At 36.2% G+C, this 72089-nt stretch overlaps 1 protein-coding gene across 4 annotated transcripts; it reads left to right on the top strand.

The window, feature by feature from the left end:
• The first annotated feature begins 12877 nt into the window (after positions 1-12877).
• On the top strand, positions 12878-19022 carry LOC131155429 (type I inositol polyphosphate 5-phosphatase 4-like). Of its 4 annotated transcripts, none has more exons than XM_058108557.1 (16): positions 12878-13101; positions 14158-14272; positions 14376-14463; positions 14838-14906; positions 15041-15128; positions 15209-15313; positions 15402-16020; positions 16114-16307; positions 16486-16594; positions 16719-16867; positions 16967-17222; positions 17323-17406; positions 17517-17594; positions 17934-17990; positions 18066-18408; positions 18703-19022. In XM_058108557.1, exons 2-11 carry the CDS (start codon positions 14243-14245, stop codon positions 17190-17192), a joined length of 1677 nt encoding a protein of 558 aa, XP_057964540.1. In that variant the 5' UTR covers positions 12878-13101; positions 14158-14242; the 3' UTR covers positions 17193-17222; positions 17323-17406; positions 17517-17594; positions 17934-17990; positions 18066-18408; positions 18703-19022. The 4 variants fall into 4 exon arrangements, with proteins under 4 accessions (XP_057964540.1, XP_057964542.1, XP_057964543.1 ...); XM_058108559.1 differs by having other exon boundaries at positions 17341-17406; XM_058108558.1 differs by having other exon boundaries at positions 13049-13101; positions 14148-14272.
• Positions 19023-72089: the final 53067 nt, after the last annotated feature.

A 72089-nucleotide genomic window follows, 5' to 3' on the forward strand; every position in this document is an offset into this window, starting at 1 on the left:
CGACCCAAAAATTTCACCATTTTTTTTCATATAAAAATTACTCTGATACCCTTGTAATCCTTGTTATAACATCTCAGACCCCAGATGGGCACTAAGGTATTCCTGTATACAAATTGACACATCTATGTAGCGAAAAATATATAGTCATACACCCATATTTACAATACCAAAATTTAGTGTTTCCAAACCATACATACATATTTACACATCACCCCAATATCATCTACTCAAAAATACAATCCCCTAAATACACTTGCCTTGTAAACAGGGCAATATAAAAGATCTCTCTATCAGCGAGTCTGATCCGCTCGCCTAGCTGGATCATCTGAAAAATGTTACATCACTGGGATGAGACAATGTTCAGTAAGATGAAATATGCTATTACTAGTGTATGGTGACTGAGTTCCGTAAATACTATACTAACAATATCTGAAACTGTAAAAGATGGTAAATTAATTTACAGTATAATTTGTATCTATCATAGTTTAAAGTATAACTGTAATATCTGAGCTCTCTACTTTTTATTTATTTATTTTATACTTATAGTATCATACTATATCTGCTAATGATCTGTAAATCTATTTACATATACATAGTTGAGGTGTTTATTCTGGAAAACTGTACATCATAATTTAACCCCTTATGACAGGGTTGTGCAGCCCTTAGGCAGGACTTAATCCTAGTTGGCCTACTAGGTAAGTCAACTGTACTCTACCAATCCCCAGTCCGGCCAAACTGCATCCTTTCCTAGGCTCAGAACTAGTAATTACCTTATCAAACTGGCCACCTCAACCCAGTCTTCTAGGGAGTCTACAATCCCTCCAGGCACGGTTGATAGAAACCATCCACACACTATCTAAGATGTGTGGTTGCACTCTGAGCTATTCTAGCAACGGTACCATAGTTTGCTAACTGAATATAACTTGATTCTTCAGGGTCTGATACTGTATATACTATTTTTGTAGATATCCTACTATTTTCATCATGATTCCAAAATAACCATAACACCATAAATATGATATGAAAATACTATAATATCTGACTAAAATAACTATAATATCTGATTGTAATATCTGACTGAATAATCTGTAATGTCCGAGTATTATGATTTTTGAAATCATGGCATTCTGTAAATGCTGTAAAATATTTGTCTATATAATATTTGTAAAATATCTGTCTATATATACCCTGTAGTTCATAATTTTTTAACATCTACTAAAACATGTTTCTATGCAAAAACATCGTAAATGATAATATTCTGAGGAACCATATAAACTTTGTATAAAACAAATATTTACTCCGGCCACACAATTAATAAAACTCATGTTCTAGAATCTGTAAAAATGTATAATTTATACTACGTACTTTAATAAACAAATACTATAATTTACTGATAATATTTTTGAATTTACTAGCATAGCATATTTCCCTTACCTAACTAGCTCGCCTCCAACTTTATCCTCACACTCACGGCATACTATCCCCAAAATCCTGAAATAATACATATATACATATTTCCAATAAATCAACTATATTTCTCCGAATCTACATACTCATAATTTTCTAAACTATAATTTACTTAGGCTCCTAGAAATATTCACTGGGGTCCCCAACACATGTCTATAGGGTCCCAAAAACACCCTAATCCTAAAAATATAATACCCTAATTTATTTAAAAAAACTCCAGTATATTCCCATATTACTCAAAATCTAAACTCAAATAAGCCTAATAAAACTGTAAATACCCAAATAATCTACTTAACCTGATTTTGGGATGGTGCCCAAGTTGCCCTAATCAACAATCTATTTTAGCAGACTTGTAGAGAAACTCCCCAAGATAAACGTGGCGGCTTCTAATCATCGAATCGAGGAGTAATGGAGTGAGAAATTTAGAGATAAGGAGTGAGAAAGAAAAGAGAGAATGAAATTCTCTCGCTAAAACCCAATTTTCTACTATTTATGGACCTTTTGCCATGTGGCCTCGTCAACGAGCCATGTCACCTCATTGACGAGTTCAAGAAGGAAGTTTATCGATGAGCACCTAACCCTAATCGATGAGTTTCAAGGCCCGAAAAAAGCCCCTCGGTAAACTCTCATTGATGAGACACACATCCACATCGACGAGTCCAAGAACACTGTTTGTCGACGAACGCGTGCATCCCCCTTTAAAATAATTTTTCCCTCTCTTTTCTTTATCATTTAATTCCCATAATTATTCGGGCTACTACATTCTCCCCTCTTTATAAAATTTCATTCTCAAAATTCGCTACTTGTATTGAAAACCATCCATTAAGGAAAATGGACTACTTATTTTATTACTTACCTTCAATTATGGTAGAGGAATACCATGGTTACATTCAGGGTTCTAGGAGATTAAAAATATACTCATAAAAGAAAATTTTCCCAAAACCAAAACACTACCTACCCTATAATATAAAATACAACTATACATTCTTCATTCTCTACTAATTAAAATAAAACTGTTGTTATTTGAACAATACTGACTATTACTATATCCCACTATATAAGTGTGGGTATTTCTGTCTGATTTCCTCTTCAAGCTCCCACGAAGCTTCCTCTATGGCATGATTCCTCCATAGGACTTTTACTAACTGAATTTTCTTGGTGCACAATTCCTATTCTTTCTTATTTAAGATCTGCATTGGTGCTTCCTCATATGCCAGTGAATCTCTAAGCTCTATCTCTACACAACTGATCACATGGGATGGGTCTAGGACGTATTTCCTCAACATGAAAAGATGAAATACGTCATGTATTCTAGATAGAGCTGGTGGTAGAGCTAACTTGTAGGCAACTGACCCCATTCTCTCAAGTATCTCAAATGGGCCAATGTATCTAAGGGTTAGCTTACCCTTCTTTCCAATTATCATAACTCCTCTCAGTGGAGCTACTTTCAAAATACCTGATCTCCCACGTCAAACTCTAACTCTTGGAGGTGAGTATCTGCATAGCTTTTTTTCCAACTCTGAGCCACACTAATTCTATCTTTAATTAGTTGGACTTTATTGTATGCCTGTTGCACCAATTTTGGTCCTAGAACTCGCCTCTCCCCCACTTCATTCTAGTACAGTGGAGAACGGCACCTCCTACCATATAACGTATCGTATGGTGCCATGCCGATGCTAGCCTGATAGCTATTATTATATGCAAACTTAACCAGCTGCAGATACTGGGTCCAACTACCCCCAAAATCTAGCACACAAGCTCGCAGCATATCCTCAAGTATCTGGATTGTCCTCTTGATCTACCCATCAATATGAGGATGAAAAGTTATGCTAAATACTAACTCTGACCCCATGGCCTCCTAAAAACTCTTCCAAAATTGTAACATAAATCGGGGGTCACAGTTTAAGACTATGGATATCGGCACTCCATAAGAGCGAACTATCTCCCGAATATACAATTCTGCTAGCCTATCCATAGTGTAACTAATTTTAATAGGGATAAAATGAGCGGTCTTTGACAATCAATCTACAACCACACAAATAGCGTTTTGTCCCTGTCGCGCTGGCGAGAGCCCTATCAAAAACTCAATGGAGACGTGATCCCATTTCCATTCATGAATGTAGAGTGACTGCAACTGCCCTGTGGGTCTCTAGTGCTCAGACTTTATCTACTAGCACGTCAAGCACTGCTTTACAAATTCAACAATCTCCTTCTTCATGCCACTTCACTAGAAGGATTCCCGCAGATCCCGATACATTTTAGTGCTACTTGGACGCATGGTATATAGAGATCTATGTGCTTCCTCTAAGATAATCCTCCTAATCACATCATCTGCAGGAACACATAATTTGGTATGGAACCGCAGGGCTCCATCATCTAATATGATGAACTCCTCCTCCTACCTATCTTGCACTTTCTCTATCAACTTTGCTAACTCTAGATCAGTTCTATGGGCAGTTTTAATCCTTTCTTGCAATGAAGGTTGTAACACCAGGTTGGCAATAAATGCCTAGTGATCACCCTTTATCAGTTCCACACCTAACGTCTCCAAATCCATTTGAATAAGGTGCTGAACCTCCACTTCTGACACCACTGCTCCTGTCGTTTTCCTGCTCAATGCATCAACCACCACATTTGCTTTCCTTGGATGGTAGCTGATAGTACAATTATAGTCCTTGTTGAGCTCCAACTATCTTTTCTGTCCCATATTCAAATCTTTCTGGGTGAAGAAATGCTTTAAGCTTTTATGATCAATGAAAATCTAGCATTTTCCACCATAAAGATAATGCCTCCAAATTTTCAGAGCATACACCACTACTACTAATTCTATATCATGCACAGGGTAGTTCTTTTCATATTTCTTAAGCTATCTAGATGTGTAGGCAATGACTCTTTCATGTTGCATTAACACACATCCGAGTCCCTTTAAAGATGCATCACTGTATATCACAAATCCATCATCTCTTTATGGAATAGTCAGTACCGGTGTTGAGACCAACCGCCGCTTTAACTCCTGGAAGATCTACTCACAATCATTGGTCCAATCAAACTTCACATTTTTTTCTCGTGAGTCGTGTTAATGGACCTGATAATCTGGAGAAACCATCTACAAAGTGTCGGTAATAGTCTGCCAAACCCAGAAAAATCCTAACCTCCTGGACATTTCCTAGCTTTACCCAACTCACCATTGCTTCTATTTTACTCGGGTCAACTGATATACCATCCTTGAAGATCACATGCCCAAGGAAAGTAACCTGCCTTAACTAGAATTCACATTTCTTGAATTTTGCGTACAACTTTCTTTCTCTTAATATTTGCAACACCAGCCTCAGATGATGCTTGTGCTCCTCAAAACTCCTCGAGTAGACTAGTATATCATCAATTAAAACCACAACAAACTGGTCCAAGTATTGATGGAATACCCCATTCATTAAATCCATAAATACTCCTGGTGTATTAGTCAACCCAAACGACATCATCAAAAATTCGTAATGCCCATATATGGTTCAGAATGCTGTTTTTGAATTATCCTATGCTCTAACTTTTACCTGATGATAACCTGACCTCAGGTTAATTTTAGAGTAGACCTACGTCCCCTAGAGCTTATCAAATAAGTCGTCAATCCTAGGAAGATGATATTTATTCTTGACTGTCAATTTGTTTATCTCCTTATAATATATGCCCATCCTCATGGTCCTATCTTTCTTTTTCAAGAACAGGACTGAGCCCCTCCATGGCGACACATTGGGCCTGATAAATCCTTTATCCAGTAATTCCTACAACTGATCTTTCAATTCCTTCAATTCATATGGAGCCATATAGTATGGTGCTTTAGATACTAGTGTCGACCTTGGTAGTAGATCCACGGTAAATTCAATCTCTCGGTCTGGTGGTAAGTTAAGCAATTCTTCTGAAAAAATATCAGGAAATTCTCTAACTATGGAAATATTAGTTTGTTTTATTTCTTTTTTTGGAAATTCCTTTATGTAACCAACATACCACTGGAAACTGTCCTGTAGCAGTCTCCTCACCTGAATAGCTGACACTAGTTGTGGCGAGACACGCACCAGTGAACCCACAAATCTGTATTCTTGCTCACCCGGGGGTCTGAAAATCACTTCTTTTTTTATGGCAATATGTGCTGGCGTGATTAGTTGCCAATCAATCCATACCCAGTATTACATCAAACCCCTGCATATCTAGTACCACGAGATTAGCTAGTAGTACTTTCTCCTGAATGCTTACTGGAAAGTTCTGAAGTACCTTCCTAAACCTCACCATAGATCCTATTGGCATGACTACAGATAATCCAACATCTAATAACTGTGCTTCTACCCCAGTTACTTTAATATACCCCGTTGATGCGAAGGAATGGGCAACATCTGTGTCAAATAAAACAACACCTTTATATGGTAAAATAGTAAGTATACCTATAACAACATCTTCAGCAGCCTCGGCGTCTCCCGGTGTCAAAGCATAAACCCTCACCAGTGTTGTGTTCTTCTGCTAGCCTCCATGGGCACCTAGTAACCACCCTAAAATGGTCTAGGAGCTGGTGCATAGTTTGATGGTCCCCGACAAGATCGAGCCATATGACTAGGTCTCCCACATCTGTAACAAACATTCTCACCTAACCGGCACTCACCCGGATCTCTTCGACCACACCTGGGGCAGGTGGGATAAGTCTGCCCACCCTGATACCCACTGTGTTTTGTCGTCTGCCTTTGACCCTCACTAGCTCTGTCTCCTCTCCATGGACCTCGACTAGGCCTGGTCTGAAAACTCGGAGGCGTGGGCCTCTTCCTATGGCTTACTACTCCCACATCTGCCTGGTCACTCTCCTCTGCTTCCATAACCCCATCTACTAACTCCGAGAAGTATTGCATCTTAAGAACTGCCACCTGTTTATAAATGTCTCGCCTCAAATTTCTCTCGAACATCCTAGCCTTCTTAGTTTCATCTAGGACAATATAAGGGCAAAAGCATGACAACTCGATGAATTTCTCCGCATACTACTGGACTATCATTGATCCCTGGGACAAGCTAAAAAATTTCTGTACTTTAGCCTCTCTAATTGAGGCAATATAGTATCTGTCAAAGAATATGTCCCTAAATCGAGCCCAGGTCATCGACACTGGACTGGATCTCCGCTTCTCCAGTAATCTAGTGGTCGTCCACCATCTCTCGACCTCCCCTATCAGCTTATACATGGCATAAAGAACCCTTTGCTCATTGGTTTAGTGGAGAACCGTCAAAATCTTCTCTATCTCTTGCATCCAGTTCTTCACAACTACAGGGTCAGTTGCTCCTAAAAATGTTGGTGGGTTCATCTTTGTAAATTTTTCTATCGTGCATCCCTTAACTGTAGATGGACCTCACTATTCCCTGGAACTCTAGGAAATCTCAGCCATGACCTGCTGAGCCACACTACGTAGCACAACATTTGAATCTCTGCCTCCTGCACGAGAAGGCCCTGCTCCGTCGTCGCCACTAGCGTGAGCGCTACTACTTCCTGAGTCCATCCTATAATATGAGGAAATTATTCTGAGTATTCGAACCTTACAATGCTATACTAACTAAAATACCCCTCACCTCTTATTACTAATTTAAGGTCTAACCCTACCATATGGAAATAGAATTCAACGATAGTTTACTATGGTTTTCCTGCAATAGTCACCCTAGGAAAATCACAGAAACTACCTCGAAATTCTTCCATAAGACCACAGAACAAAACCCTAAATTTCTTATCCTACTTCCCCAACATTAATTCACTCATAATTCCCTAACATTAATTCACTCATACTTTGTTCTAACTTCTCCAAACTCTATTCCTATATTCTGGTATTGTTTTTCGCTGCACTCCAGAGTCTATAAAAAATAGCAACCTAGGCTCTGATACCAAACTGTAACGACCCAAAAATTTCACCATTTTTTTTTTCATATATAAACTACTATGATACCCCTGTAATCCCTCCTATAACATCTGAGGCCCTAGATGGGCATTGAGGTATTCCTGTATACAAATTGACACACTTATGAAGCGAAAAACATATAGTCATACACTCATATTTACAATACCAGAATTTAGTGAATCCCCTAAATACACTTATCCTATAAACAGGGTAGTACAAAAGATCTCTCTATCTATAAGCCTGATCTGCTCGCCTAGCCTAGATCACATGAAAAATGTTAAATCACTGGGATGAGACAATGCTCAGTAAGAGGAAATATGCTATTACTAGTGTGTGGTGATTGAGTTCCATAAATACTATACTAACAATATCTGAAATTGTAAACTGGTAAATTAATTTATAGTATAATTTGCATCTATCATAGTTTAAAGTATAACTGTAATATATGAGTTTTCTACTTTTTTTTTTATACTTCTAGTATCATACTATATCTGCTGATGTTCTGTAAATCTTTTTACATATACATAATTGAGGTGTTTATCCTGGAAAATTGTACATCATGATTTAACCCCTCATGATAGGGTTGTGCGACCCGTAGGCGGGACTTAATCTTGGTTGGTTTACCAGGTAAGTCAACTGTACTCTACCAATCCTCAGTCCAGCCAAACTGCAACCTCTCTTAGGCTTAGAACTGGTAAATACCTTGTCAAATTGGCCACCTCAACCCAGTCTTTTGGGGAGTCTACAATCCCTCCAAGCACGGTTGACGGAAACCATCCACACACTATCTAAGATGTGTGGTTGCACTTTGAGCTATTTTAGCAATGATACTGCACTCTCCTAACTAAATATAACTTGATTCATCAAGGTCTGATATTGTATATACTATTTCTGTAGATATCCTACTGTTTTCATCATGATTCCAAAATAACCATAACACTATAAATTTGATCTAAAAATACATAATATATGATTAAAATAACTGTAATATCTGACTGAATAATCTCTAATGTCTGAGTGTTATGGTTTTTGAAATCATGACATTCTATAAATACTGTAAAATATTTGTCTGTATAATATTTGTAAAATATTTGTCTGGTAAATACCTATCTGTATATACACTGTAGTTCATAATTTTGTAACATCTACTAAAACATGTTTCTATGAAAAAACACCGTAAATCATGATATTCTGAGGAACTATATAAACTCTGTACTAAACAAATATCTACTCAGGCCACACAATTAATAAAACTCATGTTCTGGAATCTTTAAAATTGTATAATTTATACCCTATACTTTAATAAACAAATATTATAATTTAATGATAATATTTCTGAATTTACTATCATAACATATTTCCCTTACCTAGCTGGCTAGGAGGCTCATCTCTAACTTTATCCTCATGCTTACGACGTACTATCCCAAAAATCCTGAAATAATACATATATACATATTTTCAATAAATCAACTATATTTCTCCGAACCTACATACTTGTAATTTTCTGAACTATAATTTACCTGGGTTCTTAGAAATATTCACTGGGGTCTCCAACCTATGTCTGTAGGGTTCTAAAAACATCTTAGTCTTGAAAATATAATACCCTAATTTATTTAACAAAACTCCAATATATTCTCATATTACTCAAAACCTAAACTAAAATAAGCCTAATAAAACTGTAAATACCCAAATAATATACTTACCTTGATTTTGGGATGGTGCCCAAGTTGCCCCAATCAACAATCTATTCCAGTAGACTTGTAGAGAAACTCCCCAAGATTAATGTGGTGGCTTTTAATCGTCGAAGTAGGGAGTAACGGAGCAGGAAATTTAGAGAGAAGGAGAGAGAACTGAGTTAGAGAGAGAAAGAAAAGAGAGAAGATGAATTTCTCTTGCTGAAACCTGACTTTTTGCTATTTATAGACCTTTTGCTACGTGGCCTCGCTAATGAGCCACGTCACCTCGTCGACGAAGCCCTGCGGTGTCCCCCTTTAAAATTTTTTTTTCCTCTCTTTTCTTTATCATTTAACTCTCATAATTATCTGGGTTACTGCATGATGTCCAAAACACAATGGCCCAAAAATAAACCTTCCCCTAATTCAATGAACACTAAGTAGAATAATTAATTATTCAAAAATAGAAATGTATAGCAACCCAACACACCAAACTAGCCACACAATCATAAAGAGAGCACTAAGATTTGTGCAGAAAAACCCTTCAATGTATGAAGGGAAAGACCAAGAGAATGAAGTCCACTTCCAATCTTCCACTATTTCAAAATAGTAGGTTCCAATAGGTCTTTCCTTGGTTAAAACTAGAGGCATACATCAACAAAAATCATCAAGAATTAAAAATTCTTGGCATAGAAAATAATTTGAGTCATCACCATCAAGGTGGAATCAAACTAGCTTGAATGAGAAATGGGGAGATCTCACCCAAAATAGGGGCTGCTGTACAAGCCAAAAAAGCAAAGCTATAAAGTTCCAAATGACAATTAGACCAAGCAAAATGAAAAAGGATGAGTCATGAACAACTTGTCAAAATTTTATCTCAATCGAACGATAAATATCCATTTGATCATCAAGATCAAGCTAACTGCATATGCATCTTTAATCCTGAATATCTAACAAACTATTTTCTTGTCCCCCTCACTCTTTTCTCGGCTGTCCCAAGGACACACGAAGCTTCCTTTCTTACAACAATAGCTTTCCAAAATAAGTGCTTTGGCTTCTCCAAAGATGACCCACCATCTTCCAAAGAAATCCACAACCAACTAATTAATGAATCACTCCTTTCCAAGACAACAAGTAAGATACTGCTAACCACAAAGGTCTTCACTTCCACTTGAACATGGATATATTCCAACATTGAACAAGACTTCCAAGATGATCATTTTATACATGTAGGCCATCCTCCACATAGGAGGGAAACCTAACAAATAGCACACTAATCTATTTCACAATGGAGAAAAAAGAAAAAAAAAAAGTTTCCTAAGAAAGTAACAAATTTTCTTGGTAGTTTTTAGGAGCATGAATTTCAACCTTAGATTTAGATTTGTGTGGATTCGGATGAAATTCAATACAATTTTACACTATGTCATGTCCAAAGTCCATACAAATCCAAATTCGAAGTTTGAAATTCAAACTCCTGAACATACAATTTTATTATTATTATTATTATTATTATTATTATTATTATTATTATTATTATTTATATTTTTTGGAAGTACTTATGACAAACGGTTTCATCATATAAGATCTGGAACTCAACAATCTTTAAATGTTATCTCAATATTAAACCCACTACAAGGCTCAAAATTGAATAAAAGAAAAACATGTATTTTAGTTGTGTAGATCCAAATGCTAATGTGATATTTTATAATTAATGATGAGTTTCAAACTCTATGTAGACAACCATTCCTTGTACATCTTTATAGGAAAAATGAATTCTTAGGAAATTCATGATATCCACCAAGAAGGATTTTCACAATGAACGGTACAACAATTTTTAACTCAAATTTCAAGAACCTTTTAATAAAGATTTGTCTAGATAATCATACACCTAAAAATTAAAATTATGATAAGATGCCGTTTATGAAATTCAAAATTTTAAAAAATAAAATAAAATAAGAATCTTTATGTGATCTTATTAAGTTTTTAAAAGCTTTTAAATGTTTATCAAAAGATTTTAAAACAATGAACGTAACAAAATTAGGTATTAAAAATGATTAACTCACATTTCGGTACGTTCTCATACATTCCTTGAACCAAAAGATTTGTTGAAAGTGGAAAAAGTTGTGTTTAGAAGATAAGTTCCAAATATGAGTAGGACAATATGGTCATAAGAATATTCATTCATTTCTTTATTATTATTATTATTATTATTATTATTACTTACACAACACCAAAGAAAAACTCTGCCTGCCTTGTAAATTTTTTACCACAGAGAGAGAGAGAGAGAGAAATAATTTTGTATATAATAGCATCCAATCAAAGAAAATTCTAAAATAAAAAATAAAAAAGGAGGTGCATGACACGTGGCATATAGTAAGAGGATAAGTTACAAATGATTTAAGAAAAGTTTGGGGGAATCATAAATTCATAATGGGCTTTGTATTGAATCCAAGCTTATGGTATCCCTTAATCCTCTAATAATAATAATAATAATAATAATATATTTAAATCAGTACTTCCAATTATATTTAGTTAGTAAAATAAAATAAAGTAAATTTATTTTGTTTAGGTTATTAGGTTTTGATCATATTCCATTTTAATTTACCAAATGTTAACTAATATTTTGTTCAGTTTGTAAAATATAATGAGGTGAGATGGAATGAAATAAAACATTAAATGTAAAAGATTAAGGAAGAAATTGAAAATTTTTTTATTCAATTTCTTTCGACTCAATTGTGTTTGTTACACATTCCGAATATATATGTAAGAGTTCATTTCAAATAAATTTTTGGGGTACGAGAGATAGACTACCTATTATTGTTAAGGCATACTTACATTTCTATTTCCTTAATAATGATTCTTTAAGATTTCATGTTAGTAGAAACTCCACATGGTAAGTTGTTAAAAGAGTTAATGTAGAAAGGTGCACATTCAACCAACCTAATCAAGCTTGCTAAATCCATTTTAATGCTTGATTAGATAGATTTAATGGGTTAATGGATCTCTCTCCCCCCCCCCCCCCTCTTTCTCTCTCTCTCTCTCTCTCTCTCTGCGAAGCTAGCCCAGGATGATGTGGAAAGTCTTAGAACCCCTATAATTGGTACTAAATGAATGGGGTAGTGGGTTGCGTGGGGTGTGTTTGGTATTTCCATTTGGTAGAAGGGGATTTTAGGTTTTCTTGGATTGATTTGCCGTCAATCCTCTTATTTTAATCCTTCAACCAATTATTAATTAATATACTCCTTGATTGGTCTAAGAACCTTATAGGAAACATGAAAAAATAAAATAAAATAAAATTGCGAGACTAATCTAAGAAAGCCAGACACGGTCTCCCACATGTGGCATGTGTATTGAGATTAGTCAATTAATATTTCAAACTCGAACAACTTGAACCCAGAAATTGCCTTGTTCAAGTTATGGCAGAGAGAGTTTCACAAAATCCTAGGGCATTGAGTGAGGGCATGGAGGGTGCTGGTGATTTGAGCAAGGGCTGAGTACCCTGATAGGCCTGACAAGATCCTACATTGGGTTAATTAACTACTAATCTAATTAGGAATTTTGGGTTAATTAACTACTAATCTCTAGTGGGTTCTCACCCATGCTCAAAATTCGCATTAATCCATACACAGAAGCAACTTTGCACCCAAAATGAAATTGTCCCAATGGAAGCCCTCAAAATTTGGGACAGCTGCCCTACCCCCATTGGGCAGAGTCCCTAGATTTGGTCAAAAGGGTCCCCAGACTGCTTTGCGGACCAACACATTTGTTACCCTAAAATGTAACAAGTGAAGGTTTTGAGGAGATGCATTTCTAGGTCTTCTCCATACAAAAATTCCCTCCTCAATTTGACCCTCGAAAATTAGGGATGTCCCAAGCCCCAATTCCACATTGAAAAATACAATCTTCCTCCCCTCCCCTACCCACACAGAAATTCCTTTTTGATGATTTAAATACAGGCATGCCATACCCACATCCCCACTGGGTCTACAGAAAGGGGGATTCTTAATTCTTATGGTCATTGGCAGCAGAGATGAGATGTAGAACCCCATGTAAGTGTTTTTGATGCTGTTTCTATGTACATATCTTCATAATCAAATGATAAAATGGAAACAAAAGAAATTCAAAGAAGAAGAAGAAGATGATGAGAAGAAGAAGAAGAGAAAGGGAAATAAAACCTCCAAAACATTCCCTTTATCTTTTTTCTTCTTTTAACTGCTTTTTCTGTATTAGAAGACCAAATGGGGAATGGGTGCTGCTAGGGTAGTAGTAGATCAACCCAACTTCGCTGACCGCGGGCAAGAGTTCTGCACATGCACACTCTGTGTGTGTGTGTGTGTGAGAGAGAGAGAGAGAGAGAGAGAGAGGGAGGGAGGAGAGGGGAGGGGGGGGGGGGGGGGGTGGGTGGGTGACCGATATATCCATTGCCAGGGCCATGCTGGGTCGGCCTTGGATTTGGGGTAAAAAGCCTAGAGGGCGAGCTCTCCTGCACTTTATTCTCTTCAAATTCGATACTTTGCTGTACTAAGAAAGAGGTTTTGAGGGGCGAAGCTCTCTCTCTCTCTCTCTCTCTCTCTCTCTCTCTCCCCCTCCCGCATTGTCCTGTTCTAGTTTCAGAATCTCATCTTCTTACTTCCAAGCATCTCTGCTCTCTCTCCCTCTCTCTCTCTCTCTCGGTTGCAGTTTTGAATTCCTCATCTGTTTCTCTTATTCTTTTTTGTGTTCTCTGGAAGACAAAAACGAGGGGAAGGGAAGGGAAGGGAAGGGAAGAAGGCCCAAGTGGGTTGTTTGGATTTTACCATTTTTGGAAATCCGGAAGCCAAAATGTCGAGAAACTGGGATTTTCTGCTATTCCTCAATTGTTTTCTCTTCATTACTTGAGAAAATAGAGGGGCTGCCCACTTATGGTGTTCTTCTATTTTGCAAACTTCCGTGCTTCTTTTTCGTTGTTTCAAGAAAGCTGCCTGAGCTACTTCTCTTGATTCTTAGTTTTGAGAAAATTTGGGAATTGGGGAGAAAATCCCTGTCATGGGATCTTTTATTTGAGTTTTCCCCTTCATAGTTAGCTTATTTTTCTTCGTTGACATTCCATTCTAAGCAATACCCAGAAATCTCAAGCGATAGTTGAAGTAAGAAGAACAGAAAGTTACCATCGTTATGTGAATCAGAATAGCTGTATGAAGTTGTGAAACAATGAGAGATGGAAGCTCCAAGAAAAGCAAGGTTTGAGAAATGCAGAACTACTCTCTCTCTCTTTCTCATACACACATGCATTACTGTTTTTGAGATTGCTGAATGTATTTTACTTCCTATTCTGCTGGTGAAGCTTTCATGGCCTAAGACGCTGGTCAAGAAATGGTTCAATATCAAAAGCAAAACTGTGGACTTTCACGCAGACGATATTGTTTATGGAGGTGATCCATGTTCTATTCTCAGTCTCTTCATTATCCGAACACCAATTAGGGCTCTGGGATAGGAAATCTTGGTTTTATATCAAGGGACAAAAGGGGTTTTCTCTGCAACTTCTTGACTGATTCGATGCAGCTTCTTCCTGTTCAATACTGTTTGTCTTCTGCAAAATGTTTTGATTTTAGTGGGCTTTGGCTGCTTCCTATCCATAGCTAAAGATTTCTTTGTTTTCTTCTTCTTTTTGAAATTCAGAGAAATTATTTTGTTTTCGATTTTTTAGTTTTAATTTTAATTTTTTTTGTGATTTGAATTTAAGTGATCATTGTATTAACAGTGGAAAAGCCACAGCTTTATTAACTTTATGGTTTCTCTTTTCCAGGTGGTGATGAAGAATGGACGAACAACTACTCCGAGAGGGAGGCATGCACTATCAAGAAAAACAGAACAGGTTCAGAGTCAGACACCCATTATTGCTTTGGACCACACCTCTCCTAAGCCCAACCAAATTAAGATAAAACAAATTCAAAGCATTAATGTTTCCTTAAATTTCTTTAATCATTCTCTACTCTTTTGGATGCACAGAAAGATCGAGTAAGAGACACTCTGATCGAGTCAGGCGAGGTAAGATTGACCTCGATGCTTCCCAAGTTACAGATGTGCATAACTACAGGTTTGTAGGAATTCCTTTGAATCAATTTGTTCAATCCAAAAATCTGATTTTTACCAGCTTCTTCTTTCGATGTGGTTCAGAATCTTTGTAGCTACTTGGAATGTGGCTGGAAAATCCCCACCAACTTATTTGAGTTTGGAAGATTGGCTCCATACCTCACCTCCAGCTGACATTTATGTTCTTGGGTCTGGATTAGTAATCCTTTTTAATTGTTTGAAAACCCAGTTATTTTTTAATCTTAATACTGAACTATTTATTCCCTTTGGCTTTCAGCTTTCAAGAAATTGTTCCTTTAAATGCTGGCAATGTTTTGGGGACGGAGGATAATGGCCCTGCTAGAAAATGGCTAGCTCTTATTAGGAGGACCCTAAACAGCCTTCCTGGGACTAGTGGCAGCTGCCAAACACCTTCACCAATCCCTGATCCTATTGTAGAATTAGATGCTGATTTTGAGGAGTCAATGAGGCAGAAGGCCTCATCTTTCTTCCATCGCCGATCCTTCCAATCCTTAAGTCGCAGCATGAGAATGGATAATGACATGTCAATGCCACAGCCTCGGCTTGATCGACGGTTCAGTGTTTGTGATCGAGTTATCTTTGGGCACAGGCCAAGTGATGTTGAACCCAGTTTCAGATGGGGCTCCTCTGATGATGAGAATGGACCTGGAGATTCACCAGGTACCATGCATTACTCACCAATTGACTACAGCGGGTCCATTTCGATGGAGGACAGAGATAGACAGGCAGGGAACTCAAGATACTGTTTGGTTGCTAGCAAACAGATGGTTGGGATATTTCTCACTGTGTGGATAAGACGTGATTTAAGAGATGACGTTCGAAACATGAAAGTATCCTGTGTGGGAAGGGGATTGATGGGCTATCTTGGAAATAAGGTACAATTTTTAAATCCCAGAAGCTATGTTGAGTTTGAGAGCAAGTGCAAAAATTAAGCAAGGGCAGCAGTCTTAGTTACTTTTGTTTTACAGGGTTCAATCTCAATCAGTATGTCCGTGCACCAAACAAGCTTTTGCTTCATTTGTAGCCATTTAACCTCTGGGCAGAAGGATGGTGATGAGCTGCGGAGAAACTCTGATGTCATGGAGATCCTTAGGAAAACAAGGTTTCCCAGGGTTCATGGCATGGGGGATGAGAATTCCCCTCAAACGATCCTCGAGCATGAGTAAGGCTTTTGTAATTCATTTTTTTATCATGCGATTTTTGTTTAAAATTTGGTTTGTAATCATAGCTTTCCAAGTCAATACTAAAATCTTCTCTTAAAATTTTGAAGCGGAAATGAGAAGAAAGATGTGTATGGATTACACTACTCACATCTATAGGTTATGTTTGTCTTGGTGTAGTCGAATAATTTGGCTTGGAGATTTGAATTACCGTATTGCCCTGTCTTACCGTTCTGCTAAGGCTCTTGTTGAGATGCGCAATTGGAGAGCATTGTTAGAGAATGACCAGGCAAGTTACTCATTTTCTTGGATGTCATTCTAATTTATATGCATAAATGCAGTTTACGTTTTATTGGATGCAGTAAAACTTTGCATGTTTTTTCAACCTGGAACTTTGTGGTTTGTTTTAGCAGCTTCGGATAGAGCAGAGGCATGGTCGTGTTTTTGAGGGATGGAATGAGGGAAAAATATATTTCCCTCCCACTTATAAGTACTCAAATAATTCAGACAGATATGCAGGCGATGATACACACCCAAAAGAGAAGCGAAGGACACCTGCCTGGTAATCATTCTTTATAGGATTTAGTTGTGGAACAATGTGAATGGATTTAAATATTTCAGCCACAATGGAACAACTAATCCCATCTAGTTTTGTCTGAAGGTGTGATAGAATATTATGGTATGGAAGAGGCCTTAATCAATTATCGTATGTTCGTGGGGAGACGAGGTTCTCAGATCATAGGCCAGTTTATAGTTTATTTTTGGCCGAGGTTGAGTCCATCAACCGTAGCCGAATCAAGAAAAGTATGAGCTGTTCCAGTTCTAGGATTGAGATAGAAGAGTTGTTGCCACACTCACATCGATACACAGAACTTAATTTCTTTTGAGAGATGGATTCCTTCAAGAGCTGTGTTCAAGTATGTATTCTCTCTCACACTTGCTTCCTGCTAGTTGCTTCCACATTTCTAAAGATTTTTTGAGGAAAGCAAAATTCTTAAATTCTGTTCCCTGAGAAAGCATGGCTTTCTCTACCAGGATAGAGAGCAGTTCCTCTACAATTTGAAACAAGAATAGTTAGATTGGAAAGCTGCATGTTTCAAGGTATCTGCCAACACGAAGAAACCATATGATCCAACTTTCTTCGTCCTGCTGTCTTGCAGCTTCATGTATTTTCCTTAAAAAATTGAAGCAGTTTTCATGGACTTAATTAGGATTTCGGGCGAATGCACAATGTCTTGCAAGAACAGCAATGGTGCCATGAATTCCATTCTATCTCCTCAATCAGTCAGGTGATCCATCACACGTTTTCCTCTCTTGTGATCTATCTATTTTAATGCTAAAATAAAACTTCATTGAATTGGGCAATGAGGGTTTTTTAGGATTAAATAAAATATAATTCACTTAGGTAGCTTTCAAGCTTGGTGAATCCTGCAGACCTTGACAGGTTTCAAAATTTTCAGTCTGGTTAATGTGAGGTATTAGAGTTCAAAAACTGAAATACAAATGCACCTCTCCGAGACTATTTTTCTTTTTTCTTTTTGCATTTTGCAATTTCTTATTAATTTTTTTAGTTAGAGGATCTCTTGCCTGTTCTTATTTATATTTGTGATTTGACTTTTTGTTTGCAGATGGCACTTCTGCAAAGAAGTTCTGCCTCAATGGTGATGGACGGCAGTCCAAGAAAGGTTGATTCTTTGCTTCCTTGTAATTCTTGTAGATCCGTTTGTCTCACTCTCCTTTCCTTTTGCTTATCAAAACAGGATTGCCAATACTTCACAAATTCTGCACTTGTACCTCTGACTATTCTTTCCACTGCCTGGTCGGTCCTAATTAATTCTACTGAAAACTCAAGATTTAAAACAAGTGCATTCAGTCCCACAACTCAGCGGTGGAGTGTCACCTTGATGTGGTGGAAATCATCAGTTCGAGCCTGATTATCCCTAAATCCGAAAGAGAGTACTTGGGTTTTCTCAATAACTAAAAGGTATATCATGCCTGAATCTAACTGGGGTTTGCAGTGGTGGAGGAACTGGATCAGAAAAAGGATTGATTCCTTTTTCAAATCTTATGGCAGCTGTACGAGCCCTTCCCGCGATTAATCAGGTAATAACAGCTAATTTATTCCCTAAAATGTTCTAAATGTTGATGGATTTGTATTGAAACCCATACCAATTGTTTAGATAATGATGCTTTTTAATCATTTGATCTGAAAATAAAGAGAAAAAAAAAAGCTCCAACCAGACACATCAATATGCTGGTAATCTCGTACAACTTGAGAGTTTGTATGGCTTTGCTTTTTACTTTTTGTAATCCACTTCATTCCTCTTGATATCTATCATTATTAAGTTTTTAATACGTTTCAAGTACTTGATCAATTAATTCCTTCTCTCTTTGCAGGCATACTCATCAAATCCGAAGTCTCCAAGTGGAATCTGGACTAATAATCTTCTGCTACTTTGTATGAAGATCAGAGTACATTTTATATAGAAAGCAGATCACAGTCCATCAAAACTAATCATCTCTGGGTACCCATTTTTTTTTGGGGAAAGAAAAAAAAAGAATATGGAGATATGATGCATACTCATTACCATTTAAATAGGAAGGAGAGAGAGAGAGAGAGAGAGAGAGAGAGAGAGAGAGAGAGAGAGATGTTGAATTGTGATCGATGTGAAGCTTTTTTACTGAAAAAAATAAGAAGTAATATTGTTGGTTTTCCACCTGTTGTATTGTTTTCCTTTTTCTATGTAAGGTGAAAGTTTTAAAGAAAGCTTACAGGTATGTCAGGTATTTACCGGTAAGGCATCATTTTGGGGCATTTATGTCCTTTTATATGCATTAGGGAGTGCCTGAACTCGCATAGAATGGCAGTGTTACACCTTGCTACAGTGTTAATGAAAAATGCTAAGGAATTGGAGGCCACTATTGCTTTGATTACTTTGAAGAAACAAAACGGAACAAATAAAGTGCATTTTTGGAGTAATAGATATGCCAAACTTTGTAGGATTGATGATTTTAAATATTTTCTTTTGTTTATTACTGTAACGTCAAAAATAAAGGCAGGAAAATTGGCACAAAAATTTGAATTTGTATTGAATAAAAGAATTAGTATAATCTTTGTTTATTTTTACAATGAAGTAAAATGTCCTTTGATTCTACGTCCTTAAAAGGGGATCACTGATTCAAGATCTTGTGGAAAACAATAGTGGGTCTGCTGAAAGATCAATATGAGGATATGAAAATATTGGATTTGTTGATTTCGGATTGCTTTGCCAAGATTTATTGATTTGACTATGTGAATGATGGATCTTTTGGATGATCAATTTAACGAACCATGAAAGACTAATATTTAATTTTTTTTTATGAGATATGCTAATTTAAAGGCTCGAGGTGGTTCACGATCAAGTTGACGTTAGATCATTTGAAGGATCAATTTGACAATCCGTGGAAGTTGAGTTTGTTTGATCTTAGATCAATTTAACAAGATATGTTGATTTGATGAAGTTGACAATTCCATGAAAAGAAAAATTGATCGCTTGAAATCGATGAGAATTTGAGTATTCTTTGATTGTTGAGGTTGCTGAAAAATAAAAGTTTGGTCATTGACTCTATGTTTTCCTTTTCCTTTCTTCAAGTAAAGTCCTTTTTTTTTAAAGCTTTTATAGGCCAAGACTAGGGTTAGGTTAAATCTTGAAAGCTCCCATATCTTGTCATGTGCCATTGTCAAGCCCACCATTCATGAGGTTCAATTTAGCGGTTTTTTTTTTTAAATTTATTTTATTAATTTCGAATCCATTAGTATAATTAGCAAAATGTTTATTTATCTTCAATTTGACTATTTAAATTATTTTTTAAAAATTTGCATTGCAAAATTTTGTATGTTTACAAATGACTCCACATCAAGGCTTGTTTGTGTGCAAGCTTACTATGCAGTAAACGCAAGGCTGAAGAATTTTTTTAATGTCCACATTGATAATCAAAAGAGACTTGATGAACCCTTAACAATTTTTTTTTTTCATGCAATTTTTTTGCATGTGAATTATTACATGGGCCCATGACAATTACAAGACAACTTTGTTTCCTTTTATATCTCCCTGACAAAAGTCATGCCTTTGCCTAGGGTTTAATGAGGAAAAAAATAAATAAAAAAAATCTTCTCCTAGGTTCTCAATCAACCATGCAAAGGGTCTTCTTGTCCCATATCAAACAATTGTGAAGATACAATTGGACAAAGGGTGATGTGAGTAAAAAGAATCAGTTGACCAACTCAAGCCATCTTTTAACTAGAAAAAAGAGGTACTCTTCTTTCTTTTCTTTTTCTCTTTTTTTTTTTTTTTTTTTTGACTCAATCTTATAAGATATTTCATAATTCCTTTAAATGTTTGGAAATTTAATACCTATATATATATATATATAACTAAGGCTCTAACCATGACGGTGAGAGATTGTCCAATTCATCCCTTATGATCGTTATGGCTGATAGATTGTACTCCTCTTGATTTGTCTTTTCCACGACTTTGACTTAGATCAAATGACTCAAGTTTGTTATAGATTGATAGGAGACTAGAATACCCAAAAATCAAGATTCTGATAGTGATGTTGTGGGTCATCTAAGCCATCCCTCATGAATACCATAATTGGTAGATCGTGATCAACATTGTCTACCATTAGATTGCACTAATTGGTTGTGCTATTCTTGATTAGTCTCTTTCGAAGCTTCCACTTGAGGTTCGAACAATTGAAATTCATTGTAGATGAGGATTTGAGGCAAATCATCTTTGTCTTCAATGCCATTATTGAAGAGCTCGTGTTATGACTCATTTTGATTATAGCTCCTTCATTCATTCATGTATATCATCGGTTGTTATACATAATTTTTTTTTATGAATTCCAAAGAGAGGTAGAGGGAGAGGTTTTGAGAACTTTTTGGGTGTCATAGAGATTGTGGGGGGACCGGTGGTTCTGATGTAGAGACAATATTTTGACCCTCTCTCTCTCTCTCTCTCTCTCTCTCTCTCTCTCTCTGAATCATGTAAATATTATATACATACATACATATATATATATATATATATATATTATTTGTAAGTATATGTGTGTAAGTAATTTTCCTCTGTTTTTTTTTTTAGAAATATATATAGTGGACGAAGTATAGGTAGCATGTGGCACTTTAAAAGGTAAAAAAAATGAAATAAAAAGATAAATATTGAATATAAAACGAGAAGATGAAAAAAATGTGAAAAGGTTGAATGAATTGTTAATGAGAATGAGAATTAACGCATTGGAAATTCAGAATATATGATTAAATTTATGGGGTTGTTGGCACACATCAAGATCAATGCAAATTCATTAGAAATCAATGAAATTGAAATTAATTAGAAATGGGGTAATAATGTAGTAGATAGTAGAACTAACAGGATTGACACATATCAAGGTTAATGCAGGTTTACTCTTTTTTTTTTTTTTGAATTGCTTTAATATCAAAGGAAGGCATGTATATATATATATATATATATTTTTTTTTCATTATGTTTAATATGTGTTACTTTTTTTTTTTCACCTTAATTACATTATGTGCATATGCAAACACGTAATTTCACTAATTAAACTCATGGAGCCCAAGTAACCTACCTAGTGGTGCGACTCACAAGTGGTTCCGTTTGGACTCACTATGAAATGTTCTCACCTCAAGGTTTAATTCAGAAGATTTCTTTTAGTCCCCTTTTAAGCATCTTATCTAGTGATGCCACTTGCAAATAACTCCTCTTGGACTTACCGTGTAATGCTCCAATCTCAAAGTGTTTTTTTTCTTATTATTTTTTTATTTTTATTTTTTATTTTTTATTCATAGGACTTTTGGGCTACAATCTTACCTAGTGATGTAACTCACAAATGGCTCTATTTAGACTTATCGTGTGATTTTCCCATGTCGAGGTTTGATTCACAATTTTTTTTAAGTCCCCCTTTTAGTAGTCTTATGTAGTGATGTGACTTGCAAACGAATCCTTTTCGACTTACTATGCAATGTTCCCATCTTGAGATTTGATTCACAAGATTTTTAGTCCCTTTTCAACAATCTTGTCCAATAATGTGACTCGTAATGGCTCCCTTTTGGACTTACTGTGTGATGTTCCTATCCCGTGACACAATTCACAGGACCTTTTCTCCATAAACCTATCCAATGATGTGACTTGCATGAATCCTTTTGGACTTATTGTGTGTGTTTCCATCCTAAAGCTTGATTTGTAGTACCCTTTGAGTATAATCCTATCTAGTGATGTGACTCGCAACTACTCCTTTAAGACTTACCATGTGATGTTCCCATCCCAAGGCTTCATTTATAGGATCCTTTAAGCATGATACTATCGAGTTATATGACTTGAAGGGACTCCTTTTGGACTTATTAAGCAATATTCTCATCTCAAGACTCATCTCATGAATAACGTTTTAGTTGTTTACATATTTTCTTTTATTTTGGCACTAGTTTTTTTCTTCACTTATTTTGAATGAAGTTTGCCCGTTTTCAAAGACAACAACTATTTCAAGGAGACCTACTTGGTAATATTAGATGATGATGATGATTATATAAATGAAGGAATGAGGTTCCTTGAATGTTAGTCCATCATAGGGAACTTCTCCGATGATTGGAACCTTCCTAATCATTCTTATGGTCCCAAACAATGGAGAAAATATGATAGTGAGGGAAAACCTATTTTGTTATTGTTGATGCGAATGTGTAGCGGAAAAACCTTGTTGACCCTATGGGTCATTCTTAGTTTTGATAATAACAAATACTTTAGTATTTAATGTCTATTAAGTTTATGTGCAGGTTTATAATAACAAGATCATTTGATGGCACGTGAAGACTTGAAAATTGAAGACCCTGAAGACTATTTTCATGTTGTAATTCATTTCACAATTATTGGGTCTGTAATATTTAAGTAGGAAAAGTCTGTAATAATCATAGCATGACATGCATGTAGGAACTATAAAGCTCAAGACCTTAGAGACCTTAGGGATTTGGTCGACCGACGCCATATTTTTTTAGTAAGAAAAATGACCCTAGAAATGACCCTAGGTCTTTACACAACATTTAAGATTGTCCTCATAATCACATATATTATCTAGGGAATTAATTGAAGAGAAATTGGGCTAAATTGCAAAAATTAAGAGAGGTCGGGCGACCGAACCCCAGGTGAACAAATCACCTCGAGCGCCCGAACTATTGAGAAGTCAACAATTTGACCAGCTCTCGGGTGACCAAACACAAAATGTCCCTATCTCCCTTGGGCACCCGAACCCTCTAAAAGGGACTTTTCAACTACTTGGGCTGCCAAACATTCACGTTCAAAATTGGCCTGGGCGACCGAACCTCTGAGTTTGGGCTACTGACCCACTAATCGGGCACCCGAAACTTTGAAGGAATGCTACTGACTTTGGTTTGGGCTACCGAGCTAATATTCAGGTTGTCGAAATGTTTTAAAACATTTTTTAAAATGAGTCTGTTTGGGAAACCAAACCTTTGTTCAGCCATCCGAATCTCTTGGGTAAAGTTAATTTTTACTGATTTTTTAAAAGGGGTAAAATGGGTTAATTTCATTAAACTTGTTTTAAACTTTTTTAATTATACCCATTTAGTCCCCAACGGTCAAAAAGTCCTCCTTGCCTATAAATACCTGTTCATTTGTCATAATTAGCAAGAATTAACAAAATTGATTAGGCTCAAACTCTCTCAAATTCAAAAACCCTTCTTTAGCCTATAACACTCCAAAACACTTATACACATCATCCTTCTTGATCTTGTAAGTGTTGTGAGTATATTTTGTGTGCTTGTACTTCATTTATACTTGCTAATACTCTCATTAGATTATATTGATTGTTTGATTTTATTGAGAGTAGAAGCATCAAGTTCTTCCATTGGTTTAACTTGATAAATCTTGTGTGGAAAGATTTGGAAGGTTGTGGTTCTTGCATTGTCATTGCAAGTTACCTAAGCCTATATTTTTGTGTGCAAAAATCATTTTTAACTTGTTTTCAAACAACTCTTCTGCTTGTTACATTGAAAAAAATATTTTTGAGTTTGTTTGAATATTACTGTTAACATCTTTGAAACCTTAATCTGCATTGAGATTTAGCTTATCTAGTTTTCAAAGAATAGCTTGTTTGATACACTCTTGTGCTTGATTGTTTATAGACATAACCTTGAGTGCTGATTGCACACATAGAGAATCGAGCTTATAGTTCTTACATCATTGAGGTGCATTGATTATATTATGCTGAATCGATACATATCAGCTTGAGTAAGAAGCATTTGTTTGTACGTAAATTTTATATCATTGGTTGTATTTCAGGCGTGGGCTTGAAGAGGGAGATTAGCATTGTGGAATAGTCTCAGATTAGCTTAGATTCGGTTAGGAAAGTTAGGTGCGCCATCCTGGTAAGGTGTGTTGGTTGAGGTCAGCCTTGTTAATTGTCCTGATTGCAATCGGTGCCGCTCCACCCGTTAAGTGAGTTTTAGTGTAATCATCGGGCTTGCGAGTTAGAGGCGGGAACGTAGGCACAGTTGGCCGAACCCCAATAACATATCGTGCGTGTTCTTTATATTTTCACAAATTTATTTTTCGCACTTTTATTTTCAGCACATGTATGTTGTATTCTTGAATCATTATATGTAGTACACGTGTTGATTGGGTTTATGATTAAATAGAAAAACCCTAGGTTTGTGTAATGCTACTACTAAATTGGTTGACCTAGGGAAAAATCTTTTTAATACCCAATTCATCCCCCTCTTGGGAATACACCAAAGTTAACAAACCTCGCAAATTCGAAAAAAATCCGAAACAAGTAATGCAAGCACTCAATGACGAATATATGGAACAAGAAATCACTCACAATGAGAATAAGGAAAGCAAACAAAATAAAAAACACAAGAATTTTCATGGTTTGATAATTTGCCTACGTCCATGAGACCAAGCAGTTGTTTTTCACTATCACATTTGAAGCTTACATCAAGCTTACCCCACTAGGGTTACATAATATTGATTAAATACTAATCCCAAGCATACATAAGACTTCTACTATATCTAAAACACTTTTGTAGTGATCCCCCGGAGGAAAATCTTCAAAAATCTCCCAATCTACTGATCTCCGATTCAAAATCCATGACTTGCGCTGAACAAAACCATTGACGGTTTAGCTTAAACCATCGATAGTTTGAAGCCAAGAATAATTCCCTACATTCTGCCTGAAATCGTGGAGTAAACCAGTGATGGTTGCCTTCATGCAAACTTCTCTCTTGTTCCTCGCTTCACGATGCTTTTCCAGTGCATATGTTCCATTCAAAATATGAGCCATAAATCCAACAATCTCGACCTTGGTAAATATTCACTACTTAGAAGAAATTTGAAAGCATAACCACCTTGCTCCCCCCGAGTCAGTAGATTGGGATCACCTCCCACCTAACACCTGGAGGCATAAACCAAGTCCAAGCGATATTTGAACTTGTCTGTGGTAACAGGAACTCCACCTAACTGAACACTCAGCTCCTTGAACAATCCTTTAAACCACAATGCTACCTTCCAGCCTCAGCCATTGCCAAGAATTTTGATCTAGTTGCAACTAGTGCAACCTGAGACTGTACCCTGAACTATTAGGCCTTCCCACAACATACCCTATTGTAGGCCTCCTTTCATCCAACTCCCCTATGCAGTATGCATCCACAAATCTCACAACCGACGGATCACTTTGTTTCCTGAAAACCAAGGTGTAGTCTCGAGAGAGGGGGGGGGGGTGAATTGGGTTATTAAAATTTTCTTTTAATTCTTTTAAAGATTCTTAACCTCTTATTGATTTAACAATCACAACAAATATTTAAAACAATATTCAATCCACAACTATATACCAACAAATTAACCAATACAATACAAGTAAATAAAACTTAAACAATCAACCAACCATTCAACAATCAAAGTTTTCAATCCACAAAACTTAATATTCAGCTTTCAGCTTTTGTTAACAGCCCTGTGTATATGAAATTTTATGCAAGCCCTGTAGAGAATGAAATTGATTCTTCAATGTAAACCACAACTCAATTTCCCAACAACTCAAAATTTAAATAAACTTTTAGTTAATTTATCTTTGGGTGTTAACCAATCAACGTACTCTCTTTGAGGTTTCCAAAAAGTATTGATCAACCAACGTACTCCCTTTCGGTTTCCGTAATCCCAAATCAAAATTAAACTTAAGTTTACTTAATTTCCAAATTACATAGTATATATGATTAAGAAATTAAATCATCCACACAGTTTATGTATGCTGAAAATAAAGAGAGTAAGGGAAAAAGAGTGATACCAGATTTTTACGAGGTTCAACTTATCCCCAGCCTACGTCCTCGCCTTTGGCAAACCACCAAAGGATTCCACTAAACTAGTTCCTTTCCGGACGGAACAACACCATTACACACTCCTTTAGTAGGCTAGAGCCCGCCTCTCCAAGTGATACCCCTCACTCGGTCACTCCTTTAATAGGCTAGAGTTGCACCTCTCCAGCCTTAGCCATTGCTAAGAACTTCGATCTAGTTGCAACTAGTGCAACCTGAGACTGTACCCTGGACTATTAGGCCTTCCCACAACAACTATTGTAGACCTCCTTTCATCCAACTCCCCTGTGTAGTCTGCATCCACAAATCTCACAACTGAAAGATCACTTTGTTTCTTGAAAACCAAGGAGTAGTCCCAAGAAGAGGGGGGGGGGGGGCGGGGCGGGTGAATTGGGTTATTAAAATTTTCTTTTAATTCTTTTTAAGATTCTTAACCTCTTGTTGATTTAACAATCACAACAAATACTTAAAACAATATTCAATCCACAACCATATACCAACAAAGTAACCAATACAACACAAGTAAATAAAACTTAAACAATCAACCAACCATTCAACAATCAAAGTGTTCAATCCATAAAACTTAATATTCAGCTTTCAGCTTTTGTTAACAGTCCTGTGTATATGAAATTTTATGCAAGCCTTGTAGAGAATGAAATTGATTCTTCAATGTAAACCACAACTCAAATTCCCAACAACTCAAAATTTAAATAAACTTTTAGTTAATTTATCTTTGGGTGTTAACCAATCAACGTACTCCCTTTGAGGTTTCCACAAAGTATTGATCAACCAACGTACTCCCTTTCAGTTTCTGCAATCCCAAATCAAAATTAAACTTAAGTTTACTTAATTTCCAAATTACATAGTATATATGATTAAGGAATTAAATCATCAACGCAGTTTATGTATGCTGAAAATAAAGAGAGTAAGGGAAAGAGAGTGATACCGGATTTTTACAAGGTTTGACTTATCCCTAGCCTACGTCCTCGCCTTTGGCAAACCACCAAAGGATTCCACTAAACCAGTTCCTTTCCGGGAGGAACAACACCGTTACACACTACTTCAGTAGGCTAGAGCCCACCTCTCCAAGTGATACCCCTTACTCTATCACTCCTTCAATAGGCTAGAGTTGCACCTCTCCAAGCGATACCCTATGCTTGGTCAATGATCCGAACACCTCGAATCTTCCAAGAACTACAAAAAATATGAAATAAATGCTGCATACAAGAGCACACTCAAACAGAGCAGATTAGTACAAATTCAACACTATGTACTTCAAGAATTTAAATATCAAGATGAAATAAAATTGAAGCTTAAGTAAAGAGATCACCATGGGTTCTTTAGTGATTGAGAAAACTCAGTATTAGAACCGTAGGCTTGTGATTCAGTAGCAATTTAGATGAATTCTTCCAGCAAGAGTATGAACAATAGAAAACTTTGAGAGAGATTGAGAGTTTGAATATAGGAATGCTATGTGATTGCCTTGGTGATTAATTTCTTGGGGTTAAGGGAGTATTTATAGACATTTTATAATTAGTTTCCTTGTTTCCCAAGTTACTTGGAGTGTCCACTAAGTTTTTATAACGTTCATATTTGAAAAAATAATTTTTAGAATTTTCCCGTTGAGGTTCAAAATTTAAAATCCTGTGGAGTTAGTCAACTGGATAGGCAACTGGGTAGTTCATTTCTTAGTGTTAGTCAGTTGGACAGGCGGTTGAGGCCTTTCTGTTTTTCAAAAATTAAATTTTGTAAAATGTCAGTCAGCTGACTTAACACATTCCAAATGATCAATTGACTAGACATGTTAGTTGACTGACCGATCTTAGTTCAAACTGTCAGTCAGCTGAGTAGGTTTATTCATTCTTGGTGTTTATTAGTCGGCTGGCCAATCTTAGTGTGTTTTGGTCAGTTGGCTAACCAGTCCATTCTTTTTTCAAATATTTTCATTTTTGATTTTTAAACTCTACTTATTTGAAAGACTCAAATATAATTTTTCAAAATCAATTTCAAGGATTTTTCAAGAACTGGTCTCTAAGTCTTTGTATCCTATAGAGTTTCAAAAATATTTCAAAAGATATTTAAAATATGAAGCACTTACATAAAGACTTCTTATGACTTTAGACATTCTAAGTGATTGAGTCTTCATGCTTGTATTTTGAGCTCTCTCTCTTTGATTTTCTTTGACTCTCTTACTTTGATTTTCTTTGGCTTTCTTTTCTTCAAGCTTTAAGCTTTTAGAACATTCTCTTTAACATCCAAACTCTCATGATCTTCAAGCTTTAATGGATATCATCTTTGCATCCATTCTTTGACTCATCTTTTTGATCATTTTACTTTGTATTCTCATTCTTAAATCCTGAAATATCATCCAACTGTTAGCTTTGGTGTAATCCCACGAAGGGGGGTGAATTGGTATTTAAAAATTTTAACCCCTAGGTCAATCCACTAACAACAGTATTACACAAGCCTAAAGTCAATCTAGTGTATGTAAAACAAATCAATGTAAATATATAACGAAATTTAAACTGCAATAGAAATTTAACCAAGCATGCGCAATAAAACAGTAAAGGAGACGACACCCAGAAATATTATTGAGGTTCGGAAAATTGCCTACATCCCTGCCTTGGCTAACAAGCACAATGATTACCACCATAGGCTCATTTAATGGGTGGAGTGACACCTAAACAACCAGATCAATTAACACAGGGCTGACCTCAACCTTTACAACTAGGTCAATTAACAAAGGACTGACCTCAACCTACACAATCTTTTCGGGTTGGATTATCGCCCCCTCAGGCCATGCCTGGAATACAACAGATTTCTTAATAAAGTTTATGTACAATAAATGTGCTTCTCAAGTAAGCAGATATGTACTACAATATGTACAGTATAACCAATATACTACCAAAAGACAGGACTTGATAAGCTCATTGTAGTCTAAGTGTCTACTCTCAAATATTTATGCAAATATTGCAATCAGTGCGTGAGAGTGTATAATATGATCTTTGTATCAAATAATGATTTCAATCACAATACACAAAAAAAGATCACAATCACACTTCAAATATCTCAACAAATAATTTTTCTCAATATAAACTACAAGAGATATTCAAACAATGGTTTGTAAAATATTTATTTGATCTTTGTAATAAAATGATAATCTTAATCAAAAGGTATAGCAAGAAATATCTTTTAACACGCTAACAAATATCTCAAAATATTTTTCTCAAGATAAATCACAAGAGATATTTGAAATCGGTTTGTAAAATAGTATTTATCTTCAAGCACACTTCAAATACCTTCAAAAAATATTTTTCTCAAAATAAACCACAAAAGATATTTGAAATCAATTTGTAAAATATTATTTCACAACCAAAATACAATATGAACTCTTGAGTTTTGCAATGAAAATGCTAAACTTAGAAGCCCTAAGAAGTTTTTCTATGGAAGGCTTATTCACAAAGCCCCCTAGAAAAACTAGAAACTTACTCTCTATGAAAATTAAATCTTAATCAGAACAAGCAAGAGAAACTTTAAGCTTAATGAGATAAAGCACAAGAATACTCTTACAAAGAAGTATTTGCAATATGAAAGAGTAAGAGGAGTAGTATATAACTTGAATATGAGATTTTGGATTTTTGAAAATCAGAGGATATTTGCTAATTATTATTACTAATCTCATGCTAATTTTTGCAAATGAAGGGGTATATATAGAGTTCCCAAAAATATAACCGTTCAGGACATGTAAGGTATTATTAAGATTGTTTAAAAACATTTTAACACCATTAACCCTATTTAAAAAATTTAACCACGGTAAAAATATTATGGCAACCCGTGAGCACCGGTCGACCAAAGGTGAGGTTCAGTTGGCTGAGTGCCCGAGTTCGATCGACCGGGTGAGATTTGAACTAGAAGTTCAGTCGACCGGCTAATAGGGTTCCAAGGCGATTTTTCCTTTCCGCGCGGTTTGGTCAACCAGGTGAATTTGAACTAAGTAGTTTGGTCGATCAGACTGTTGGCTAGACACATGAGGGAACTCGGTCGACCAGGTGGTTGGCTTACGATTTGGGCTCGATTGACCATATGGTCAAATGGTTGACTCGGAGGAAGTTCGGTTGACCGGGTAGGAAAATAATCATCTAAATACAAGATATGTTTGGGAAAAGGTTTTTAGAAAATTTGGCAGTATGCCGTTTGAAAAATAGAACATTTCCCAAAAATCTCTGTAAACAAGTGATACGATTGAGTAATATATTTTCAAGATATCCACAATTACTCATTCAAACAGTTCAGTATTCTCAAAACATAAATAGAATCATTATCATGTAATAGATATGAGAATTATGCATTGCAAAACATAATCAAATTCACAAAGCATGAAATATAGCAATGAAACACACAAACTATATAACTGGTTATTAAAATGGTTTAAATGACATGAAAAATGTAGTTAAACCAAAAATATCCTCAAACCATGGCAAATAAAGCATATCATAAAACCCAAAAAAAAATTAAAATTTAAAAACATGCGGTATATAAAGAATAGGTTTGAGCATAAACACCGTCTAACTAGTTCGCATGCATTTTTATGTATAGTTATTGAACCAATTATGCAACTTTATAACTTATATGTATATAATAATACTAATGAGGCAAGAGAAAAAGTTTCAGTTTTGAAAATAGTTCTTGCCATAAAGTATTACAATAAATATATATATGTATATATATAAATATATATCCCCCTTGATATTTGCAAAAAGTACTGGTGGGTTGCTTGCTGAAAAAGAAGTTTTAATTTAAAAACAAGCAAGCACAAATTTTCTGATTTGTCAATTAAGCACATACAAAAGTATAACTAGAAAACCACAATCATAATGATCCTAAAAATTTAACATTCACATGCAAGATCATATGGCAAATCAAGTGATTGTGGCAACAACAACATATTTCAAATTTATGATTTTTAATAAGGCATTTCATTTAAACACATGCCACATTTGATTCAACAACATATCTAAGCTAAAAAGTTTGTGAGCATAATATGATAGGCATTTTAATTTTAGATGCCCCCCCCCCCTCTTATCAATTTGAATTATTACTTAGATACTATAAATTACTTGTACTTTACAAGGGATTGATTTCATTGAATATGCCAAAGTATAAGTCAGCACATAAACCATTTTTTAACAACTATACTGGATATTTATTAACAATATTTATCTCTAATCAGTATAGTCATCCCTGTAGACAAAAAGTGCATCGGAAATAGATATTAAGGAATTCTATGCACTTCATGACCCAAGAACATTTCATATCAAATCGTAAAGCGTTAAGCACATGATATAATGTTTAGGGTATTCTGAAGAGCCTCAATATTCAAAAATGTGAATTGATGCATATGAATAGTTTATGATCTTTCTATAGGAATGGAGTTGAGCTCCTCTAATTACCTGATGATTATGTTAGGATGAAACTTAATCTTCAACTAGTTTTCACTCATCCTTTCAAAAATATTTTAACATTAATTTTATCATAATCATCTTTAACACAAAGTTTTATATGGGAAAATTATGGCGAAATTTCGGTAGCATGCTGTTTGTATATAGGACATTTTCCCATAAAACCTATACCTGATAGTGGGTTGTTTTCAACAGATAAATTATATAAAGCAAGCAACAACCTAATATCCACAACTAGCATGCAAATTATATCACTACATCTGCCATGCAAGAGGCTTTCAACACAAGCATGCTTTCTAGTAGTTCAATCAACAACTCATAAAATAAATGAACTATCCAACATATGACATGACCAGTAACTAACAATGGATAGTTATGAGATTAGTGCAGTGTTGTTCTCAAAAGAGCATACATACATAGAAGTATAAATAAAAATTGAAAGCATTTTAATGAATATGGATATGAAAGATGAATGCTCCCCCTCAATTATGCACTCAATTTATTTAATGTCCTTTTCTTATTTTTCAAATCATTTAGCCAAAAGATCCATATTTTTAATGATATATGCTTGGCTTTGGATGAATAGGCTTAGTGGACCAAAAAGACAATGTATATATCTTTAAGTGAGCTAAGCCTATATTTGCCTCTTTTCTTATGATTTACAATATGTGAGAGGCCTAAGTTTAAATGGCTTTGAATGTTAAGGTTCGTGCATAGGTTTCTTTGAATTTTTGTTCTATCATCTAGATTGAAACCTATATTAATAATTTTAGCCATTTAACTTAATTCACAAAGTTGAATCTCTAAAGGATTTGATTTAATGTTTGAGAGCTTATAAAAGAAATTTTGGATTAATACTCTTGAAAAATTAAAATTTATGGTATGTTTAAAGAGTATTTATTATGAATGGACATTATTCAAGATATTTACATGGAAGAGGATATGTCCAAACAATTTAGATAAAGAACAACTAGAAGAGTATGAATTTCGAAACACTGCTATTTGGTGATTGGAATGTATCCTTTAGATATGATCACAATTTTGGAGCAAGGATACGAACCATGGAATAGGATGAAAACTTTACCGAAAGTGATCGTGGTAAGGTAAAGATTTCCTATGGAGGAGATGAACTAAAATTAGAGGATTTTTACATTTAAAGTTTAAAGAAGATATCTTGATTTGTCAATAAAACTTGAATTCTTTAGTGAACGCCTCTAATTTTGATTTCAAGAAGAATGTCTATTAATAAGTACCAAATAAATAGGGAGTTATGATCAAAAGTACTTAAGCCTAGAGTGATGACAAAAATAAATTTATTAGACATTTTAGGCTTTCAATATGAGTTTAGGATAAAATGTTAAACTGGAAGAATTCATTTCCTACAACTCAAAACTTGTGCAATGCACAGAGTATGCTTAACATAAGAATTCAAGCACGGATTAAGCATTAAGAATTTTATACCCAGCAAGGATGCTTTTGTCCATTTGGAAGCGGATTTTAATTAAGTTGTAGCCAATGATTTCACATTTTAACCAATGAATATGCATTAAGTTCAGATTGGTTATATACTTGGATTTGCAGATTGGTTTGATTTTTCAAAATACTTGGTATGTAAAATTTTAAATATTGGACATATACTAAGATTTTACATTTTTAGCCCGAACCACTTCCTAAGTCTTTAGTCAACACTTCCCCTTATGGCTAATCCTAAATGTTAAGGAAGAATTATGTGATCATGGAATTCCTGTTTGAGTAAAATTTTCCTTGAATTTCAAGGGGTTTGTTTTCTTAACAACCCATACCATTTTTCTATATTTTATTCTTGATGGGCTAAGAGTCGGTGATTTTTTGACTTTCCATTTGGGTTTCACACATTTTCTTTTAAATGGGCAATCAAATTTTACGTGCCTTTTCTTTTTACGTAAGACACATGTGGTGTAACTGTATGGACTGGAAGAGGTACTAACAAAGTGTTTCGATTCTTTTACAAAGTACTCCATGTATAGGTTATTCTTTTTCTTATTTTCAATTCCATTAAAACCTATACCTTCTTTATCTAAGGTCATCTTTTGTGAACCTAAGAGTTTGTCAAAATTTTCTTTATCTCTAGTGAATGTATGGATGATCTTAGACTGGTCTACTATTTTCTTTTCTAAATCTTGAATTTTCAAGTTCTCTAGACCTTCGCAAACATTCTCAAGTTTCATAAATTCTTTAGTCATATTGTTTGCTCTGCGTTCAAGTTCTGCAATAAGAAGATCTTTATTATTATCATTTGAAGTTTGAGATCTTATTGCATTCAATTCTTTTTCTAATTTTTCATTCTTGTTTACTAACTCTTTGATTTTAAAAACATTTTCCCTTTCAACAAGAACTTTTGATTCACATTCTTTCTCACATGCCTTATACTTGTTCTTTAAAGTAGTATATCTTTTGTTAACTTTAACAAATGACTTATGAATTCTAACATATTCAATTTGCAATTCTTCATAAGTAGGCATGCTCTCACTATCACTACTATGCCATAATTCAGAGTCAGATGCATCATTCAAATCATCACATAAATCAATGCCAGGATTATCTAATAACATAGAAGGAAACAGGTTTACCTCATAGTTAGAGCGATGAAGCACGGTTTACCTCCTTCAAGATCTGTAGAGCTTGAATCACAAGGAGTGATCGCCTTTTCCTGCGTAGTTGCTCCAGATCTCCTTTCAAGTTCCTCCCATGTCTACTTAGCACTATTGCATGCCATAGCCTCACAAAGAACATTAGAATCTAAAGCATGCAGTAAGGTGTTCACGACATCAAAATTTACTTGCACTAAGTTCCTATCATGATTATTCAATTTATACTAAAATTTAGGAACACTAGTACAACCAATGGATTTCATAGGAACAATATCACCTTGATTAATGACTTTCCAAAATTTCCAATTCAAAGCTTTCACATACACAGTCATTCTAAATTTCCATATAGCATAGTTATCACCACAGAATATTGGTGGGTGTGTGACCAATCTTCCCTCACATGAAGGGGATGCACTAACTGGAGCCATCATGATCTTTTACTAAATAATGTTTAAGTCAAAGTTACGAGGCTATGATAGCAATTGTTAGCTTTGGTGCAATCCCAAGAGGGGGAGGGGGGTGAATTGGTCTTTAAAAATTTTATCCCCTAGGTCAATCCAATAACAACAGTATTACACAAGCCTAAGGTCAATCTAGTGTATGTAAAATAAATCAATGTAAATATACAACGAAATTTAAATTGTAATAGAAATTTAACCAAGCATACACAATAAAGTAGTAAAAGAGACGATATCCAGAAATGTTATCGAGGTTCGAAAAACTGCCTACGTCGCTGCCTTGGCTAACAAGCACAATGATTACCACTATAGGCTCACTTAATGGGTGGAGCGACACCTAAACAACCGGGTCAATTAGCACAGGGCTGACCTCAACCTTTACAATTAGGTCAATTAACACAAGACTAACCTCAACCTACACAATCCTTCTGGGCTGGATTACCGCCCCATTAGGCCACGTTTAGAATACAACAGATTTCTCAATAAAGTTTGTGCGCAATAAATGTGCTTCTCAACTAAGCAGATGTGTAGTACAATATGCACAGTATAAACAATACACTACCAAAAGATAGGATTTGATAAGTTCAGTGTAGTCTAAGTGTCTACTCTCAAATATTTATACAAATATTGCAATCAGTGTGTGAGTGTAAATGATATGATCTTTGTATCAAATAATGATTTCAATCACAATGCACAAAAAAGGATCACAAGCACACTTCAAATATCTCAACAAATAATTTTTCTCAATATAAACTATAAAAGATATTCAAACAATGGTTTGTAAAATATTTATTTGATCTTTGTAATAAAATGATAATATTAATCAAGAGGTATAGCAACAAAGATCTTTTAGCACGCTAACAAAAATCTCAAAATATTTTTCTCAAGATAAATCACAAGAGATATTTGAAATCGGTTTGTAAAATAGTATTTATCTTCAAGCACACTTCAAATACCTTCAACAAATATTTTTCTCAAAATAAACCACAAATGATATTTGAAATCGATTTGTAAAATATTATTTCACAACCAAAACTTAATTGCATAGGATTGTTAAATTTGAAGTTTTATTTACCCACTATACGCTTTTATGTTTCTTCTCTCTAGATAAAGCTGTAGTAGCTTCTGAATTCTACTTCCCATTTTCTGACGGCTGGCAAAGCCTCGTCTTTAGCTCCAATTAGCGACCAATTGACTTGAATATGAGTATAGGCGCAAAACCATTTTGATGCTCATTCTAAATAATGTTTAATTTAACCTAAACTAATATTTTACTGTATTTTTAGTTAGCTTAGAAAGAGGTGCAACCAAACGCCTCACCCTTCTCCGCCAAATGCCCCACCGCAGTTGCATCTTCTTCTTCTTCTTCTTCTTTTGGGTTTTTTTTATTGTAATATTTATGTGTGTTCGACATTTTTTCTGGGTCTTGTTTAGTTTTTTGTTTTCCTAGATACGATTTTCTAGTTTTTTTATTTTCTGTTGTATAATATTTAAAGAGATCATAGTGTTTCAAAGCTTACTTATATCTTTTTTTTTTTTTTTGTACCACTTATATCTTTCAGTCATAAATTGAATTAGTTGATTTGACCTTTCGTTGGGTTACCTAGTCCCTTCACCAAAAAGGGTTTGAAAAAATCACTTACTGGCTAGTTGCCACTTAAAAAAATCACTCTATTATTTAATTCCACAAACCGCTTTTTCTAAGCCTCAACCCTCGCCTCGGCTCTCGTTTTCGCGCACTCCAAATCTTTCATCTTATTCTTCAGATAAGCAACATCCTCCTTCTCACCTTCACGAGAACTCCTCGAAGGCCCCAATAACCTCTTGCATCCCTCCTTCCTCCTATTTTCCTATCACTTGTTACTCTATTATCCTCTCACAAACGAATGATCATCTTTTTAGCATCCTTTTACTTTTTTCTTCAAGTCTTCCAATTGATCTTCAAGCAAGCATTTACTGAGTGCTAGCTCTCCATTCTGCTCTCCATTCGTGAGTGATCTTCTGGCGAAGATCGCAATTATATAGGAGCATTGATCAAGCGCTGGCGCTCAGTAAATGCTTGCTTGAAGATCAATTGGAAGACTTGAAGAAAAAATACAATGATGCTAGAGAGACGATCATTTGTTTGTGAGAGGATAACAGAGTATTGAGCGATAGGGAAAAAAGGAGGAAGAAAGGATGCGAGAGGTTATTGGGGCCTTTGAGGAGTTCTCGTGAAGTTGAGAAGGAGGTTGTTGCTGATTTGAAAAATAATATGAAGGATTTGGAGTGCGCGAAGGTGAGAGCAGAGGCTAGGGTTGAGGTTTGGAAGAAGCGGTTTGTGGTATTAGAGGCTATGGTTTAATGCCTGAAAGAAGTTATGATTTTTTTTATGAGGCGGGGAAATGAAGTACAAAATAGGGGTCCATGTATGTGCGCAAAGGTTCGAGGTTAGTCGAATTGTGTTTTTAACTTTTATCCTCGTAGTAGTTTTTTAGAGTTTCCCTATATTGCTTTATCCTCATTGGTTCCCTAATCCAATATTGCATATAAGTCATCATTTTTAGTTAAATTTGAAGTTTTACTTTTAGTTATGTCCTATTCCCTTGAAGCATTGTTTGAACACTAAATTATCTAATTTGAGCACAAAATTGTCTTAACTAGAGTTATTTATTTACTAAAATTTCTAATTATTTATAACATTTTCTTATTTATAAAAATCATTTATAACATTTTCTTTCTTAATTTTTATATAAAATTATTATGCAGGGGGTTGTTGGGCTTGTTTTTGGATGTGAAAACTCTACTTCAGGCGAAGATAGGTAAGCTGCTCTTCTATGTTCATGATTATTTGTAAGGGTTAATTTTTGTTTTTGTTTTTTTGTTTTTTGCATTGTCTATTATCAATATGATTATGCAAGGTGCTCGATTAAGGACTAGTTAAAGTTTCTGTACATTTTGATGTACAAGTTGTGCAAGTTATGATATTGGGCACTTTGCTTAATCTGTATAAATATAAATATCAACACTACATATGTAATATGTTGGAAATTTTCATATTTTGACGCACATATCCAAATGGGCATGTTTGGTGAGGAAGAGAATGCACTTCTAGTTCATTTGAAGTTAACTACAGTAATCTCTTAATTTCCTTCTTTTTTTAATTAGTTTTGTTGTGTTGGTTGTGGTTTTACAAAGACATTTCATTTTAATGTATAAAAAAAAAAAGGTTTTTTTTTAGTAGTTCAACTATGTATACATTGGAAATTTTGGATAATGAGGCTAATCTTCCATGCAATAATTTCCTTTTTAGAAAAATGTTGCCATATTTGCATATTCTTATTTTAAAAATATTTATCAACTTCATATCTATATACATAGCCTTCTCACGTTTGTTTGAGCATGAGAGTTTGATGTAGCAGGAATGTTCATATTCATGGAATGAAATGATACGCATGAAATCTGGGCACCCTACTCCCACCCTCCACATGGGTAATTTTCTCTCATTCCTATGAAAAATACTACTTTTTGAACCAAATTTCAGTCATATTTTAGTGGGTTAGACAACAATGCCCCTATAATATAATATTTTCACACTATTGTTATATTCAAAATAATAATTTTTTGAAAGGCTAAGTGAAAGTTAAACGAATAATAAACTTCATCCTTTATGTGAGCAGCATTGTAGATTATTATCCATAATGCACTGAATGACTAAATCTTTTTTATGGATGGTATTATGTTATATGAATTGTAGATTGAACTACTGGAATAAATTCTTGTCTTGAATGCTAATTGTGTAGATGATGCAGTATATTGTGAATTACATGCTGGTAATGGATTTAGGTTGTTGCATGCTTGAAATGATTTATTTGCTGAAAATAACCAGGTTTTAAGTACATGTTTTATGGAAAAATGTTCAATTTATAGGCAACATGCTGTCAAAATTTCGTTAAAATTTTCCCAAAATAAAACCATGTATAAAGATAATTATGATAAAATGAATGCTAAAATATTTTTGAAATGACGAGTGAAAGTTAAACAAATATTAAACTTTATCCTTTATATGAATAACATTGTAGATTACTATCCATAATGCACCGAATGACTAAATCTTTTTGATGGATGGTATTAAGTTATATAAATTTGCTGACTTTGGTGCAATCCCGAGAGGGGAGGGGTGAATTGGAGTTTAAAAATTTCCTCCTATGTTCAACTAATCCAGCAACAGTATTACACAACTTAGGGGCAGTCTAAGTATGTATGAAATTGTAGATATGAAATATTAAACAATTTTCAATACATGCACACCAATTTCAATATTTCTTAATTAGATACAATACCAGGTCAATCAGATATGCAATATATTCAGTAGGGAAATTAGTCAAGCACAAAGCAGAATATAATACAAGAAATGTAAAAGTAACACCGAATATGATATCGGGGTTTGGCCAATACTGCCTACGTCCTCGCCTTGGCCCACAAGCACAATGACTCCACTACGACTTACTTAATGGGTGGAGCGGCACCTAATACAATACCTTATCAGGATGGTACACCTAACTTTCCTAACCAAGCCAAAGCCAATTCGGGACTTTTCACAGGACAAGTCTCCCTCTTCAGGCACATGCTTGGAATACAATCAGATAACTCAAATTTGATGTACAAGTAAAGTGCTTCTACATATGTAGATATATACCACAATATAGTCTAGATAAATATGCTGTCACAAATGATATAATTTATGCTCAGTACACATGTAGTGTGCTAATCACTCAATTTGATGTTAATATGTAATCAACTCCTAGAGTGTATTTCCAAACAATCTTTGAAACAAAGTATCAATATTAACAAATCACAGTAGGTTTCAAAGAGTTCCAACAAGAGTATTCAAAATATCTCAGAAATGATTTTCTAAAAATATTTGCTCAAGAGATATTTGAAAAATCAGTAAGATTGTGAAAAATATTTTACACAATCAAAAACACACAAGCTTGACGAGTCTTGCAACAATGATGCAAAGACTCACTAGCTACAAAGGTTTTCCCACACAAAGATTTATTAGTTAAACCAGGGGAAAAACCTTAGCTAAAACTCTCAATCAAAATTGATAAATCAACAAGAACAAAGAGAGTTTAAGCAAGTGCAAACAATGTAGATTAACTCAAATGCACTCTCACCAAACTTCGTTTAGCAAAGGAATATCAAAGGGTGAGTTTTTGGCTTTGTTATAGGAAGAATGAGCTCTCAAAAATTCAGAGAAGTTTTTTCTCAATGATTATGCTAATCATACTTTAATTGTGCATATGAACCCATATATATAGAGAAGGTCAAAATTATAACCATTGGGGACACATAGGGAATTATTAAAATTGTTTAAAATATTTTTAAGAAATTAACCATGTTTAACCCCAATTAACTGTGTTAAAAATTTGGCCAACTTGAGAGTTTCGATCGACCGAGCCATAGGTTCGGTCGCCCAAACAGACACTGCAGAAAAAATAAATTTTGAACTTCGGGTGCCTGAATGAGGGTTCAGTCTGCTGACCAAGGCAATTTTTCAATCTGTCCGAGGTTCGGTCACCTGGTCTCAAGTTCGATCCGCCAAACTTGCACATTCGGTCTCCCGGAGGTATTTTGAACGTGAAGCTTGGGCGCTCGAGTTATTAGAAAAAGTTAGGGCTTGAGTTCAGTTGACCCTGGACACTCAAGTCATTAAGTTCAGTTGCCCGAAGCTAGGTCAACTTTTTGACCATTCAACGATTCGGTCAACCGAGGCAATTTGACTTGCTTGGTTCGGTTGCCCGAAACTCTTATACTTTTAAGATGAGGTTCTGTTTATGATTTAAAGTTCACCCTTGATTACATAGTTGATAGTGAGGATTATTCTAAGTGTTTGTCCAAGGACCTAGGATCTATTTAAGGTCTTTTTTCTTAATCCCAAAAATTTGGTGTCTATCATGTATGTGATGCAGTTATTACAGACCATATTATATTATAGACCAAAAAATGAATGCAAATATAATAGCAAATAGGTTTTCATTCTTTCGATTCTTCTATTTCCATAAATGAAGCTTGATCTTCATAGTTCCTATGACTTTCTTGAGTTCCTACCATCAGTGTATGCAAGGATACCCCTATTCATGAAGTTCCGTGCACAGGTGAGAAACATTGGTTTTGTTATAATCAAAATGGGATCAGACTCATAGAGTTAATAGAATTGTAGATTGAACTACTGGAATATATGCTTGTGTTGAATGCCAGCTGTTTATTTCCAACTTATCTCCTCCTTCATTAGCAAAACCTCAAAATCATTCTTAAAAGAAAATCCCCTACTAAATAAGTCCTTCGAGATACTTACCCAAGTCTTTTGTATGATCAATATCCTCAGGTCTCCCTTAGAGTATTAGACTTTCAAATGTACTCATCACCCATGGAATCCCTATTTCATCTTTTCAAGGCTGACTTTAAAGATGCCAACCTCTTCATAAACCTAAAGCTCTCCGACTTCTTACACAAACAATTATTCCAAGATCCATATATAAAAGACAAAAAAAGAAGGACAAGAGAAACACAAATATCATAGAAGAATCCAAAATAAGAGGACAATTATCAAAGACCAGCCTAACAAAGAACTCTTTTCATAAACTAAGAAAGACCTCCTCCTAATAACACAACATATAAACCTATCCAACCAACCAACAAAGCAACCTAACATTGGACAAAGGAAAATTTGAAGACCACACCTGCAAATAAATCTTCTAAACACTATAGCCTAAAAGTAATACAGAAGCCTCCCAACTCCTTAACTGAAGATCTAATAACATTAAATTCCCAACTTGAGACCCAATTAGGGAAACGAAGATTAAAAGCATACAAAAAATCTAGTCAAAATAAAGATCTATATCCATAACAACTAGGTCTATACACTGAAGAAAACCACCACTCACATTTGCTATCAAGACTCCAAGCAAACATAAAGACTTAAAAACCCAGAGAGATTTTCCACCCTACTGCAGAGTGGCACATCTAGTATCCCAATCCACAATTTGAGCCTGAGGAAGACCCTAGGCACTCCAAATCTTTGAACTGCATATCCCAAATGCTTCCTAAAATGACGCCTATAAGTTTTGTTTCCATTAACAAAATTACATGATAAGAAACTCAAAATAAGCTCTCAAATTGCCCTAAGTTTGTTCACGTCCCCAAGAACATCCCCCCCCACATAACTAGGAATCCTCATAGAAAACTATAAACTAAAACTCACCCCCACCCGAAACTTCCCCCTACCCTTCTTTTAACTGTATAATTAATGGATAAATTCATCTTTTGCAAGCTCTTTCATTTTTTTTTCTTTTTCCTATCATCATACCTAGGAGAGACCTTCACATTATCCACTTGACCAAACACATAACTAACTTTTCCCCTTATCTTTCCTTCGTTGGCTCTTGAGGTTTTCTATTTGGTTTGAGAGTTGTTTAGGGACACTCTTCCTCTCAGTAAGGCCATCATCCTTAGTTGTATGATGTGTGTGTTTTTCATTGTCTGCTAATATAAAACTCTTGTGCACTCATAAAATTTATTACTAGTTGGATTATTGTGAACTCTTCATTATAAACAACCATATTTGGAGCATATCTCTATGGGAAATGTCCTATTTACAGATGAAATGCTGCCAAAATTTTTCTAAACCGATAAACTTAACTATTTAAAATTGTCTCATTTTTTTTTTAACTATGTCTCAATGTCCGATTATTTTTCTATCAAATCATTGATTCTCATAGTACGTATACATATATGTTCAAAAATCATGTACTATTTTTTTTTTAATAATTTTTAATTTGTAGGGTTTGCAGCTATCACAACATCAACAAGATGCCATGCACTACAGTCGAATGTAGGCTTTGATAATTTTTTTTTATTTCAACAGATGGAATTTTAGTATTTTAATTTGAATTCGTATAATGTGTTTGTATTTGAATTGAATTTGAATTTTGAAATTTTTTGTTATCTGAATAGATGGAATTTCTGTATTTTAATTGAATTTGTATAATGTATTTGTATTTGTAATTGAATTAGAATTAGAATTTTGAATAATTTATGAATTATTTAGTAATTATGGTTTAATGTTATGTATCTAAAAATGTAATTACAGATTTTTATAGGAATTAATGATTAAAAAAATTATTAATTTTAAATTATTAGTGATAGTTTTAAAACCGTTACTAATAATTGTCTATTTTTTAAGTATTGGTGAAGGTTTCAAAACCGTCACCAATAGTAGAGTATAAGTGACGAATTTCAAAAGTCTCACTAAAGTTCAAGTATTAGTGACGGTTTTAAATTCGTCACTAATAGTATATTAATAGTGATGGTTTTGAAATTTTTCACTAATGCTCTACTATTAGTGACGATTTTGAAATTCATCACTAATACTCTATTATTAGTGACGGTTTTGAAATTCATCACTATTACTCTACTATTAGTGACGATTTTGAGTTGAGCCAATGTAGAATTTATAGTGACGGTACTAAAATTTTAGTGACAGTTATAATCCGTCACTAATACTCTATTATTAGTGACGCTTTTAAAATTCGTCACTAATAATTATTAGTAACCACAGTTATGACGACTAATTTAAAACCGTTACTAATAATCACAAAACTATCACTAATACTAGTTTTGATCTTTCACTAATAATCTTATTTTTTTATAGATATTGAATTTAATCAGATTGGGTTAAAATTATAATGAGACCCATTTGGACCATGAGAGGAAACGATGAGCTAATCGGGAGGTAAGTGGACTTTAAGGTAGATTGGATTGTATTTGGACCGATATAAATCAAACCCAATTGGGCGTAGGCAAAACTTTTACGGGCTGGGGCTAAGTCAAGTTAAGGGGGATGAATTAAATTGCGCTTGAGATAAGGTAAAAGAATTAGTTGACTTGGGCACCATTTGGGTTGACCCAAGATTCAAACCCAAACCAGGTAAGTGCCCAAACTAGAACCCAAGTCAAACCACCCCAAACCCTGGTCAAACCTTGTTTATAATTGAAAAATAAAATAATTTTTTATATTTTTAATTTTCCAAATAAATTATTAAAATATTACATTTTCAATTTTCCTATATTTGTATAGAAAAATTAAATTTTTTTTTATTATTTTCTACCTTTTCTATATATATGCTAGATAAATGGAAAGATAACTACATAATTTTGTGTGCATGTATATATATATATATATATATATATATATATATATATATATATATATAAATTCTTTAGAAAGCAAAAACGAAAAATGAAAATGGTTTTATACAAGTAAACAAGAGACCATAAATCTTTTTTCTAGCTTTTCTACTTAAATGAAAAAAAAAAAAAATCTAAAAAACAACCCATCGTTTTTGTTAGCATTTAAAAAATAGAAATAAAAAATTGTTGGCAGGGTAAGTCTTTATGTAGGCATGTGCATAGGTGAGCATAAGGATTCCCCAATATTAACAAATCAAATCAAATCAAAGTCAGCATTTTGTAATTCTAGGTAACAAAAATTACAAATATTTGAAGTGTAATAACAAATTTTTTAAACGTGCTCACAATTGGATGACCAAGTATATGATGAAAGCTAAAACGGATCATCTAGGCAGCAGATAGATAGATTGGAATGGGGTCAAAAAATTTTTGAATCCTACAAAGATAGAGTTATTTTCCTGGACTAAAAATATCCTAAATTGTTGTATTGGTTAGCTTTAAATTTTATTATGTTAAAAAATAAAAATTATTTTCCTTGACCGAGCTTGTCCTAAATTGTTGCAGAGGTGAGCTTAAAGTTTTATGATGTTCAAACTTTATAAATATTATTTGAAAATAGAAATACATCGGTTCTAACTTTTAAGTAAACTATAGTAGTATTAATTATTATTTAAGTCTTACTATTTAATAATACTAGTTAGTAACTGCCAAGGTGAACTGTAGAAGAATACTTAGAATATCATTATTAATGCAATATCACAACCGCTTAGGCCCTAGCCTGCTACGGTACAATTAAAACAACACTACAACCTATATATATAGGCCTCTTAATTTAATCCCGCCTTTCTTTTCTTTAATCCATATTATGCCTTTAATTAATGTATTATATCAGAATTAGCAAGTTAAGTGAAGCCCTTTAATTTGGATGTTTCAAAAAAATGGAATAATTCACTAGAAATCGATTTGCAAATTGAAGGAATCTTTTAATAATCTTTTAATTAACTAGATGTTATATAATTATATTTTTGAGATTTTGTCAACTAATGTTAGTTGGGTGGATTCTTTCCGATCTCTAAGGGCATACACTGTTTTGGCTCATGGTGAAAAAGTACGATTCAGTTTCGTATGCTTTGCATATATATTCACATAATAACAAGATATTATTATGATTATTTTAAATGTGATCCTTTTACCTAGAAAAAATGTTTGGCTTATAGGGAGCTTATATTTGGGACTGTCTCGGCCAAACACAGAGGATTATACGAAATCCTCTAATCCTATGTTCTACCCAATGTATGTAATCAAAATTAGGTCGAGGTCTGTTGTCTAAACGATCTAATCATCTTACCAAGACCATTAGAGGATATCATATTGTTGATTGCATTGCATGACCTTATTGATACATTGTGATAATGCTATTCCTTTTTGCTTCACTCGAAACAAAAAGAATTCTTAACTTTCAAAGAAAATAGGCACCAATTAAGTCTTGTTTGTTAGATTGAAGATTCATGATCAACAAACTTGTAATGAGCACATAACACAAAGCTTACTAACCAAGTGGGGTTTAACTCTTAATGTTTTCCAAGAATATGTAACTAGTATGGATTTTTTTTTTAAAACCCTTTGACTGTTAGAGATAGTGGGAGAACATCATAATAATTGCTTCTTGTATTGTGTGCACATTTATGTAAATGATTATGACCATATTATGAATTGCAATGTATCAAAGCATTTTTTTCATTTAACCTCATTTTCTGAAATATTGAAAACTTTTGTTTTAGTACCATTTTGTTGTGTTTTAGATACATTTTTATATTGGTCACAACTAGTTATTGTGAAACGTATGCATCATGATGGATACATAAATCATTGGAAGACATTTTTACTCAAGTCTCATTTTGTTTTGCGCTCGACATTTCATTTTAGTTTCGATAGGCTTCTTTGAAACTTGAGCATCTTGGCTCAAATGCTTGGGTTTTTTAAGAAAAACATATATGTTGATCATATTTAGTTGTAATGTTAGTAGGCATGATGATCATGTAGTATGTTGTTTTGATTACACTCCTATATTATATATGATGGTTATGAAATTCTTTGTATTTTGATTGTGAAATACAGATATTCCTTTTAGGTATGATTATGTTGTTCGCCACACCAACAATCACCTAGGTCTGATATTAATTGTTGTTCCCAATAATCAACGCTTAGAAACCTATTATCGGTGCGAAGTGTGTGCAGCGAAAGACCTCATACGAACTCTCATGAAACAATCAATGGAACAAGAAAACAAGCACTCGATAACAAACTATACAAATCACTCAACAATGTGAATCAATGAAAGCAATAACCAAAAGATACAATAATTTACGTGGTTCGGTAATTTGCCTACGTCCACAGGAGCAGTGACTGTTTTCACTATCTCAATGAAGCATACAAAGGCCTCTCAAACTAGGATTACATAATAATGATAATATATCAATCTAATGTGTATAGAAAACTTCTATTTAATCTAAAACACTTATGTAGCAATCCCCTGGGGGAAATTCCTTCAAAAACTCTCAATCTATTGATCTCCAAATTGAAATTTCGTGACGTCCACGAGTGAAACTGTTGACGGTTTAGGCCAAACCATTGATGATTTGAAGCCGAGAATAACACCTCTGCAGCACTGGCTGAACCGTCAACGGTTACCACCCAAATCGTTGACAGTTTGTCCCCAAGGCTATCATCGTGCATCTCTCTCTTAGTCCCTTACTTCGTAGTGCATGCGTTCCATTCAAAATATGAGTCACATCCTCAGCAGATTATTTACACGATTGGATCGATACACATTATTTCATTTTGGAACTACGTCACAAGGTTTTGTTTATTTTGACCTGCATGATGTAATTATCCTTATCGGATATGACATTATGTATAATTGGATATACATAATCTCATTTTTAGCATTTTTTGTGATTGGATGGTGCTTATTGAACATATTTGACATATTGTGTGAATTAAGCCAAAAAAATTTTTACCTATGTGGTTCAAGTGACAAATTATTGGAATTATTATTAACTTGGTAGTTGGTTTTATAAAATCTTGATCAAACACATGTCAAACTTTTAGGAGTATTAATCTAAAAGGCCCATATAGTATGTGACCATGATATTTGGTGTAATATTGTACGCATGCCGAACATTCTATTAAAATGTTCATATACTTATAAATGATTTAGGAAAAGTATCTATTAATATTCATTATATTTTATCATTCACTATATGTTTTGTGATATTTGCTATTCTTGAACCTAATTTGAGTTAACCATTTTTTGTTTTTTATTATTTCTATATGGTATATATTTATAAAAAATTATAAATTTCTATACATTTGTTTAATATTGGGGTCTATGTTGCGGGATAAAAATGGTGATGACCTACGACGTTGCTCTCCGACTTTTAATGGCCTGAAAAGGATGAAAAAAAAAAAACAAGCTTGGAAGACCCGGGGTGTACTCCAGGGGATCACTCCAATGCCTAAGTAAGGGAACGTTTCGAAGAGGTTGAATGCAACAGTATGATTGGGTTAAGAGTGAGTTACCTATGCTTGCTTGCATTACCCTTCTTAATAGTGGCGAGGTTTGACCCTTTGGGTGATCCCATCATTATGACGCAACGGCATGGATCGCTCCAGAGGTTTAAGGCGCTAGTGTGAATCCTTCCCTTCATTATAAGGTTAAAGCTAATTGCTTATTCCAGAACATTTGACTTGGATAATGATTGCTAGGTTTTGACTCCCTTTTATAAGCTGATATATTTAGGGCATATCAGTTTCCCCCTAGTTTCGAATTTTTAGAACTTGTTCTTCAAATTTCGAGCTAGTGTCCTCTCTCTTTTTTTTTTTTTTCGGTCCGCTGGTCCGAGCTGGTTGGATTCCCATTCGGCCCCTCCAAGCCGATTCACGTGTCGGGTTGCATTTTGCTGAGCCGATGCTACGAAGGTGTTCGGCTGAGTTAGTTTTGCCGAGCTGATGTTCGACTGAGTTGGTTTTGTCGAGCTGATGTCAGGGGGGTTCAGCTGAGTTAGTTTTGCCGAGCCGATGCCAACATTTTACCGAGCTGTCGAGCTATCTTTACCGAGCTGTCTTTGCTATGCTGCTCTTGCCGAGCTATTTTTCTTGGCATTTCTTGTCGAGTTGTTTCTACCGAGCTGTTCGTCGTGGCATTTCTTGCCGAGCTGTTTTTGCCGAGCTGCTCTTCGTGGCATTTCTTGCTGAACTGCTCTTCTTGGCATTTCTTGTCGAACTGTTTTTGCCAAGCTTCTCTTTGTGGTATTTCTTGCCGAGCTGTTTCTATTGAGCTGCTCTTCGTGGCATTTCTTACTGAGCTATTCCTGTCAAGTTGCTCATCGTGGCATTTATAGCTGAGCCGTTTCTGCCAAGCTGCTTGTCGCAGCATTTCTTGTCGAGCTGTTTCTGCCGAGCTACTCTTCGTGGCAATTCTTGCCGATTTATTTATGCCGAGTTGCTCTTTTTGGCATTTCTTGTCGAACTGTTCTTGCCAAATTGCTCATTGTGGCATTTCTTGCCGAGCTTTTTTTGCAGAGCTCTTCTTCGCGGCATTTTTTGTCGAGCTGTTTTTGCCAAGCTACTCGTCGTGGCATTTCTTGCTGAGCAATTTCTGTTGTGCTGCTCGTCGTGGCATTTCTTGCCGAGCTGTTTCTATCGAGCTACTCTTCGTGGCATTTCTTGCCGAGCTGTTCCTGCTGAGCTGCTCGTTGTGGCATTTCTTGCTGAGCTATTTTTTCCGAGCTGCTCTTCGTGGCATTTCTTGTAAAGCCTCAAACCCACCAAGTGGGGCCCGAAGGTTACATGTTTCATTCACCTATTTTTTATACCATAAACGACAATCATGTAGCGGAAAGTAAATAAACAACCTCAATTTAAATACTAGAGTCTATTTAGGAACCCAAAAAAAATAAAATAACAACTGCACCATCTATTTATATTACATTCCAGTATTTAAAAACATAAACTATATATTTTTTAGGGTGAGACACATCTCAGTAAGGAAGAATAAACCATAACAATGTGTGGAAGAGAGTTTAATAAATACAAAATATAATCATTTGTTGTTCATCATCAGTAGAGGAAGCACATACAGATCACATTCACATATACATAATTATTTTTAGTGATAGTTCTTGAGAATAGGGAAGATTACCCACCCATACAAGTAGCTTCCCTCTGCTCTAATACCAATATTAGGGTACTCACCTTACTCAGTAAACCCTCGGGTTATGTGTGTAGGTAAAGTTTCCGAGAATAGAGAAGATTACCTACCTATACAAGTAGCTTCCCTCTACTCTGGTACCAGACTTAAAATTACCAGGGCACTCGCCTTTCTCAACAAGTGCTCGAGTGGAGAGTTTTACTTTACTATAAATACTTATGTAATTAAGTTCATACATATCCATTATAAACCATTTCACTGAAATTTATGTATAAACATAACCACACACATCCACAAAGGATACGACACACTTTAATTACATCCACACAGGGTTCGTATCCACACAGGAATACCATCAACATAGGACTCACATCCACACAGGAAATACCGTTCACACAGGAATCACATCCACACAAGATACATAACATGGCCCACATAGGCACCATCATCCATATAGGATATAACGTGGCCTACATAGGCACCACTCCGGCTTCCACAATACGTGGCCCACACAGACACCACTATTCACCAGTATCCAATCCCCACGACCTACCCATAGTATGTCAGTAGAACAAACTCCTCAAGCTTGCCAATGTTCTACCCCAATATATAATGACAATATAACGAACTCCTCAGGCCTGGCAACGTTATATTATGATACACACGAATAACCACACAAAATAACCCATTCACACACAGCAAAGTATTCATCACATAGTAATCACAAGTAGCTAGTATTTGCAATCAATCTATACTCACAAATAAACTATAACCATATTCAACCAATATTCACAAGCAGTTAGTATTTATCATCAATTAGTATTCACAATAGCCAGTATTCGCAACCAATTAAATTATGAAAGTTATATTCATGCCACACAATTTTTTTCCTATATATGATATATAGTCAAAAATCATTATTTTCCAAATGCCTAAACTATTCAAAAAATTATATCTAAGTATATAAATTTGTAAAATTGAATTTAATCGGTTTAAAATTAATAAAAAGTTGTTATAACATATTCCCCTTACCTATTTTCTAAAGAAACCACCTAAAATAAATAGGAAACTCAAAACCCTAAGCTCTAAACCCACTGATGAATGAAAACAGATGAGCTACAACATGAACCTTACGTCAAGGAGCAATAATGAACCCCCGAATAAGCTTAGAAATGCTTGAAATGCCCTAAAATCTCCAAAGACCCGAAACCCTAGAGGAGAGAGCGAACGAGAAAAGAATTTTTTTAAAAAAATGAACTAGGATCTATTTATAGGTGTTTTGTCCTCACCGAAAACCGTCGACAGTTTTCTTGCACTTGAAAAAACCATCGAGGGTTTGGTTCTTAAAATGCCTACTGAAGAGGAAACCGTCGACGGTTTGGTGTTAAACCGAAACTTCTTCTTATTTTTCTTATTTTTTCTTTCCTTTATTTTTTTTCCTTTTCTTTTATTCATTTTTATTTTATTTTTCAGGTTCGAGTTACTACATTTCTTGCCAAGCTATTTCTGCCAAGCTGTCCTTTGTGGCATTTCTTGCCGAACTATTTCTGCTGAGTTAATCTTCATAGCACTTCTTGGAGCTATTCTTTCCAAGCTATTCGTTGTGGCATTTTTCCCCGAACTTTTTCTGCCGATCTGCTGCATTTCTTGGCAAGCTGTTTTTGCTGAGCTGGTCTTCATGGCATTTCTTGTCGAGCTGTTTCTACCAAGCTGCTTTTCTTGGCATTTCTTGCCTAACTATTCCTGTCAAGCTGCTCGTTGCGACATTTCTTGCTGAGCTGTTTTTGCCGAACTGCTCGTCGTGGAATTTCTTGCCGAGCTATTTCTACCGAACTGCTTGTCGTGGCATTTCTTGCCGAGCCAATGCTAATATTTTGTCGAGCTGTATCTACTAAGCTGCTCTTCATGGCATTTCTTGCTGAGCTATTTTTGCTGAGCTACTTTTCGTGGCATTTCGTGCTGAGTTGTTTCTACCAAGCTGCTCTTCGTGGCATTTCTTGCCGAAATGTTTCTACCGAACTGCTCTTCATGGCATTTCTTGCCGAGCTATTTCTGTCGAGCTGCTCGTCGTGGTGTTTTAGGTCAAGTTGTTTCTGCAGAGCTGCTCGTCGCAACTTTTTTTGCTGAGCTGTTTTTACCGATCTGCTCTTTGTGGCATTTCTTGTCAAGCTGTTTCTGCTGAGTTGCCCTTCTTGGAATTTCTTGATGAACTATTCCTACCGAGATCCTCATTGTGGCATTTCTTGTCGAGCTGCTCTTTGCGGCATTTCTTGTTGAGCTATTTTTGCAGAGCTGCTCGTTGTGGCATTTCTTGCCAAGATGCTCGTTGGGGCAATTCTTGCAGAGCTATTTCTGGAGAAATGCTCTTTGTGGCATTTCTTGCCAAGCTGTTTCAGCTAAGCTGCTCGTCATAGCATTTCTCGCTGAGCTGTTTCTGTCAAGCTGCTCTTCGTGGCATTTCTTGCAAAGTTGTTTCTATCAAGATGCTCTTCTTGGCATTTCTTGCCGAGCTGTTTCTGCTGAACTACTCTTGGTGGCATTTCTTGGAGATGTTCCTGCTAAGCTGCTCATCGTGGCATTTCAAGTTGAGCTTTTTCTGCCTAGCTACGACACTTCTTGCTGAGCTGTTTCTTCCAAGCTGATCTTTGTGACATTTCTTGTCAAACTGCTTCAGCCAAGCTACTCTTTTAAGCATTTCTTGCCAAACTGCTCCTGTCGAGTTGCTCGTCGCGACATTTCTTGCCAAACTATTTTTTCCAAGCTGCTTGTCGTGGAATTTCTTACCAAGCTATTTCCGCCAAGCTGCCTTTATTGGAATTTCTTGTCAAACTATTCCTACCGAGCTGCTCATCATGGCATTTCTGGCCGAGCTATTTTGGTTAAGCTGCTAATTGTGGCATTTCTTACCAAGCTGTGTCTATTGAGCTGCTCTTCGTGACAATTCTGGCCGAGCTTTTTTACTGAGCTGCTCGTTATGGTGTTTCTTACCGAGCTGCTCATCGTGGCATTTCTTGCTGAGTTGTTTCTGCCGAGATGCTTTTTGTGGCATTTCTTACTGAACTGCTTCTACCGAGCTTCTCGTCGTGGCATTTCATGATGAGTTATTTCTGCCAAGCTGCTCTTTCGTGGCATTTCTTGCTGAGTTGTTTCTATCGAGCTTCTCTTCGTGGAATTTCTTGCCGAATTGTTTCTGCCAAGCTACTCATCATGGCATTTCTAGACGAGCTTTTTCTACCGAGCTGCAACATTTCTTAGTGAGCTGTTTCTGCAAAGATGCTCTTTGTGAAATTTCTTGCCAAGCTATTTCTACCAAGATGCTCTTCTTGGCATTTCTTGCTGAACTGCTCCTATCGAGCTGCTCGTCGTGACATTTCTTGCCGAGCTGTTTTTGCTGAGCTTCTCATTGTGGTATTTCTTGCTGAGCTGTTTCTGCTGAACTGTTTGTCATGGTATTTCTTGCCAAGTCGATGCTAACATTTTTCCAAGATGTTAAGCTATCTTTTCCAGGATGTCTTTACTGTGCTACTTTTGCTGAGCTATTCTTTGTGGCATTTCTTGCCAAACTATTTCTCCCGAGCTACTCGTTGTGGCATTTCTTGTTGAGCTGTTTCTACCGAGATGCTCATCGTGGCATTTCTTGCTGAGCTGTTCCTGTTGAGCTACTTGTCATGGCATTTTGTAGAACTGTTTCTGCTGAGCTGCTCTTCGTGGCATTTCTTGCTAAGTTGTTTCTAGAGAGCTGCTCTTCGTGGCATTTCTTGTCGAGTTGTTTCTGCTAAGCTGCTCATCATGGCATATTTGGATGAGCTTTTTCTACCGAGTTACGACATTTCTTGCTGAGCTGTTTATGCTGAGCTGCTCTTCATGGCATTTCTTACTGAACTATTTCTACTATGCTGCTCTTCTTGGCATTTCTTGCCAAACTACTCTTGTTAAGCTGCTTGTCACGACATTTCTTACCGAGCAATTTTTTCCTAGTTGTTTTTGCTGAGCAGCTCATCATGGCATTTCTTGCCGAGCCGATGCTAACATTTTGCCAAGATGTCGAGCTATCTTTGCTGTGCTACTCTTGCCAAGATGTTCTTCGTGGCATTTCATGTCGAACTGTTTCTACTGAGCTGCTTGTCGTGGAATTTCTTATCGAGTTGTTTCTGCCAAGCTGCTCTTAGTAGCATTTCTTGCCAAACTATTTTTGCCGAGTTGCTCTTTGTGGCATTTCTTGCTGAGCTATTTCTGCCGAGCTGCTCTTCGTGGCCTTTCTTGCCAAGTTGTTTCTACCGAGCTACTCTTTGTGGCATTTCTTGCCGAGCCGTTCCTGTCGAGTTGCTCATCATGACATTTCTGGACGAGCTGTTTCCGTCGAACTGTTTGTCGTAGCATTTCTTGTCAAGCTATTTCTGCTGAGCTTCTTTTCGTGGCATTTCCTACCAAGCTGTTTCTACCAAGCTACTCTTCTTGGCATTTCTTGCTGAGCTGCTCGTCGTGGCATTTCTAGCCAAGCTATTTCTGCCGAGCTGCTTGTCGTGGCATTTCTTGCCGAGCTGTTTCTACCAAGCTGCTTTTCGCAACATTTCTTGTCAAATTTTTTTTGCCGAGCTACTAATCGTGGAATTTCTTGCTGAGCTACTCTTCGTGGCATTTATTGTTGAACTATTTCTGCTGAGCTAGTCTTCGTGGCATATCTTGTCAAGCTGTTTCTACCAAACTGCTCTTCATGGCATTTCTTAAAGTTGTTCTTGCCAAGCTTATCGTCATGGCATTTTTGGCTGAGCTACTTTTGTTGAGTTGGGGTATTTCTTGCTGAGCAATTTCTACTGAGCTACTTTTCGTGGCATATCTTACTGAGCTGTTTCTGCCAAGCTGTCCTTCTTGGCATTTCTTGGCAAACTGCTCCTCCTGAGCTGCTCCTCGTGGCATTTCTTGCCAAGCTGGTTTTTCTGAGATGCCCGTCGTGGCATTCACTTCTGAGCTGTTTCTACCGAGCTGCTCTTCTTGGCATTTCTTGCCGAACTGTTCTTACCAAGCTACTCGTCGTGGCATTTCTGGCCAAGCAGTTTCTGCCAAGCTGCTCGTCATGGCCTTTCTTGCCGAGTTGTTTGTGCCGAGCTACTCTTTGTGGCATTTCCTGCTGAGCCGTTCTTGTCAAGTTATTCATCGTGACATTTATGGCCGAGCTGTTTCCGTCGAACTGCTCGTCGTAGCATTTCTTGCCGAGCTATTTCTGCTGAGCTTCTTTTCGTGGCATTTCCTACCAAGCTGTTTCTACTGAGCTACTCTTCTTGGCATTTCTTGTCAAACTGTTCTTGCCGAGCTGCTTGTCGTGGCATTTCTGGCCAAGCTGTTTCTGCCAAGCTGCTCGTTGTGGCATTTCTTACCGAGCTGTTTCTACCAAACTACTCTTCATGGCATTTCTTGGAATTGTTCCTGCTAAGCTTCTCGTCGTGGCATTTTTGGCCGAGCTATTTTTGTCGAGTTGGGGTATTTCTTACCGAGCTACTCTTCGTGGAATTTCTTGCCGAGCTATTTCTGCCAACCTACTCTTCCTGGCATTTCTTGGTGAATTGTTCCTCCTGAGCTTCTCCTCGCGACATTTCTTGCCAAGCTATTTTGCTGAGCTGCTCATCGTGGAATTTCTTATCGAGCTATTTTTGCTGAGCTACTCGTCATGGCATTTATTGCTGAGCTATTTCTGTCGAGCTGCTCTTCGTGGCCTCACGAGCTTTGCTCATGGGCCTTCTTTGCTTAAGGAGCTGTGTTCATTTGTTAGGCGGTTGTGTGGCCTCATGAGTTGTGCTCATCAGTTGGGCCTTCTTTGCCTAATGAGTTGTGCACATTTGCTGGACATTCTTTTGGCCTCACAAGTGGTACTCATCAGTTGAGCCTATTCTTCTTTGTCTAATGAGTTGTGCTCATTTGTTGGGCGGTTGCGTGGCCTCACAAGTTGTGCTCGTTAGTTGGGCCTTCTTTTCCTAATGAGTTATGCTCATTTGTTGGGCATTTTTCTAGCCTTGCGAGCTATGCTAACCAGTTTGGCCACTTTGATGTGACGTTGGTGTTTATTCATTACATTCGCCGCCCCTGCAAAATTTAAGAGTCCCTTTTTTTTTTAATTGTGTCATACTTTTGGAGAATCAAGATTCATTGGAATTGGCGCCACGTTAGCATCTGCACAGGGATTTGATCTTTTTTCCTAGAGGCGCACACATGGATTGATGAGTTCCTACCTTCTCGAGATGCTAACCTTTTTGGGGATTCACTATAAAGGATGTGAGCTTGCTCATTTGTTCCTTGTCTAATCCAAGGGGTCCCTTCCCTTTGCTAGGTACGCTCTCCTTCCACCCCTGTCTTTATTTCTTTATTCTGCTTGTGTTTGGCATGGTATGTTTGTTTTTGCTTTGTTCTTCATGTTCTTCAATGTTCTTGTGAAAATTTTGGCCTGTTAATCGAATTTGTATAGTGGCGCAAGTAATTTATCTTGTTTGTCCTGCGCTTGATTTTCTCATGGAATCCTTGGTGCCTCAGGCCAAGCCTCCAATTACTATAAGGAGTGCACGGTGTGATCTTTCTCCCTCGAATATGCAAAATGTCAATCGTTTTTTTGCTATCCCTTCTGACATTAACATTAGATTATCTACCAGCTCTGAGTCCGCTCTCTACCCTAGCTCTAATGAAATCTATTTATGTACTGACTTTCTCAACTTAGGACTTAGGCAACCTTATAGTTCCTTTTTTTCTAATGTGTTACGTTTTTATAACACAACACCATCACCACTTGTTCCCAACCCCTACCTGCCGTTGGTGTCTTTTGTTGTCCTTCTCCTCCAACAAGGTCATCAACCCACGGTGCCTCTCTTTCGGAGCTGCTTCTAGATGAGGACGCACTTTGTAGAGGAGTTGTACTACTTCAACTCTATTTTTAACTATAAGCTTTTTACCTTTAGTAGCTCTTCCGTTCACAATTGGAAGTCTTGGTACTTTTTTGCATTTGAGGAGTTAAACTATCAAGGGCCTCGCATTTGGCATACTCCTCTCGATGGTGATGTTCTTTCCTTCCTCCTTTACTTATTGCATATGAATTAGCTATGTGTAAGTGCATGTATTTTATCTCTTCCTTCTTTTTATTTTTTCCCAATTGCGTCACATATCTCCCACGCTATCTCCCTCCGAGCAGGCTATCCTTAAAGACCTATGAGCTATTGGTCAGCAGGGGATTGTCGCCCACGAGGAGCTGCTCAAGGAGTGCATCGTTGTGTAGTGTGGGCTTAGCCGCATTTCCCCAAGTCTTGTCGTTGCCTCAATTTCATGGTGTGTATACTTTTATTTCTCAGTAGCGATCTATACCCTTATCCCTTTTTTCTTTTTGCAGATATGGATTTCAACAAGTATGAGGCCTTGATGGCCGATGCCAAGAAGCAGAGATCGAGCAAAAGTAAGAATAAGAAGAAGAAGAGCGAATTTCAAGGGTAATCTTCCCAAAGGGAGGAAACTCCTGTAGCTAAGAACGAGCCCCCTCTTGTGGTAAATCCACCTGGTTCGTCTATTTTAAGTGGGGCCATCTTTCATTAGCCAACCATTTTTGGTCATGCATTGCATCGGGCGGTGGATGTGGAAGACCTAGTGGCAGCTCAGTGTTCCCTTCCGGATCATTTGTCTGTGACCATACAACATACTACGTACCAGGTATTTATTATTATTATTATTATTATTATTATTATTATTATTATTATTATTATTGTGCTACTTTTAATTCCAGCTAACCTTGTTTGGTTTACCAATGGTGAGTATCATTCTAACCCAAGAGAAGAAGGTAACTGAGATGTACCGACAGACCTTGGAGGCCAAGGATAAGTACATTTCTATTTAGAATGAACTTCATGAAGCCCGGGCTACAGTAGAACTCCGCGAGAGGGCCCTTTAAGAGGAAATAGAGAAGATCTGCGGCAAGGGGATTCCTGCTGCTGCTGCTACTGATGCCGCTAAGGCCGCGGTGTCAAAGTACAAAGATTTTGAACAGTTCATCTTTGACACTGCCAAGACCTATCGTGAAGGCTTTAGGAGGTGCCGAGAGCAGGTCAGGACGATGCATCCTGACCTTTCCCTTACTGGCGTGTGTTCGTATGACTACGGCAAAGAGAACCCAGTCCCAGGGGAGGAGATGGATGAAGAGGACGAGCTTGGGGAAGAAATTTTTGTAGAAGGAAGCAAAGCTTATGATTGAATAGACCAACTTGTGGTTTTATTAATATTGATAGTGTACTTTTGAATTTATTGTCATACAACTTTTTGAGTAATGGAATTTCGATTCCATTGTACAACTTTTTGAGCAATGAAATTTCAAGAGTAGTACTTTTTCAAAATATTTGAGTTCTATGTGTTTTTTATCTCCCTTCCCCCTAAGTCCTCTATGGTGTATGTCTTCGACTTGATTTCTAATGCCACTCGGTATGTGATGGGTGGAGAGGACTCAATCAATCACTGGTTGTGATTGAAACTCAATGAGAATTGCACACGAATACAAAACAATTGATTTCAATCTAGAAAAAAAATAATACAGAGGAAAAATATCAAAACCTCTCGGTCACTGGTTATTCACTCTCACTACACCACATAATACATTGCACACACACACACACACACACACACACATCTATTTATAGCAAATCATACAACAGTATAATCAACAATGGTGGGAATTAATCTTCAACGGAGGTGGGATGGTAGGTGGAGTAGGTTGCCTTCTGACTCCAGAAAATTCAACAGGGTGGGTTGCCAGCCATCTCCAGTCAAGTTTAATTTCCAACATCCCCCTTAAACTTGACTCCCCTGGTTTTTTCATTCCGAGCATTGTCTTCAGCCTTGCAAAAATATCATGCCTAAGTGGTTTCGTAAAAATGTCAGCTATCTGATCATATGTTCTGCAAGATATTAACTCCACTTCTTTATTCTTGACATGCTTCCTGATAAAATGATACCAAGTATCAATATGTTTGCTTCTTTCATGGTAAACTGAATTTTTCGCAAGTGCCGTTGATCAATTTTGGATGTAGACTTTTGTGGGGTTATCTTGAAGAAATCCCAGATACTTTAGTACATTCCTAATCTATATACCATGACAAACAGCTAAGCTGGTAGCAACATACTCAACTTCACATGATGATGGCGTTACGATGGGTTGCTTCTTCGATAACCATGTAAATGTTGTATTTTCCATGAAAAATGTGAATTCCTTTGTGCTTTTTCTTTCATCAAGATCTCTTTCCCAATCGCTATCTAAATAGCTGATAAGTTTGCAATCACTTCTTGATGAATAAAACATACCATCAGTGATGGTACCCTTGACATAGCGGAGTATCCTCTTTGCTGCATTCAGATGGAACTGGTTCGGAGTCTCCATGTACCTGTTGAAAAGTCCAACTTCATAGAGTATGTCTAGTCTAGTGCACATCAAATACCTCAAGCTTCCAACCAAACTCTTGAAGTATGTGGGGTTAACATCTCCTTGTTCATTCTTTTTCAACTCCAATCCCGTTTCAACCAGAGTTGTCACAGGGTTGCATTTGTCTGTCCCAAACTTCTTCAGTACTTCTTTTGCATAGTGGCTTTGAGAGATGAAGATTCCCTTCTTGCTTTGCACAACTTCTATGCCAAGAAAATTAGCCATCTGACCAATATCCGTCATTTCGAATTCTTTGACCATGCTCCTCTTGAAAGCGGCAAACATCTCTGGATTGTTGCTGGTGAAGATCAGATCATCAACATATAGGCAGGCTATCAGCATGCTTCCGTCTATCTCCATCTTCATGTATAGCGCATGCTCATAGGGACACTTCTGAAATCCATTCTTTTTGAAATAATCATCAATCCTTATGTTCCACGCATGAGGTGCTTGCTTCAAGCCATAGAGTGCTCTGTTTAGTTTGTACACTTTATCTTCTTTTCCATTCTTCACATATCCAGGTGGTTGATCGATATAGATCTTTTCTTCTAGAAAACCATTCAAAAATTCTGATTTCACGTCCATTTGGTAAATCTTCCATCCATTTTGTGCTGATAGTGAAATTAGTAATCTGATTGTTTCAAGCCTGGAAACTGGGGCAAAGATTTCTCTATAATCAATCCCTTCTTTTTACTTATAGCCTTTGGCGATAAGTCTTGCTTTGTATCTCTGAACTTCTCCTTGAGCATTCTTCTTGGTCTTGTAGACCCATTTCACACCAATAGTTTTGTGACCATTTGGGAGATTTGTTAACTCCCAAGTCTTGTTCTTATCGATGGATTCAATCTCATCATCCATCACTTTTCTCCATTTTTTTTCTTCATTAGCTTCCTCAAAGCTAACCGGGTCGCTGGTCAACAATAGACAATATAGTGTAATATACTCTTCTATTGGTTCTGTAGTTTCATACAGATCAACTAGATTACGAGCTTCTCTAAGCCTCATGTCTGATATTTCACACTCATTTAGTGATGGAGCTTCATTCCTCTATGGTGAACCATGTGGGGGTGTCTGCAGCTCGGGAACTTGTGACTTGATAGCCACTTTTCTTATCTGTGTAGGTTCTTCTCCTTCAAGTGTCAATTCCGCATCTTTCAAAGATTCAGCCAAGTCCCATTTTTAGGATTCATTTTCTTAAAAAATGGCATCTCGACCGTGAATGACTTTCTTGTTGATGGGATTGTATCCTATGTTGCTGTCACCGTATCCAACAAGGATACACTTCTCTCCTTTATCTTCTAGCTTTTTTCTTCTTGCTTTAGAGATCTTGGCGTAGGCTATGGAGCCAAACACCCTAATATGACTCACACTAGGCTTGTGAGTACTCCAGGCTTCATGTGGTGTCTTTGTATCAAGACTCTTCATAGGACACCAGCTGAGTAGATAGACTGCACATGACACTACTTTTGTCCAAAAACTCTTAGGCACATTCTTATCCGTTAACATGCTTCTGTCCATGTTAAGGATTGTGCGACTCTTCCTGTCAGCTACATCGTTCAACTGGGGAGTGTAGGTTGGTGTGAACTGTGTTTGAATACCTTGTTTCCTAAGTAATTCCAGGAAAGCTTCGTCCTTGTACTCTCTTACTTGGTTTGATTGGAGTGTCTTGAAGCGATAGCCACTCTATTTCTCCACAAGAGCTTTGAAATCTTTGAACTTGTCGAACACCTCTGACTTCCTTTTTAGGAAGTAGACCCAAGTCTTCCTACTGTAGTCGTTGATGAAGGCGAGGAAGTATCAATTTTTTCCATTTGAAAATGGTCTCAATAGACCACACACGTCTGTGTGTACTAGCTGGAGCGGCATGGTAGATCTCTAGTCGGCTTGCTTTCCAAAGTTGTTTCTGTGTTGCTTGCTTAGAACATAGCTTTCACATATCATATTTGGGTGGTGGATGTTGGGTAAGCCTTTCACCATCTTCTTGTTTCCCAACTATTTTAAACTTTCAAAATTCAGATGTCCATACCTTAGATGTCATTGCCAGTATTTTTCTTTGATGATAGTGCTTAAACACCTTGACATATCATGTTGAATGGCGAGCGGAAACATCTGATTCATTGTTATTTCTACTCGAGTAATGAGCTTACCTTGAGCTTCTGTTATCACCATCTGCTTATCTTTAAGGCTAATTCGGTAGCCTTTCTCCACAAGTTGTCCGCGACTAAGTATGTTAGTCTTCATGGCTGGCACATAGTACACGTTAATGATATAAGCATAGTTTCCATCCTTTTTCTTGATTAGGACATTTCCCCTTCCTCGAACTGGGACTTTAGAGAGATCACCAAATGATATCTCTCCCTGAACTTTTTCATCAAGTTCATTAAACAGGTTCTTTCTTCCAGTCATGTGTTTGTTGGCTCTAGAGTAAAGGTACTAAACGTTTTTGTCCTAGTGGGTTGAACTGTGTGCCATCAGCAGCAACGATTCTCCTTCGGCTTTCTTCTTTTCTACAAAGTTAGCATTTTCATTTACTTCATGATTTTGGGGTTTACCTTTACACTCATTACTCTAGGGTCCATACTTGTGGCAGTTGTAGCACTGAACGTTTCTTTTGTCTACGTTCAAAAGGTTATTGCATCCCCCTTTTCTTCCTTGTCCTTTGCCGCATGGGACATAGTTCTGTTGATTGTGTCCTTCTCTAGCGGGACCTGTTCTACCTCTACCACCTCCCCTGGAGTCAAAATTTCCATAATTTCTTTCACGAGATCCTCGGCCTCATCATCTTCCTCTCTGTAACATCCCCCCTTTGTCATATCTATCTGTAATAAGGGACAACTTTGTTTGGAGGGCTTGCTCTAGTGTTTTATCATCACTCATTCTGTTGACATTCTGCTCATGGGCTTAATGTGAGCCCACAAGTTCTTCTATGGATATGGTTTTCAAATCTTTTGTTTCTTCCATGGTCACAACTATATAATCATATTTTAGATCCAAAGATCGCAAAATTTTCTCACAAATTCTCTCGTCATTGAGAGTCTCTCCATTTCTTCTCAATTGATTTGATACTACCATAACTCGTGTATAGTAGTCTGTAATAAATTCAGTAGATTTCATTTTTAAAGATTTGAAATCACCTCGCAATGTTTGAAGACGAATCTTCTTCACTTTGTCTGCACCTTTGTGTGTTCGATGGAGAGAGTCCCAAACTTCTTTGGATGTTTTTGCGGAGATGATGATTTCAAACATGGCCTCATTAAGGCCTTGGTAGATTATGGACTTCGCCTTGCAATCCTTCTTTCGATCGGCTCGCAAGGTTGTTCTTTGAACATCGAACATAACTGCTTCGACTTCTCTTGATAGGCTTTCTCTGTACCCATCTTCAACGATGTCCATGACATCTTGAACACCTAGAAGGGCTTTCATTTGAATAGACCAATTGTCATAATTCTTCCAGGTCAACTTTGGAATGACCGCTTGGGTAGCACTGTTCGCCATTGAATTTAAAATATAAAAAGTAGCGAGATGGGGATTGATTTTGGCAAATCTGATGTCACCAATGTGTTTAGAAGGATGAAAAGCCTTAGGAACCGATTTTGGGTTGCAAAGAATCGGTCTAAAAATCACCGAACTGGCCAAAAATTCTGAACTGGTTTTTATTAAAAGAAAAAATGGTTTGACTTAACGAAGATAACGACATTAAGTTGTTACCGTTATGACACGTGGCGGATTCTGTGCGTCGAGTTGTACACGTGGGTCTAGAATCGGGTTGCTGAGCCGGGTAGATGGATTCGGGTTGCGGGTCAAGTTTCTGAGTCGGATCACGTTAGCCGGGCGAGGAAGATGCATGCGGACGCAGGGAGCGTGTGATACCGGAGGTTAGTGTTCTTGCCGGCGCGTGTAGCACATGTGGGAGACACTGTGTTGTCTGTCAGCACGTGGGAGCGCGTGTGGGGGCTCCTGGACTCCGTTTGAAGATGCGGTTTTCACCTCTGGAATCGTCTTGACCTGAATTTTACAATAGTATGCTCAATTTGATACTTTGAGCAACCTCCAATTTAGGAAGAATATTAAATTTCTCCTTTGTTCGCCTCTATTTGGCGAATTCCAGCATACGTGGACGCTCTATTACCACTGATGGGTGGAGGGGACTCGCTGAATCACTAGTTGTAATTGAAACTCAGTGAAAATTGCACACGAATACAAAACAATTGATTTCAATTTGGAAAAAAAAATAATACAGAGGAAAAATCTCAAAACCTCTCGCTCACTTGTTATTCACCCTCACTACACCACATAATACATTGCACACACACACACACACACACACACACACACACACACACACATCTATTTATCATACAATAGTATAATCAACAATGGTGAGAATTAATCTTCAATGGAGGTGGGCTGGTAGGTGAGGTAGGTTGGCTGCTGACTCCAAAAAATTCAATAGCGGTGGTCTACTGGCCATCTCCAGTCAAGTTTAATTTCAACAGTATGGTCCCACTAAATCGTCTTTGGAAGGTGAGAAATTTGTCCCTGGTGACCCTCGAACGATCTTCGGGCATGGAGTGAACATAGTGAGGTGATTCTTTACCAGCAGAAGGGCCGGAGCTTGAATCGTGGGTTATTGTCATTATTCAAGAATTAGAGGTCGGAAGTAAGATGAACACCTCTCGGAAGCGGTTCCCACAGACGGCGACGTTGTTGCGGGATAAAAATAGTGATGACCTACGACGTTGCTCTCTGACTTTCGATGACCTAAAAATGATGAAAACAAAACAGGCTTGGAGGACCTAGGATGTACTTCGGGGGATCACTATGATACCTAAGTAAGGGAACACTTTGAAGAGATTGAATGCAACAGTAAGATTGGGTTAAGAGTGAGTTGCCTATGCTGTTTGTGTTACCCTTCTTTATAGTGGTAATGTTTGACCATTGTGGTGATCCATCATTATAATGCGGGGGCGTGGATTGCTCCGAAAGTTTAAGGCGCCAGCATGAATCTCTCCCTTCATTATTAGGTTAGAGCTAATTGCTCCTACCAGAACATTAGACTTGGGTAATGATTGTTGGGTCTTGACTTCTTTTTATAAGCTAATATATTTAGGGCATATCAGATTGAATATGTTTTATTTTATTTTATAACCAAATAAATCTTAATTAAGTCAAATTCAAATTTTTAAGAAATATGCTTGAGTAAAGTTTCAAACCTAAATTTTTTTTAATTATTTGAACTTCAAATAATTCTTGAGGTCGAGTCAACTTTAAAGCCATATAAATAATTTGATTCCCAAATTAATATTGACTTATAAACCGCCGGACTATCAAAGTGTTGAATTATTTATAGATTTTCATAACAATGAAATGACTACACCTTACTTTGTAATTAATTAATCTAATTTTTGGTAGAACTCTCTGTTTAATTAATTTAATTACAGACATAAGCAAGAAAACGATTGGATGAAATCTTCCAAAATATATGATTCTATTACATAATATCCATATTCCAAGAAGCTGGTCAAGTCAAATTAATTTTTCAATGAAGTCCAAAAAAATGTACTATTCTATTTTTGTTTTATTTACAAGAACAGCATCATTAATCATTGACTTGACCATACATGTCTATAGAAAATCAGCCATAGGTTTAGGATTAGGGTTAGGGTTACGGAGGCACACAAGTCAATTGCCTAACAGTCAGATCGGCCCACTCATTACTATATACATGATAAAATTATAAAAGAACTCACGATGGGAGAAGGACACAAAGGGATTAATGGCCAAACATGCCAATGATTAAAATGGTAAGACAGAAAGAAAAGCACATTGGGCGCCGGAATATTAAGATGGTAATGCACCTCATCCAAAGATGACACTCTACGTCCACCAACCTCTGATTTTTGGTTGGTACTCCATAAATAGCAATTGAGTTTCTTGTTTTGACATGCAAGACAATGTTAAGTGCATGAACTTAAAAAAAAATTATTACTTTGAGAGGTGATTGAATTATAATTATTACTTTGAGAGGTGATTGAATTATTGTGTCATTACATGTCTAAGATGATTTGTACAATTCTTGATGAGTCATATACGATTTGAAGTAATGATCCTAGATAATGGGAAATTATAAGGAGTGTCGGCCCCTCCACATGGAGTTGTGCCTATCTTTTAAAATTTTGACACGTGGTATGGGGGGTCCAGTTGAAGGGAGACGGCGTTAACAAAGAGTGCCCTATTTGTGTGAAAAAAAATTAAAAATGAATGTTTTAAAAGAGTAAATCCCAGCTGGGTTCTCTTTCGCGGCTCTCTCCCATATCTCCCCTCTTCCTCTGTTCTTCGCCTGAGATCCACAAAATCAGAGAGCACAATGAAAAATTGGATTCGACGACATGGAGGGGCAGATGCGACGACCCAAGGGTCAAAATTGGCGGCGAGATAGGCTGCCAGCGATCTAGGTTTGGATTATAGAATTTTGATTTAAGTTCGATCGCGAATTGGGTTTGATGGCGAATTTTGATTGGCTATTGTTTTTGATTGATGTTCTTTTGATTTTTTTTTTTTCTGGTCTAATTTATGAGATTTAGGTTTGTTTTGCATTTTTAACTTGAATATTTAATCTTATTTATTTAATCCATTTTAGGTTTTTCTGTTATGAATGTTGAGAACAGAAGACCTTGTCTGCTTGATGTAAAGGATCTATACATTTCTCTTTTACTTGTTTTTAAGATGCCAAATTGAGAACAAGGTCTTCTGTTCTCAACATTCATGTCTCTTGATTGTTTTTACCTTTTGTAATGCATGGGATGACACTGTATGTCTGCCAACCTCTAATTTTTGGTTCTTACTCCATAAATAGCAATAGAGTTTCTTGTTTGGACATCCAAGAGAGTGTTAAGTGTATGAATTCAAAAAAAAAAAAAAAAAAAATCTATAACTTTGAGAGGTGATTAAATTATTGTCTCATTACAAGTCTAAGATCATTTGTACAATCCTTGATGAGTCATATACGATTTGAAGTAATGACCCTAGACAATGAAGTAGAATTTAACAACACAAGGTTTTGATAATGTGAGACGAATAAAGTCGTCACCCTACTTCATTTACATAACTTTTTTTTTTTTTTGAAAAATAATAATCTCTAAAGTTTGTATTTTGGGAGTCATATTGTGCATAAGGAAAGTTGACCTTCACCGAAGTCATCACTCATTCGAAAAATGTTATCAACCATGTACGTGTCTTCCTTAGTGATAAAAAAAAAAAAGTGTACTCCTTTGAAAACTTTGAAAATGGTTGGTAGCTTGTTTAAAAATTGATTTTTTAGAAGATCCGCCTTTAAGAGAATAAGATGAGTGTTGGAATATTGCCTCACACATTGAACAAATGGAGTTAAAATCTAAGGCAACACATGTTAAACTGGAAGAGGATCGAGAAGATAAGTTAGTTATTATAGTTATAGTTAGTATGTTTTGTTAAGCTTTCTTGCCTTATATATAGTCAAATGCTTTGTATTTTTTCAGTTGAGATGTATTTTTTCTCATACTACAAAAAATCAGGGTATTAGTGAAGGATCAAATTCATCACTAATACTTATAAATTTGTCACTAATAATATTAGTTATGAATTTATAAGTATTAGTGACGATTTTAAATTAGTTTCTATATCTACCATTACTACTAACTATTAGTGACGAATTTTAAAATCAGGGTATTAGTGAAGGATAAAATCCGTCACTAATACTTATAAATTTGTCACTAATAATATTAGTTATGAATTTATAAGTATTAGTGATGGTTTTAAATTAGTTTCTATATCTACCATTACTACTAACTATTAGTGACGAATTTTAAATTCGTCACTAATAATAGAGTATTAGTGATAGATTATAACCATCACTAAAAGCCTAATACAGTCACTATAAATTCTACATCGGTTCAGCTCAAATTCATCACTAATAGCAAGGTATTAGTGACGAATTTGAATCATTCACTAATAATTAAGAAATTAAATTTTTTTAATACAAAATTTTTGAATCATCAATTCCTGTAAAATCTGAAATTATATTTTCGCATACATAACCTGAAACCATAACTAATACAAAATTCATAAATTATTCAAATTTTGAATTCAAATACAAATTCAATTATAATAAAAAAAATAACATCTGTTCAGATAAAAAAACAAATTTCAAAAAATTCAAAATTCAAATACAAATACATTATACAAATTCAAATTAAAATATAGAAATTCCATTTGTTCAAATAAAGATAAAAATTACAAAAAAAATAATCAAAAGATGCATTCGACGAGTGTAGCGCATGCATGGCATCGTGCCGATGTTATGACAGTCGTGAACCCTACAAATTAAGAATCATAAAAAAAAAAAAAAAATTAGTATACAAATGGAGAAAAGAATGGAGAGCTGACGCTCAGTATAATCAGGAAGAAAAATATAGAGAGTGCGTTGTACAATAATTTTCAACCCTAAACGAATAACTAAAATGAATGTTTGAATGGCGTACGTATGAATATATATAGTTGCATGCATCAAACCACGCACGTAAACACTTTAACTCATTCTCAAAACAGAGTTGTTGACATGATAGGTCACACCCATTTTTTATCATGACAAATACTCCTGGTACTGATGGTTGTACTAAAGCTTGCATGCAGGTTCACCTTGTGCACGCTTTCGGACTAAAAGACATACCATAATGGCGTGCGGTGTTTGTGCAAAAGAATGAAGAAGTTTTGTGTTGTATTTGTAATTATTATTCATTTTCTTCATTCTAGGATCTATTATTTATTATGGACTTACACCCTGCGGATTGTAATAATTTGCATCATGTATGGTAGGTAGGTATGCTCATAACAGACCCTAGTTAGACCTTAGGTATCTACATTTAGTGCACAAGTCCCCAACATCACTCTTCATATCAGGGGAATCAATTCAGGCTAAAAATGAACTTAATAGAAAATATTGAGAGGGTTTAGGCGACCGAACCTAAGCCGTGTAAAACAGCTCGGGTGACCGAACAAGTCAAAATATTGACTTTGTGTTCGGGCACCCGAACCTGATTTGAGCGTATCTTCCTCGGCACCCGAACCTGTGTTAGAGCACTTTTCAACTACTCGGGCCACCGAATCATCTTGTTTAAATTGGGCTTGGGCGACTGAATTAGATAGTTTGGTTAATCGAACTTGGAACCGGGCACCTAAATTTACGAACAAAATGCTATTGACTTTTGTTCAGCCGACCGACCGTTTATTCGAGCACCTGAACCATTAAAAGTCAATTTTCGAAGTCTATTCGGGCACCCAAACCTTAGGCCGGCCACCCTAACCTCACGGGTTAAAATAATTTTTATTGATATTTTTAATGGGAAAAACTAGGTTAATTTTCTTAATGACTTTGGAAACAAATAAAATCCTCCTTGCCTATAAATATCTATTCATTTATCATAATTAGAGAGGATCAGCACTTTGATTAAGGCCAAAATTCTCTCAACTTCCAAAACGCTATTTTAGCCTATACTACTCTCAAACACTCATATACTCCATATTTCATGATCTTTCAAGTGTTGTGAGTATTTCAAAACTGATTGTGCTCAGTCTTACTAGCTAATACTCTCATTTGGTGCATTGTTTGTGTGACAAGCTGCTTAATTTTCACATTTTTTTTCATAATATAATAAAATCAATATCACAAAACTCAGCAGATCATAATCCACCTAGACTCGTGGGTACTAGAGATACATCAGAACATATAACGGAAGCCTAAGTAGCAGGAAACATACAATCATATATATCTCATTATACCATACATTATAATACCAAATTTACTACAACCACTGTATTTATATACCTACAGTACATAGCCCAAAAGATATCTTAGGGCCATCCCACAAAATACATCCAACCCTATCAAAACACTTACCTTTCTGGAAGGGCAAATCTACTATACTAGATCATTGGGGCTTTACCCGCTCTCCTATCAAGGGCTCCTGAAATGTTTATGAAATTAGGGGTAAGACACATCTCAGTAAGGGAAATAAACTAACACTAGTGTATGGCAACGTGAGCATTTATGTGATATACATATAATCATAAATATAACCAATAAAACTGTATATACGTCATTTCTGGGAAAACATGTATAATCAATATGGTAGAACATAATGGTTTCCATAGCATAATTCATACCATATAAATAATAATCCAAAAAAAATCCAGGTAGGTTAGTTGGCTATTGTCATGTATTACCTCCACATGACTAGGTTGTGTGGCCTGAAGGCGGGACTTGATAATGGTTGACCGACCACTGCCAACTCAAAAGTACAGTCTATAAGTCTGATAGGTCTACCAGACGTGGTCTGTACACCAGGGGCTCTTACACACTTCTTAAAAACCACATCGACCATCCAATCTCACACCACTCCGTACAACGGCGTTAACACAAATATCATGATCATAATGACCATTGACACATAGCAACAGTACTGTGCAAGTGCTAGCCTAGACCAAGCCAACCAGGTTCTGATATCATATAACATATACTGAACTGTGATACATGGATATTTCATGTCATTAATTATCAAATCAATCATATCATTTTGCATATATACGTATATCATGAAAATCATTGGCTTGTACGCCGGTATTTCACATTTTACCATAGCTCGGTCTGTATGTTGACAAATCATATCTATAGCTCAGCCCGTACGCTGGCAAATCATACAGATAGCTCGGCCCGTACGCCGGCAAATATATCAAAATCTCGGTCCATACGCCGGTTTTCCTTTATAAAAATCTGTATCATTAACACATTCCCAGAAAATAATTTTTCATTGTAATTCCTACTCATGCCACACGAAATAGGTTTTTCATATATCTAACATACCATCATTTTCAACAGTATTTCCAAAATATAAATCATATATAACTATATTTATTTCCTTGAAATCAAATGCTATAATATTATACATACTTTTCATAAAATACTAGCTTAGTTTATCCCCTTACCTGTGTCCTGAAAAACCATTAAGAGAAATACTCCTACACCCGCAAGGTTCCCCATTCAACACCCTGAAAACAACATTCCCCATAACTAAAGTTTAGTATTTATACGCGTACAACACTTTCTACAACTATCAAATAGGAAAATACTGAGTAGAAAGTCTTACCCTGGATTTGGGATGTTTTTGAGCTCAGCCCCATCGATGATCCACTCCGGTAGACTTGTAGAGAACTTTCCCAGGAGGGTCATGGTGGCTTCATACCATCGAACCGGTGGAAATTCGGCCCAAAAACTTAAAGAGAAGGAGGAGAAACAGAAGGATGAGAGAGAGAGAGAGAGAGAGATTCTATGTAGGAAATGAATTGAAAAATCACGTTTAACCCGATTTATACTGTGAGATTCGTCAACAAGCCATGTCACCTTGTCGACGAGTCCGGTAGAAAGTTCATCGACGAACTTCAACCCTTGTCGATGAAGTTCAGGTTTCCAAAAATCCTCTCTCGGTATCTTCTCGTCGACGAGACGGAACTTCGTTGACGAGACGGAACTTCGTTGACGAGATCCTAAATAACCCTTGTCAACGAAACCCTTGTGTTCGTCGACGAGGCCTGGAAAATTTCTTGGGATTATCCCATCCAAAATGCAACGCCATCGATGAATGTGAAATGTTCATCGATGAGTCGGCTGCCTCCTTCCGTTCTTGTTTCCATCTTCCTTTCTTTTTATTATTTAAATACCATTATTCTTTAGGTCGGTACAATTTGATTGATTTTATTTGAGAGTATAGCCTTAAGTTCTTCCACCGATTTTACTTGATAAATTTTGTGTGAGAAGACTTAGAAGGTTGTGGTTCTTTCATTGTCATTGCAAGACACCTAAACCTATATTTTTTGTGTGCAAAAATCCTTTTCAAAAGCTAATTTTTCAAACAACTCCATTGTGCTTTGTATATTGAAATATCCTATTCAGATTGTTTGAATCAACTTGCTTAGCATATTTGAAACCCTGATATGATTTTGTATCATTCACGTGTTGTGTTTCAAATCTTGCTTTGATATAAACTCTAGATCTGGACTGATAATCTATACTTGATTGAGTGTTTAGCACACATTAGAGCACTGAGCATATTTACATATCATTCGTGCTTGTAATATTGAATGAGCTGTACTGGTGCATATATCTACTTTTGTAGAAACATATTTTCGTGTACAAATTTTATACACATTGGTTGTATTCCAGAAGCGGACCTGAAGAGGGAGATTAGCCCAGTTGAATAGTTATGGACTGACTTAGACCCAGTTAGGAAAGTTAGGTACGCCATCCTGGTTAGGCGTGTTGGTTGAGGCCAGCCCTTTGAATTGACCTGGTTGTAACAGGTGGCGCTCCACCAGTAAAGTAAGCCTCATAGTGTAATGCTTGTGCGGGTGTGCCAAGGTGGGGACGTAGGCAGTTTGCTGAACCTCGATAATATTTCTGCGTGTCATCTTTATTTACTGCATTGTTGTGCATGTTTGGCTAAATTATTTATGCAGTTTAATTTTCGCTGTATATTTAAATTCATTTACTTATCTACACTAGATTGACCCTAGGCTTGTGTAATACTGGTATTAGTGGATTGACCTAGGCGATAAAATTTTAAAATATCAATTCACCCCCCTTTTGAGATTGCACCAAAGCTAACAATTGGTATTAGAACCTCGTAACTTATACTTAGACATCATTTAGTAAAATATCATGATGGATAGTACTAGTGCATCGCCTTCATGTGAGGGAAGATTGGTAATGCACCCACCAGTATTCTGTGGTGATAACTATGCTATATGGAAATGCAGAATGACTGTGTATGTGAAAGCTTTAAATTGGAAATTTTGAAATGTCATTGATTAGGGTGATAGTGTGCTTATTAAATCCATTCGTTGTACTAGTGTTCCTAAATCTGAGTATGAATTGAATGATCATGATAGGA

The sequence above is a fragment of the Malania oleifera genome, chromosome 5, assembly GCF_029873635.1.
Source record: "Malania oleifera isolate guangnan ecotype guangnan chromosome 5, ASM2987363v1, whole genome shotgun sequence".
NCBI classification, from domain to species: Eukaryota; Viridiplantae; Streptophyta; class Magnoliopsida; order Santalales; family Ximeniaceae; genus Malania; species Malania oleifera.

Excerpts from the sequence above, each read along its gene's own strand:
- LOC131155429 (XM_058108557.1), top strand. The coding sequence starts at position 14,243 with ATGAGAGATGGAAGCTCCAAGAAAAGCAAG. Across the intron at positions 14,273-14,375 it reads GAAGCTCCAAGAAAAGCAAG|CTTTCATGGCCTAAGACGCT; the intron begins GTTTGAGAAATG and ends CTGCTGGTGAAG. Across the intron at positions 16,021-16,113 it reads TGGGCTATCTTGGAAATAAG|GGTTCAATCTCAATCAGTAT; the intron begins GTACAATTTTTA and ends TTTGTTTTACAG.